Source organism: Aethalodelphis obliquidens, unplaced genomic scaffold (genome assembly GCF_003676395.1).
Source record: "Aethalodelphis obliquidens isolate GAN/ISIS:26980383/991018 unplaced genomic scaffold, ASM367639v1 scaffold79, whole genome shotgun sequence".
Lineage (NCBI taxonomy): Eukaryota > Metazoa > Chordata > Mammalia > Artiodactyla > Delphinidae > Aethalodelphis > Aethalodelphis obliquidens.
This window is the reverse complement of record NW_020838023.1, coordinates 2,664,927-2,737,015: the sequence shown is the minus strand read 5'-3', so window position 1 is coordinate 2,737,015 and position 72,089 is coordinate 2,664,927.

The following is a 72,089-nucleotide window of genomic DNA, read 5'->3' as shown; positions in this document are numbered from 1 at the left end:
CTGAGATAGGCTTGTATCACTATAAACTTCCCTCTTAGAACTGCTTCTGCTGTGCTCCATAGATTTTGAATTGTTGTGTTTCCATTTCCACTTGTCTCCAGATTTTTTTTTTTTAATTTACTCTTTGATTTCTTCAATGACTCATTGTTTGGGGTACTCCAGAACCTATTTTCTTAAACTCTTTTTTTTTTTTGAAGTAATTTGTAAACTAGATGAGATCAGATTCAGTAGATAGATAGTATTGTAGGTAAAACTTGCATTAAGAAGTTAAAAAAGAATGAGACATCTCTCCATTTATTCACTCATTTATTCACTGTATATTTATGTTATGTATTCAATATTTACTGTGTATATTCAATATTTTCTAAAGGCTTGGTATTTTTTTAGGTACTGGAAATACCACAAAAAAAAAATGTTGAGGTCTTTACGTTAGAGAAGATTATAATGTAGTTTTGCAGTGAACTTACACTTTAAAATTTGGTCTAAAAAGAAAATATCATTTAGACAGCAGTTAGAAAAGAACATATCTTTTGTAAGACGATAAAACAACAAACATTATCTCACACTGAGACAAGATCTTTAGAGGAGGAAACATTGAAGATGTAAAGATAAAGATAAGGATGAGGGTGTGATCTATGGACCAAATATCCTGAGGTGATGTGTAATCATGGTTACAATTATAAAAGCAGCAGTTCCTGAAAGTTGTTGAAATGATACCCAGGTAACCTATCTACTACAGACTGAATATTTGTGCCCTCCCCCACAAGTCATATGTTGAAGCCCTAATCCCCAATGTCTTGGTTTTGGAGGTAGAGACCTTGGGAAGTAATTAGACTCTGATGAGGTTGTGAGGATTTGGCTCCCATGATGGGATTATTGTAAGGAGAGGAAGAGAAACCAGAGCGCTGTCTCTCCCTCTCTCTCTCTCCTTCTCTCTCTCTCTCTCTCTCTCTCTCTCTCTCTCTCTCTCTCTCACCCTCTCTCTTCCTCCCTCCCTCCCCCCATTTTAGGACATAGCAAGAAGGCAGCTCTCCTCAAGCCAGGAAGAGGTCTCTCACTGGAAACTGAAATTTGCCAGCACCTAGGCCTTGAACTTCTCATCCTCCAGAACTGTGAGAAATCAGTGTCTATTGTTTTAGCATCCAGTCTATGGTATTCTGTTATAGTAACCTGAGCCAACTAAGACACCTTCCTTCTTTGCTTTTATTTTGAATTAATGAGAAAGAAAAGTAAAAATAATTTTACATTTATAAAAGAAATACAAAAATCTGGTTCATTTGGGGAAAATTATTTCAGAAAGAAACATGAGTTTCAATGTTGTGAAATATATGACTTCATTTTCCAAGTATGCATGTTTTGTCCAAGGAATTGTAGAATTCCTTACATGAAAATTAAATTTTATTGCAAACAATAGAAATTCTAAATTTGAAAAACCTTAGAGAATATTCTTCACCCCTCAGGAAAGCTCGTTAGTACATTCAGAACATCCAGGATAACTGGTATTGCTAGAAAGGGAGATTCTCCAACAACTCTTTATACTTTGTTCCTCTGAATCAGAAAATTGTTGATTTTTTTCCAGCCTACATCCTTCCTTTTACAAATTAAGTCCTCTGGGTGCTCTTTTTTGATCTGCTTTAAAGTTATTGAACTTAAGTTTTAAAATTCACCTTTGTTATTAATATATTTAATATATCAATATTAGTTTGGTTTTCATATACTAAAAATAAGGTTAAATGCAGAAACATGGGCATTTGCTTTTTAGAATTACAGAAAATAATCAAATTAAAAATAAATAAAATTAAGCTTTATTGGTTACCATGAACCTCAGGAGGAATATTTTTAATAAATCAGAACGAAACAGGAAAGGCATTGTTAGTGAATGAAACAATGTATTCATCATTTTCATTTCTTTCTGCATACACTAACAGCGTTACTGGTTGTTCTTCAAATAAATTGGATATAGTATTATTATAATTTAGTGTGTCAGCTGCCTGCTCCCCGTCTTCCCCAAAATAAAACCACTGGAATTTACCTGTTGTTCAAGCAAAGCTGAGGTTATTAAACCTAGTACAGCAAGGAAGAACACCAGCTTGATAGAGTCTCAGTAGTGTATAAAATAAAAGATGGAGATTAGTAGCATATTTTTTGGTTTTGGAGTCTGGCAGTAAGTGGTTTAAGGCATATTATTAAATATGGGGAACTGATTAGAATTGGGTAAAGTTCATGATATAAGACTTGAGTACTGGTGAGGACCTCGAAGTAAATTTTGACGAGTAAAACATTTCTTTGAAAAGCAAGCTTTTTGCCCAAGTTACCAATCAATTGCCATGAAAATAAACTGTTTGCCCAAATAAGTAAACTCTTTGCCCCGAAAATTGTTTTTATAGAGAGTCCTGAAGTAAATACTTACGTCATTTATTCCAGGCTTATCATCTTGGGCAAGATTTTTTTGTAGCAGATATTTAAGAAATGTTGGCAATTGGTCTCAACTCTCAGTCTTCATGGTTAAGATGGATGGGGTGATCTCAATTCTCAAGTGCTTGTTACAAATATTTAATCAGGTGAAAAGTCCCAGATTTTGAATGTGCTGGATTTTTCTTGGAAAAACTCGAGAATCCAGGCTCTTCTTTTATTTGCTTCTAAGTAGTGAGGTATTTTATGTTGTCACTAAATTGTCTTCTATGTTGTCTTGAGGCTTTAGGACTTCAGGATAAAACAAGTGTTTGCAACTTGTTTATACTGTTGAAGTTTGAATTACGTATAGTTGCCATATTTGAAATGTAAGAACCCGATTGGCTTTTAGCAATACATTTTAAATAGAAAGCTGAATTTTACAAGGAAGCATCATGGCTTCTGAATCATGTCTGCTCAGTGAATATCTAGACTATACTTAGCCAAGCTATTGAAATTTACATCCGTTGATCATCTTTATATGGTTGCTTTAGACAACAGGAAATTCATCTAGTTTTTGCCATGAGATCTTTTTTGTTTTAATACAAATTTTGGGTAGAATTATTGTTCTTCCTTTGAATACGCGGGACAAGTTTCAGATCCTGGGAGATCTATAGGCTTTCAATATTAAGCCCAACTCTCTTCCCTATCCTCAGCATGTGGGCCACCCTTGCTTGTGGACGTGAGATGCTAAAATTCTTTCTGCCATTTGGGCTGGAGTACTATCATTTTTCCCTTCACAAGGTCAGAGAAAGGAAGCATGCAACATTAAAGCTTTCCTGTATTTTACTTATTTATGTGACACTGGGTTCACTGTGCAAAGCCCAATAGTTAATAAGATAAAATAAAACCTGCTTTTGGTTGAATTCTTGGAAATCAAAAATTTGCTGTTAAAATAATGCACGCTACCAGCTCTCTACTGGAACTCTAGTGTGGTATTTAACCTAGAGGTCTGCCAGAACTATATTCTAATGGCCTGATTCTGTTCCGTATGAGTGATAAAAAATACACCGACCTTTGATTCTTACAATTTTTTTCCAGAATTTCCAACCACATTCTAACAGCATCTAGCTATTTGTGACTTCTTCTTTTAGGCTCTAGTTAAGATTTTTATAATGGAATATATATGGAGGTTTATGTCACAGCCCACAGAATATGCGACTTCTTAAATCTTCATTCAGCATATCTGTTCTCTCTAGCTCCCTCTCCCTTCCCTACCAGTAATAATTATCTTCTTCCTTCACTCATGGCTCTTCCTGGGCTCTGTTGAGTAGAGGGATTTTACTCTGCCCCAAGCTTATACCACATTCATGTTGCTCCTCAGTCCCTTCCGATTTCTCTCCCGCACGTGTGGCCAGAGCATCTATCACATCTGGGTGAGGGATGCTGGGGCCAAGAAGCCCAGCTTTGTGATGATGCACAGTCCTGGCAGGTGATGCTGGGCACATGGGCACCCATTAAAAAGCTTGTATGTAACTGCATGTGAACTGCAGTGTTTGAAAAAAATATATCAACAGAGGTTCTGCTTAAGACTAACCATGGTCTATGGACAAAGTTTACTGCCCATTTTTTTGTTACTTGGGCACAATAAATATCCCTTTGAATTCCATCCCCATCAGAGGGGGAACTGCACAGTGAAAAGAAGGCTAACTTGAGCTTGCCTTATGAGTTTAGCATTTTATTCTTCTGGCTTTAAAAAAAGAAATGATTCAAAAGACAAGCAGGTGTGCAGAAGGACATCACTGTTTTTTTCAAGGAAGGGACTACGCTGTTTTACTCACGGAGGAAAATAAGCAAAGAAAGTCCCATTTACCACAATAATTACAGATCTGCTTTTCTAATACTTGTGAAAGATTTTTTTTTAATTTTTTATTAACACCTTCTGCCTGGAAGGTTAGATACTAGTAATTAAATGGCTCTCGGTGAAGAAGTTGGTATGTAAATATGGATGCAGAAACTAGAGAGGATCAGCTCATTTTCTGAAAAATAAGTTGGAGCTTGTGAAGCTGGATGAAAAGGACTTTTAAAAAAGTCCATGGACAACAGAGAGGGTGGCCCGCACTATAGAAAACAAACATACCTAATGCTAGAAACTCCATCACCTCTTTTCTAACATATACAGTAAAGTATACATGGCTTGTAGTCCTTTAGATCCATTGAAACCACTGGGCACACTGAATAAGTGCTCAGCTCTGTGTCCATCTTGGCATGGAGTACAGGGTCATCCATGTGGATAGCAGCATAGTCAATCTATCCATAGGTTATGTTTACTGCTATTCATATATTTTTACCCTCTTAGCCTCAAATCAACCCCTCAGTTTCCTCTGGGAAAATCTCTTATCTAAGGACACAAAACACAGTCAGCTAAAAATCACTTCTTAGTCCATTTTCCATCTTGTACACTGTTTAGATGAATGGTTCCACCCAACTAACTAGAAAAAATTTACATGATGAAGTATGTAATTAATATCAATATAATCTAAATAATAAAATCCCAGTGATATAAAATTCTTAGATTTTATAGGATAGGACAAATTTGATCACTGCAAATATCCTTCCATTAACAAATTCTGTATCCCCTCAGAAATGATAAAATTAACCTCACCTATCATCACACAGAGGACTTAATATTAAAAAATAAAACCACGATCTGCATTTCCCGACTTTCTTTTTCTTCTCTATTCCAGACAAAGGTGGCTTATTCAGGAGCATTTTTTTCAGAATAGGTTTCTTCATCATCAGAGGTAGTCTGCAGTATTTTTCCTAGAACCATAATTTAAGCACTTTTTAACTGGGGTACCTCTATCTCATGTGTCCTTTATATAAAATTTTTCAGAAAACAAAGAGCACACAAAATAATGTAAACAACTATTTTCACCAAATTCAGAAATCAGAACCAAGTTCTCAAACCAAACATAGGAACTGCACAATCATTTCATCAATTGTCTTTTATAGCTGTATTTCACTAACAAAAGAGATGCTCTCAAAATTAAATGCATTAATTATATTCTAGACCAAATTGCTGTTAAAAAGACTGGAGTAAACATCCATATGGAGAAATGGAGAAAAGAGAATAAAATTTATAAGATACATGACAAAGAGAAAGAGAGAGAAAAGAGCAAAAATGAAATGTCCCAGCCTGAGTCTACTCTACATATCTTTAAGCTCATTAGGGAGAAATTCCCTGTCAGGAGGATAATTATCTCTCTGAAATTGCCATACCTTGGGCAACAAAACACCCACACACAATTTAAGTCTTCTCCTTAAAGGCAAATATGAAACAATCTTACCCTGTAATATTTTTTTTAATTATAAACTTGCAACTAGTGGATAAATAATAAGTTCAGGAGGTCTAATGCACAGCCTTGTGATTACAGCAACAATACTTTATTACAAGCATATTTTGTTTTTACTGTGCTTTGCAGATATTGTGATTTTTACAAAGTCAAGGTCTGTGGCAACCCTTACTAGAGCAAGTCTATTGACACCATTTTTCCAACAGCATTTTCTCACTTTGTGTCTCTGTGTCACATTTTGGTAAGTCCCCCAGTATTTCAGACATTTTCATTATTATTATATTTGTTATCATGATCTGTGATCAGTGAGCTTTGATGTTACTCCTGTAATTGTTTGGGGGCACCACGAACGACGCCCATTTTAGACAGTGAACTTAATAAATGTTGTTTGTTTTCTGACTGCTCTACCAACCTGAAGTTCCCCTCTCTTTCTTTCTCTCCTCAGGCCTCCCTATTCCCTGAAACAAAACAATATTGAAATTAGGCCAGTTAAAAACCTTATAATAGCTTCTAAGTGTTCAAGTGAAAGGAAAAGTACCATGCCTCTCACTTTAAATCGAAATCTAGAAATGACTAAGCTTAGTGAGGAAGGCATGTTGAAAGCTGAGATAGGCTGAAAACTAGGCTTCTTGCACCAGTTAGCCAAGTTGAGAATGCAAAGGAAAGGTTCTTGAAGAAAATTCATAGTGGAACTTTAGTCAACACACAAATGATAAGAAAGTTAAACAGCCTTATTGCTGTTATGGAGAAAGTTTTCATGGATAGAAGAGCAAACCAACCATAGCATTGCCTTAAGCCAAAAGCCTTACTCTTAGAGGCTACTTAGTGCAACACACTAATTCCCTTCAAGTCTGAGAAGGCTGAGAGAGGTGAAGAAGCTGCAGAAGAAAAGTTTGAAGCTAGCAGAGGTTGGTTCATGAGGTTTAAGGAAAGAATCCATCTCTGTAACGTAAAAGTGCAAGGGGAAGCAGCAAGTGCTGATGTATAAACTGTAGCAAGTTATCCAGAAGATCTAGCTGAGATGATTAATGAAGGTGGCTTCACTAAACAACACATTTTCAGTGTATATGAAGCAGCTTTATGCTGGTAAAAGACACCATCTAGAACTTTCATAGTTAGAATGACTGGTTTCAAAGCTTCAAAGGACAGGCTGACTCTTGTTAGGGGTGAATGCAGCTGGTGACTTTAAGTTGAAGGAAATGCTCATTTACCATTCCCCAAATCCTAGGCCCCTTAAGAATTATGCTCAATCTACTCTGCCTTTGCTCTATAAGTGGGAAAACAAAGCCTGGAGGACAGAACATCTGTTTACAACATGGTTTCCTGAATATTTTAAACCTGTTGTTGAGAACTACCAATAAGAAAAAAAGATTCCTTTCAAAATATTACTGCTCACAGACAATGCACCTGCTCACCCAAAATCTCTGATGGAGACGTACAAGGAGTTGAATGTTGTTCTAATGCTTGCTAACATAACATCCATTCTGCAGATCAAAGAGTCATTTTGACTTTCAGGCCTTATTATTTAAGAAATACATTTTGTAAGGCTATAGCTATCGTGGACCGTGAATTCTCTGTTGGATCTGGGCAAAGTAAATGAAAACCTTCTGGAGAGGATTCACCATTCTCAATGCCATTAAGAACCTCTGTGATGCATTGGAAGAGGTCAGAATATAAACATTAACAGAAATTTGGAAGAAGTTTATCTGAACCTTATAGATGACTTTGAGTGGGTCAAGACTTGAGTGGAGGAATAAAAAAAACAAAGACTTGAGTGGAGGAAGTCACTGCAGATGTAGTGGAAATAGCAAGAACACTAGAATTAGAAGTGGAGTCTAAATGAGACTGAATTGCTGCAATTTCATGATAAAAATTTCATGGATGAAGAGTTGCTTCTTGTGGATGAGCAGAGAAAGTTGTTTCTTGAAATAAAATCTACTCCTGGTAATGATGCTGTGAAGATTGTTGAAATGACAATACAGGATTTAGAATGTGTCATCAACTTAGTTGGTAAAGCAGTGGCAGGGTCAGAGAGGACTGACTCCAATTTTGAAAAGAAGTTCTAGTGTGGGTAAATTGCTATCAAACAGCATTGCATGCCACAGAGGAATCATTCTTGAAAGGAAGAGTCAATCGATGTGGCAAAATTCATTGTTGTCTTGTTTTAAGAAATTGCCACACTTCCCTTTTGGAAATTGGACTGTCATCTTCCATTTCTCCACTTTAGCTTATGTTTGTCTTTAGAGCTGAGGTGTGTCTCCTGGAGAGAGCATATAGTTGGGTCTTGATTTTTAATCCATCCAGCTACTCTGTGTCTTTTGATTGGTGAATCCAGTCCATTTATTTTTAGGGTGATTGTTGAGAGATGAGAACTTAGTACTGCCATTTTACCTTTTGTTTTCTTGTTGCTTTATATCCATTGTTTCTTTTTCCTTGTGTTTCTGTCTCACTTGGTTCAGTGATTTTCTGTGATATTTTTTTCAGTTTCTTCTGTTTTTGTTTCATGTTTCTGCTCTATGTTTAGGTTTTGATATTACTCTGAGGATTGTATAAAAAGTCCCATAGATAAAATATCTCTTTTTCTGCTGATAGCATCTTAAGTTACTTATGTGAGTTCCATCCTTTTTCTTTCCCCTTTTTATTCTTTTATTGTCTCAAATTATTTCTTTTTATGTTTTGAGTTTGTTACCAAATTGAAATAGCTATTGTTATTTTTCTGCTTTCTTTTATTTTCTCCCTTTAATCGTTATGCTTTAATAAAATGTTTAAAAACCTATTCTGATAAATAATTGAAATTTTCTGATTATGTCTGCTTATTATCTTGCTTAAAGTTTTGTGTAGTTTTGCTGATTTGTCTCTGGTAGAAGAATACCTCTCAAAGCAGTTCCAGTTTTGATGAACTCCCTCAGCTTTTGTTTGGGAGATTCTTTACTTCTCCTGCATATCTGAATGACAACTTTGCTGGAAAGAGTATTCTTGGATGACAGTTTTTACCTTTCAGTATTTTGAGAATGCCATTCCACTCCCTCCTGGCCCATAGGGTTTCTTCTGAGAAATCTGTTGATAGATTAATTGGGATTCCTTTGTAGGTTATCATCCTTTTTTTCCCTGGAGACCCTTAAAATTCTTTCCTTGTCATTGACTCTTGGCAGTTTTAATATTATGTGTCTTGGAGAAAGTTTTTTGTGTTGAGGTAATTAGGTGGTCTCTTAGCTTCATGGACTTATATATCCAGTTTCTTCCCCAGGTTTGGGAATTTCTTGACTATAATTCTTTAAATAATCTCTCTGTTCCCGTCTCCCTCTCTTCTTTTTCTGCGATACCCATTACCCTAATGATGTCCTTCTTGAGTCAAAAAGCTCTCATAGAATTTCCTCATTTTTAAAATATCTTTTGTCTCTCTTGTTTCATTTCTAGCTTTCTATCTTTGAGCTTGCTAATTCTCTCTTCCTCATGGTCTGCTCTATTTCTGATGCTTTCTTATGCATTCTTCATCTTGTTTCCTGAGTTCTTCAGCTCCAGAATTTCAGTTGGGTTCTTTTAAAGAGTTCCAATCTCTTTGGTGAAGTATTCCTTCTATTCATTAATTTTATTCCTGAGTTCATTAACTTGCCTTTCTGAGTTTTCTTGTATCTCACTGAGTTTTTTCATGACAGCTATTTTGAGTCCTTTGTCTGTTAGGCCACAATATTCCACTTTAAGTTTGGTTTCTGGAGAACTGTCATTTTCTTTTTATGGTATAGTGCTGCTGTGGATCTCCATGATGCTTGCAAATCAATCAGTGTGATACACCACATTAACAAATTGAAGGAGAAAAACCATATGATCATCTCAATAGATGCAGAAAAAGCTTTTGACAAAATTCAACACCCATTTCTGATAAAAACTCTCCAGAAAGCAGGCATAGAGGGAACTTACCTCAACATAATAAAGGCCATATATGAAAAACCCACAGCCAACATCGATCTCAATGGGGAAAAACTGAAACCATTTCCACTAAGATCAGGAACAAGACAAGGTTGCCCACTCTCACCACTATTATTCAACATAGTTTTGGAAGTTTTAGCCACAGCAATCAGAGAAAAAAAAATAAAAGGAATCCAAATCAGAAAAGAAGAAATAAAACTGTCACTGTTTGCAGATGACTTGATCAATTATTCCTCTGCTGGCACATTTGAAGTTAAATGACAGGTTAATAGTTAGAGTCCTTTCTTTTGTTCTCTGGTAGGTGGCACTCTAACACAAGTTTTTCGTTTCTTTTACTTGCGCTGCCTCTGGTTCTATTTGAGAGTTGGCACTTTCCGGCCTCCCTGCCTCTGTAAGAGGTATAGTTCTGTGTCTTCCTTGTCACTTCTTATGCCTCCAGGGTCATTGTTGCCTTGCTTCTGCCAGAGCTCCTGTTGTCACTGGGACTGTGGGATCTTCCCTTGTGTCCAGGATCCCCTGAGTCATAGACTCAGGGAGGGGCACGAGGGGTGTGTGTGGAACCGGGGTCGGTCGTGCAGGTGCCTCTACAATGTTATAAGGTTCACGCACTTCTACCACTGCGGATGGAGGACCTGGCGCTGGGGTGGTGGGTGCTTCAGCAGACGGTGCATGGCGTCCCAGGCCCCACTGCCACTGCTGCCCAGTTACCTGTAGCCACGAGGACCACTGTGGTCAGGGGCTGGAGTTGTGTGCACTGCCTCCTCTGCTGCTGGAGTCTCTGAAGCTGCGGTCTTAGCTGCTGCTGTCAGCAGGCCAGGATTACTGGTACTGACTCTACTGTTCCCTAGGTTCCACCTCTCACCTCCCGCTGTACGGAGGTGTGGAATTCTCCAGCATACTCTTGTGTCGGGCAGAGGCATCTTTGTCGAGCTGTGGATGCTTTACTGGTTGTAGAATGAAGGGGAGAGAGAAAGGTAGCTTTTCACTCTGCCATGTTGCTGACATCACCCCAAACCTAATTTTCATGTGCACTGGGGAAAACAAAACATTCGTGTGACTAGCTTTTTTGCTCTGTTAGCTTCATTTCAGTGGTCTGGAACCAAACCCCCGCAATACTTCTCAGATATGCTTGTATATATGTTTCAAGATTGCTAAGAGACTAGATCTTAACTGTTGTCACCAGAAAATAAATAATAATTATGTGATGTGATAGACGTGTTAGCTAAAGCTATAATGGTAATCATGTGCAATATATAAATGTATCAGACCAACACATTGTTCACTTTAAACTTACGCAATGATATACGTCAGTAAAGTCAAAAATTCAGAAATAGTAGAAGTAAAACCACTGGATTACCCAACAGTAATAGTAGGAATTTATTGTACACATAAAAACAGTTTGCAAACTGGGAGCTCTTAAACTGACAGTGGAATGATGCTTAGAGGTATATTGTTTATAAGACAGCTTGTATAGTGAGAACACACAGGCTGTTGATAATTTAAAGTGATTGCTTAAACATGAGCGCTCTCCCTAGTGATAGAGGATTGGTTAAAAGTGGTTATTTCATGTCAATTTTGGGGAACAGTTTATGTTTCGTTTGTGATTTTTCAGAGGTATATACAAGAAGCAGCCCAAGTTGAATTTCATTTGTTCTGCAGAAAAATCGAAATTAAGTTTCACTTGTATGGCTTGATTGGTTTTATCTGCTCAGGGACTTTTCAAGCAGTCACCATTTTATATTTGATTTTAACAATTATATCTCAACTTTAAAAAAAAAAAGATGGGATCTCCAAGTCTTAGACTTTTCTGGAGGCCCCTTTCTTTTTTGTTATCTACTCAGTATATTTATTATGTAAATTTATTTTGGGTAAGTCACTTGCTCTGGGCATCCCAATTGCAGGGTTGAATTCTAGACACGCTTAGAAGCTCAGTCTATATTTTCTCTAACAGTGGCAAATATATTTAAGACAAGATATATATAGTATACACATACGGTATATGCATATATATAGTATAGTACTTGCATATATGTCATAGTATATATATAAAATAGCATTTACTCTATGATTGTCATACCTAATTTTCTCTTCATATATTTTTAGCCCTAAAAGGATCCCCAAACCTTCTTCATCTGACTTGTCTTTCTTGCCATCACGTCTTCTCTCTCCATATGCTCCTCAGAAATCCTTCCCTAAGCCCTGACATCCAGACAGATTTTCCCATCCCATCATATAGTTACCAAGGTGAAGAGTCTTTTGATAGTTCTGAATCTCAGCTGTTGCTTTTTATGCTATTGAAGCTACTATTCCGGGCCCCCCCAAAAATGGATATATCCACTACTTAGTAATCCCTCCTGAATACTTTTCCTTTGCTAGATTTGGCATTTCTCTTAAGATTTGAGCAAACTTTACCATAGTGACAAGAAAACTAAAAAGCTTTTTTATTAGCTCCTTTTACACAGCAGCTGTTCCTGTCAGTACTTGTTCTGCTGCTCCATGTCACTGTCCTGTGATTTGCACGTCACTCTCATACTCTGTGTTTATCTCTCTAGAAGTTGTCTGTAACTTTAATGATGGGATGACCTGATTTTTTAACAGCTTGTTAGGTGGGTTCTTGTTTTTCTCCACCATGTGTATGAATTGCCTTTTTATTAGATTCGACTATCTTCCTTGAATTTTTCTTTCTCAGTTTTGTCCTAACCAAGAACATCACATAATCAAAAAATATATATTTTACAATTTCTGATATACTCTTTCCAAAGGCAAATCAATAATACATTCAGATAACTGAAAACATTTTCCCACTGATGTGGTTTTTCCTCTGCCTTTGACCAAACATGACCCTAGAGTTTTAGAGTTAACAGTGTAGATTGGTTCAATTTTTAATTAGTCTGTGGTGTTGTGATAATGCCACTGGTGTGTTCTTTATTATAGCCCAAGAAATTAAAAAATCCTCGTAATACTAAGGTTCCCTATTTCTTTTATCTTTTTCTTTTGCTTCTTTATTTTAAACACTATTATTTTTCAGGTGCTAAATAATGTTCATGAACTAAGTAGGATTCAATTCATGACATCAAACTAGCACACTTTTTTACTTACAGAAATATATTTACAGATTTTGTGTAAGAAGCACTTATTATTAGTGATTTTGAGCTGAGACCACCATTGAAAATGTAGAACAAAGTAATTAGGTCCTTGTATTAATGGTTTGTATGTAGGGAGTAAAATGGCTAAAAGAAGATAACTCTACTTCTTTATATTAATTTTATTTTCTTAACAAAAATTACAAAGTAGTTCAGACATCCAAAAGTTCATAAAGAATAGTATAATGAACATGTGTGTAATCACAACCTAGTAAAAGAAAAATAGGGACTTCCCTGGTGGTGCAGTGGTTAAGAATCCGCCTGCCAATGCAGGGGACACAGGTTCGAGCCCTGGTCTGGGAAGATCCCACATGCCGCGGAGCAACTAAGCCCGTGCACCACAACTACTGAGCCTGTGCTCTAGAGCCCATGCTCCACAACAAGAGAAGCCACTGCAATGAGAAGCCCTCACACCGCAATGAAGAGTAGCCCCCGCTCGCCACAACTAGAGAAAGCCTGCATGCAGCAATGAAGACCCAATGCAGCCAAAAATAAATATAAATAAGAAAAATAAATGAAAAATGCAATAGAAGATATATGTTTCTCTCCTCAATGCAAATTACTGTTTCTGTGCACATAAACTAACTTGCATGCATCTGTTATTCTGAACTTGATGTTTCCTATGATATTTTAAAACTTTTATGTATATTGTATATATACATATATATATGGCATGCATATATGTGATACATGCACATATATTATATATGTATACATGCATATATGTATGCATACTTGCAGTCTTTTCTTTGCATGATAGTGTGGGACCATAATAATGACTCTACAGACTGAAACTGAGACAAGGGAACTTAGAAATCAATGGAAAGTTACAATTTTCCAAGATCTTCAAAACATTGTCAAAATATTAAAATCTTTCTTACTGCCAGTGACAAATGTATACAGAAATGAAAAATAGCTAGTAAAACTAACACTTATTTAGTACCCTGTAATAAAATAACAGAAACATTGGTAATTAAAGTGCTTTATTTCTTTGCAAAAACGAGTTTGGAACAGCATTTGCCTTCTTCTCATCATATGGCTTATGATACAGGTTGAGCATCTTTACTGTCTTTGAAATTGTCATACTTCTAAGTTTCAGTCAGCTTCCAACATTTATCCTTTGTGCTTTCAGTGTGTGAAACATCTATAACAATTTTTTAACACAAATATTCTTGCTGATGTCACTTCCTCTATGGCCTCTTCATTCACAACCATTTTCCTTGTTTATTTTAATAAGTTTATGTTCACTAAATTCCTCTAGATGCATTTCTAGAATCTCTCAAAAGGAAACAATGTCAACATTCCCATGGACAGCTATTTCTCCTATAACTCTATTTACAATTATTTGGATTTTACTTCCAAAATTTGCCACAGATAAAAGATAAAAGTGCGGCAAAGAAATGAAATGTGATAATTGTGTCTCTTAAAAAGATGTGGATCCAAGGTTCGACCATTTGAAATTTTATTGATGCGCCATCTGTGAATAATACCTTAAATTTTTTTTTTTTTTTTTTTTTTTGGTTAAAGTTTGAAGGCTGTCTTTTCCTGACATCTCTTCCAGAAAAGCAGAATTTACTTCTTGGGTTTTACAGCATAAACGTGTTCGTTAGGAGGATATTGAGGAAAAGCTGTTTGTTCATAGTTTGTACCTTGGGTGATAAGACTGGGTTTATTAGATAAGCCCTTTGCAATATTTGTCACATCTATTCGCAACAGGCAATATCTAAGAAGGAAGTGAAATTAGTAGTTATATGGTTTTGACTGTAACTATTTCAACAAAGAGAGAGTTGATGAACACCAGCGGGGGTCAATCCTGTCCTTAGAATCAGTAGCATAACCTAAGTAATGCAAGTTCAAGTGTCTTAAGAGAACTTCACTAATTTTAGTTTTAGTGGTCTGTTTGTTTTTTGCACCTTTCCCAAAGGTTAGAGGTGATATGATAGTGAAGTTTCTGAGTAAGCTGCAAAGTTTTCAAAGCTATTTAATGAGTATCAACAAAATGTGCATCCTCATCACTGGGTGGGTTGAAATTCTCAAGACTGGGAACACCAAATCAAATATTTCTCTTCCTGTTTAACATTCAGAGCTGTAACTCTCTGGCAAGGCAGAGCTTTAGACAATTCTGTGAATAAGCAAGCAGTGAGTGGTTCATTGTTAAAATCCATTATGGAGATGGGAGTAGAGTATTAAGTTTGTTTGGAGATGATCAGGAATCCTGAAGCTTGGGATCTTGTCCATATCCAATATTGTTACTTTTAGCAGGACTATATTGGTGACAAGTAAACCATGCACCAGAAACTCAACAATTTTAAAAATTCTCTTCTCAAATATTAAGTACATACCAATTTCTCCTTGCTGTAATGGATAATTTCATACAACTTTATTTTTATAAATTTCCATTTGATGTCATCTTCTCGTGATTTGCAATCAGATTTTTCCACAAATTTTTTTCTTTTTTCTGTTTCTGGAGCCAATCACTGTCATTCCATAATCATTTCTTTGCACATTTCCAAAGATTTAGTCTTTGAGTGCTATTATAGATTCAAGGATCTTAGTAAAATCTATCTGTATGGCATAATTATCATTTAGGGTACTTTAGCCTCTTTGTCATCTCTTTTTGTATCGTTTGTACCATTATCGTCAAATCCTCAGAAAACATTAAGAGTTCTTTAATCTCTTTAACTTTTTAAACTGGAGTGCCTGTTGAGGTCAAGAACACTCAACCTTTTTAAGTCTTCCAAAATCATAGACATATTATCATTATACGTATTAACTCATTTATCTCTTGCTAATTGGCAGGCTCTGGTAAGTGCAATGAGTATTATCTTCCAAGTTGATTTTGCTTCTAGCAAAGGGTATTACTCTACCAAGGAAGTTAAGATCTGTAAAGGTGGTTGCAGCCTGTTAATTCTCTATTTTTGTCTTAAAATATAAACCATCAACAAACAATAATAAATGTGGGATTTCCACAAGGAAATCAGACTTTAAAAGTCTGATTGTGTTATGGACAATTTTAGAACAGAAGCTAGGCAGTAATGATTTTCTCCCTCTTCTAGTAATGAAAGGACAACAGCAGATTTTTAAGTATTTTTTTTAACGTTATGGGAAAATGTGTTTGGGTAAACGTAATAGAGTTTGATAAGTGGTAGGCCTACTTGCCTAGTAACCTTTTTGTGTATTCAAAGTGCAGCCAAGTTTGCACAGTTTAAGAGGTCATTGAACTAAAAGTTCGTATTAGGTCTCCACTAGTTAAAATGCAGCTGTTATTGCCTTGATAGAAAGTGGGGAAAATTGGCCTTCGGTGAAGAGAATGACTAATTAACCCATAATCTCTGATCATGCCTTTGGCATTTAATCAAAATATCAGTTGTCCGTATTTCTCATGTATAAATAGGTAACAAAGTTTATGATAATAAGTGTGAGTGGTTACTGGATGGTGATTGCTGTCCACAGTGACTGCTCACATTTTGGTTCCAAGGAAGTGATTTGCTTACCAGGGACTTAAGTCATATAGCAGTGTGATAATTTCAGAAATTTTGGATATCCTTTCATGGCGGTAGACAGGGAGATAGAGGAATACTTTTAATTTTTTCTTAGTAACTGATATGAGAAATTTTTGAACGGCTTATAGGCTGTCAAAAGTGAGGGATTTATGTCATTGGGATACATAAAGTCTTAGGCACTTTGTTATGGAAAATTAACTTTGGATTTTTTTTTTTCAAACTGGGCCAAATCAGCAAGTAGATGGAATTTGTTTTAGAGCTGATCTCATTTTATAACAATGCAAAAAGTAATTGGATTCAATGTATTGGAAAGGAGAAGCATTATAAGGAGTTTTGAGGCTCCTAAGTCCTATTTAAGGGCTTGTGACCATTAGGAGGGTGCCTCAGTAAAATTCTGAGGTAAATTGTTGCTGTTGTCCAGGCACGTCGTTGATTTTCCTGGGAAAGGTACCTGGGTATTGACAACCTCCATCTACAAGGACATTAAGGAAAGCTGAACTTTTATAGTCACAAATTAGTGATTATTAAAGATATTGCCCCAAGGGTACAGAAGATAAAATAGTACTTGTGTTTAGAAGTATAGGAGGAAGGGAATTATTATTTTTGTGTGTGGTCCTGAAGTTATGAATAAATCTACATTCTTGTCCATTTGTTTTCTTGACTGGGAGGATTCGTTTGTTACAAGGACCAGGACAAGGTATGATTAGTGTTTTTTCTATTAGGCTCTTAAGTACTAGGTTTAGTTTTACTTCTAGTTTCAGAGGATAATGCATAGATTGAGTCTAGTTTTGAATGGGTTAATCAGGGCCTTGCTGAGAGCTTTGATAACAATCCCACAAATTCTACACATATTAAGTATACATTATTAATACTCTAGTACCTCCTGGAGATCTTCAATTTAGGTTAGATTTGGACCCAAGGATACTGGTAAATCAATGTCCAAATTATCTATGACTGGATTATGAATAAATGGGCAATAACAGCTGCATTTTAACAAGTAGAGACCTAACACAAACTTGGTTTTTAACTTTGATGATCTCTTCAACCATGCAGAATTTGTTGCATGTTGAATATACAAAACGTTTACTAGGCAATTAAAAAAAAAATTCAGTTACTTTGTCCCAAACACCTTTGTATATAACATTATAAAACTTTAAAAAAACTGCTGTTATCTTTTCATTATTAGAAGAGGGAAAAACTCATTCCTGCCTATCCTCTGTTCTAGAATTGCTCATGATACAATCAGACTTTAAAGACCTTTGTGGAAATTCTACATTTATTATGGTTTGTTGATGGTTTATATGTTAAGACAAAAATAGAGAATTAACAGGAAGATGCCTTCAGGAAACTACATAATCTGGTATTTTATTTGCATAGTGATTTATGTTTAACAACTAGCTTACATTAAAAAAAAGTTCTGATTTCTATACTGCAATACTACTCAATTTCATTTTAGCAACATGATGTCACTGGATTCAGACTGGGGGAGAAGTGAGCACAGTCAGCTCCCATAAGACAGTGCAAGTTAATTCTAGCATACCTTCTCTGCTAAGTTGGTGGATATCACAAAGGAGGAACAATCCTTTTTTAAAAATTAAGCGTGAGAGTTATAGGATGAAACCTAGGGATTGCCAAGATTATAGTTATATAGATTATTGCCAAGTTATCTGCTATGTTATCCCATGTAGCAGACAACTTACCACTTCCATGTAGCAAGTTATCTGCTGCATGGGAATTTTGGGGAAAATTGTGAGATGGTTCAAGAGCTTAAAGTAAACATTGTAAAATAAATTTTAGTTAAAATTTTTCAAAATTATTCTTTAATGTTTTGTGGTTGTATGGTCAGGCCATTCAAGATGGCTGTTCTCTTGCTCTCTGTACACCCCTAGCTAGACCAGTGACTGCTTCACCCATACCCTGCTCACATGACTGCCCCAGGCCCCAGCTAGGGATTGTTCTTATCAAAGGGGCTGTGAGGGGCGTGCACTTCTGCTGGTTTCCGTGGTAAGTAGTGAGCCAACCTTACGTAATTCCCCCTATAACTGGCAATCTCCCCCCACCTACCAGTAAAGACTGACGCCATGTCCTGCCCGCATACCACTGCACAAGGTGGGGTGTCTCTCCAGGACCTTGCTTCAGACGGGTAAGCTCCTCTATCCATTAAACCATCGATGTCTCTGTTGCTGACTCCGGGCTCTTTCTTTGGTCTTGAAGCTGGGCAAGCACAGGATTGTAGGCCCGCGTGGTGCAGCCCAACGGTGGTATTTCTTCTTGTGAGTTTAAGAGTTAAATGGAAAGATTAAGTACTTGATTCTTTTTTCACTGGAGACTTTCATTGTTCACCGCCCCCCCCCTTTTTTTTAACCTTTATTTTCTTGGCTAATGCAGTGTGTTATTTTTTCAGTTTCTTTTCCCCTTACAACATCTACAGGTGTCTTTATTAAAAGGGTTTCTCCATTGACAGCTTTCACCTGGATGGGAGCATATACTTGTTTAACCTGTAAAGCCGTTCGTTTATTCTGGGTCTTATTCTACTTCTGTTTTAAGACTTATTCAACATTTTTAGCAAAGTGTTATGTATCCAGCAATGGGCTCCTCCCATTGTAGTCTTTGCTGATATATCAAATCCTCTAATGGTCTGGTTAAGGCAATTCACACAAAGTAAGAAGAGAGTTAGTGTCACATCAGAGTCAGGAACTCTGAATCGTGTAAAGGTGTTGAAAATTTCTCTCCGAAGTCTACAATGGACTTATCTTTTCTTTTCTTATGGAACTGGATTATGGCCTGGTCTAATTTCAAGTAAAGACTTCAATAAGATTTTGTCAAAACATCATAGCTTTTCTAAACAATTCTGATATCCTATAGAATTTTCAGTTTGAGACTATAGGTCACCCTTGGTGTCTTCCCTACCTGCCTTTTCCATCTTTTTTGAATCCAATGTTCCTAATATATGTGAACTAATTGATATACATTTCACAGCCATGTATTATATATGTTTAAGACTATTTTAAATTATTCTGTTTACTTTTGTCTTTCCTATATAGGCATTGAAAATAATTAACAGTGGCTCTCAGTTTAGAATTAGATTTAAAATCAAGTGTCTTGATTAAAAAAATTTTTTAAATAATTAAAATTAAAGAAACTTTAAAATTCTGCTACCCTTTCACATTAGGGAGTGACAAGGACTCAACATAGAGACATGTGTCTAGCAGTTACTGTATTGGACTGTGCAAATATAGAATATTTTCATCACACAGAAAGTCTTATGGAACAACCCTACTAGATCTGTTAGTATTATCAATGCTTGGTTTTATTTATTTGGATACATATTTAATTTGATACAGTGAGTGTTGGTAGGACAAAAGGATCACTAATTGTTAGTGACAGAGCTGAATTTATGAAATGTTCCAGGTAAAGGACTCCTGCCTTAGGATGGAGTTTCCTTGAACAGCGCTCAAGCAGTTAGAGCAGATATGATTATTTCTAACAGAAGCAGGGAAAGATGTTCCTTGGCTGCTATACAGAATTATGGCTGCTTCAATCATTTCACTATTTTATTCTTTTCCAGTTCAAAGCTGGCTTATTCTGGTCTTCTAGTCCCTGGTATGTTTTCAAAGAGCAAAGTTTCCTTAATCTTAAGGTTTTAAAGAGTAAGTTTTCTCAGTAATGTTGTTTTGTATTATAAAATATCCTGTTTCATTTCAAAGAATAAGGTTTCTAAGTATTATGTTCTTGAGGCACATTTGCAGAAACAGTCTTACTGTAGCCCATGCTTGAATAAAAGTTTTTCTAGGATACAGAAATTGAGGTTGGCAGTCATTTCCCCTCAACTTTGATGATATTATATCTTGGTATTCTGGCGTATACTCTTACATTGTGAAAGCCTACTGACAGTCTAATTATAATTGCTTCATAAGTAAGCTGTCTGTTCACCCCAGCTGCTTTCATTTAGTTGTCTTTGGTGTTATCCTGTTTTAGAATCATGTGTCTATGCCTGGATATATTTTTGTGTATTTTGTTTGAGATTCATTGTGCTTATCAGATTTGAATATAAGTATATCTCTTTCAATAATTCTAGAGAATTCTTAGTCATTATATCTTCAAATATTTCTGCTTATTCTTTTTCTCTAGAACTCTAGTGGAATGAATATTAGTTGTAGTCTCTCCTCCAGATTCCTTTACCTCTACTTAATACTTTTGCATCTTGCTGTTTTTATTCTCTAGGCTTCAGAGAACTAATTTATTCAGATCTCTCTTAAAATTATTGATTCTCCTTAAGCCCTATCTATAATACTTCTTAACCATCTAATGCATTTCTAATTTCAGTATTATACTCTTATTTCTAGGAGTTCATTCATTTATGTATCTTTTTATGTTGAGGATTTTTTATAAGTAGCATCTTATTTCCTTTTAACTTTTTTGAGTACTTCCTTCTTAAATGTGTTAAACGTGCTTTCATTATAGTCTACATCTGATAATTATATTCTTTGGAAATCTTGCAGAATTTTCTTGTTTTTTGTTGTTTGTTTTGTTACCAGTTGTTTGCTATTGTGTTTTATAATTCATGGATGTAAGTTTATGTTTATGTGCTTAATGATATATCTAGTTTAAGAAACAAATCCAGTGAGAATTTGTATTTGTTTTGACCTTATATTCCAATGATGTTCCCAAACTGGGATCACTTTATACAAGTTTACTAGAGCTTTTCTGAGCTACCCTGGTGGTAAAAATCTAAATCTGAAACCCTTGAAAAAGTGTTAGTCTTTGAGTGGATTTTTTTTTTTTTTAAACACAGAACCTATTCTCAAACAGACTTTGCTTGTCTCTTTCTGTCACCAGCAATTTGTTTTTTAGTTGGTTTTTTTTCTTACAGTAAAAATATTGAGTGCATTAGTTATCTGTAGCATTCTCAGTTACAACTTTACATCTTGTTTGGACTCATGACCTGAATCCTTTCTCAGGGAAATTAAAATGCAAACCTCTTTGATAATGTGCCAGTCAAATGACAACAAATCAGATAAAGCTTCAGTTGTGCCTTATTGCTTTTAACTCCATCTGTTAATGACTGAATTTCCCTTTGAAATTCATATATTAAAGCCCTAACACTCAAAGTGACTATATTTAGAGATAGAGCCTTTAAGGAAATAATTGGGATTAAATGACATCATAAGGGTGGAGTCCTTATCCAGTTGGACTGTTGTCCTTATTATGAGAAGAGGAAGAGACACTAGGGTTGTGTGCACAAAAGGAAAAGACCATGTGAGTACACAGGAGAAAATGGCCATCTGTAAGCCAAGGAGAGAGGTTTCAGGAAAAAACCAAACCTGCTGGCACCTAGATTTTGAACTTCCCCCCTCCAGAAATGTGAGAAAATAGATCTTTGCAGTTTAAGCCACCCAGTCTTTTGTTACTGCAGCACTAGCAAATTAATACACCATCTGTCTTTTTTTTTTGAGGAGGAGGAGGTGGACACTAATCCTGTGGGAGTGTAAATATATATTTGAAATATTGAGAAAAAATATCAAAAACTTGGAAATAGTCAAAAGGGTTTACTGAATGCTTGATGAGCGTGGTGCTGAGGATGTCTGATTTTATAGGGACGTGGAGTTTATTTGACTTTTTATTTACTATTGATTAGGATATTTTACAACTTTCTAAGGGTAGAGGTTAACTTGCGGAAGACTTATTACAGTGCAAATCACTCTTGTCTGAGACCAATTGTAAACCATTTACAATCAGTGTAAATGATTGTTGTCCTGTTAAAAAGATAAATCTCAAAGGTTACCCTTTATTGCCTCTCGAAAACATTTACGGTTTTGTATCTTATTTGGCAATCTTAATCTGCCATTTATAAAAAAGTTTCTATTGAAACTTTGCTCACAAATGCCTTTGAACCAGCTTTGCCAATTTTCTGGTTCCCTGTTCATAAATTATTTAATAAATCCTTGACATGCAGTAATTTTACATGTTTTAGAGTATCATGTTTTTAGATTTTTGAACATTATACTTTAAATGTTTTGCGGCTTTTCCACCAAGATGCTCATGATGACTAACTAGCCAATGGCAATTAGGATGCTGCCCAAGAAGAACAAGAACACCTCATGTGCTGTTAATCGCAGTAATTCTTGGCTCCTGAGTGATTCCTGAGAGAGATTGATAGTTTCTGATTTTATGGCTTTGTTTTCTTGTGGTTCTTTGTTAAGTTGTATTCTGGTTTCGGTTTGTTTTTGACCTTTTCTCTATTAGCGGCCACAAGGATTAGAAATTGAGTTTTGTGATCTATTTGGTGATCTCTGTTAATAGAAAGGGGGTTCTATTCTCTGTTGAGTGAGAGAAGAAAGGAAATAGGGTTTTAAATGTTTTTTCTTTGTTGTGGTTACCATATATATTGTTTGTTTTTCTATTTGTTAGCTCTAATTAATTAAGAAAATAGGTCAAGACCATTGAAAAGAACAGACCTTTGGAACTGGACCATCTTATCATCAAACTGGTGGTTTTTTTCTTTCCCCTGATTATTCCCTGAAAACTCTGCTATGCACTACAAGCTAGAAATTAGATTTTCTGGAAAAAAATAGTGAAAGAATTATTAATAATTGATGCTTCAGGGCTTCCCTGGTGGCGCAAGTGGTTGAGAGTTCGCCTGCTGATGCAAGGGACACGGGTTCGTGCCCCAGTCCGGGAAGATCCCACATTAGACTATGTCCTCCTTTTTAATAGGATATAATTGGACAATAAATTGTGTAACCAAAGCCATGAGTGTCATATTTGGGAATGCCACATACATAATCGTAATCAGGTATGATAAGTCCACCATTAAGGATCAAGTGCTGGGGCTTCCCTGGTGGTACAGTGGTTGAGAGTCAGCCTGCCGATGCAGGGGACATGGGTTCGTGCCCCGGTCCGGGAAGATCCCACATGCTGCGGAGTGGCTAGGCCCGTGAGCCATGGCCGCTGAGCCTGCGCGTCCGGAGCCTGTGCTCCGCAACGGGAGAGGCCACAGCAGTGAGAGGCCCGTGTACCGAAAAAAAAAAAAAAAAAAAAAAAAAAAAAACTCCAGACAGACACTAATTTTCTGCTTTAATAGTGGATTAATACAAATAGTTCTACATTTGCTGACCAATATAAGAAGATTTATACATGTTAATTAACCCTTCCTGTGCCTATATAAATGAATCAGGCCAACATATAATAAGACCCTGCCTTTTATTTTACTTTTTATTATGGTGAATAATAATTTTTGAGAATTATTTATGATTACAAGGGTGAACACGGTTAAGAAAAATATGGAAAACTTTGAAATTGGCAAAATGGGCTGGTGGAGTGTTTTTCATTATAGTGCTGGGCATTGTCTAGCAGGAATTGACACTCCAGGGGTATATATATCTGTTTGGCATTCTATTCATTATTGATTAAAATATTTTACAACTCTGTAAGTGTAGAGGTTAACTTATAGAAAATCAAAAGCAATAAAAAGAATTCTTTTCAGATAGCAATAAAAATAATTTCTGTTCAGTAAAATAGATACCCTCAAAGCTATAATTTATTACCGTAGAGTACTTTAATTAATTTTATATGTAATGCTAGTAATGCTGTTCTAATGTTAAAAAAAAATCTTTCCTGTTTGAATATATAAATCTTTCTTCCTCAAATGTTCTTTGAACCACTAGCATTTTACTGTGTCTGTTAGTTAATAAATTGTTGATGCATGTTCATTTTATATATTTATGACAGTTCTACTTTTGACTTTGGAAAATAATATTTTAAGAGAAAGAATTTTGTCTTATCCTGTTCAGCATTTTTGGATTTTTTTTAAACTGTGTGGTTTTTTCATGTGGTCTAACCTTTCGTATTTCCAGGAATAGAAGTTTCCCTTCTATCTTTGGACTCTATTAACTTTTCTGTGCAGTGCATTGATGGGGTTGAAAGAGGTATGCATTTTCAAACCTCTGATAAATTTTGGAGTCCCTTCAGAACTGCTTTTCTTAGAGACTGAGGAGAGGGATTCTGAGCCCAGTAAGACACTAAGAAAATTTATTTGATTTTCTGAGGTTCTTGACTCAGTATTAAGGGCAAGAAATTTCCTGGGGACTAAGAGAAAAAACAAACAACAACAACAAATCCTACAGATCTCTGACCAAGCTTAGAGGAAACTTTCTAAACTTTCTTCCTCCAAATGTGTACCTATATAGCCTCATGGATTCCAGAAACTGTGTTGACCATATTATTCCTTCCCAAAATGTGTTCTGTTACCACAGGGATGGAGGCCACTGTTTCTGAACACTGTACTTCCAAGTTCAGAGTTCTGCTGCAATTGTCTTTCCTACAGGCTTTAACTCTGGTAGTTTGCAAGCCCAAATACACATGAGAATACAGTGCTCTTAAAAAACAAAAACAAAAAAGGCATCTAGGCTTCACATCAGACCTATTAAGTCAAAATCTTTGGGATGTGGCCTCTGAGATTCTTCTTAAAAAAGAAGTTTCACAAGATTATTCTGGTTCTTGAAATGTGGAAAGTTATTGATCTATTCCAATATTTCCCAAACCGTCACTATACAAATAACCTGTAATGCTTTATAAAAAATACAAATTTTTATGCCTCAAACCCCATATGTGTGTATGTGGTGGGGGGTGGTTAATACTGCATTTCCCTCATGATTAGTGATGCCGATTACCTTTTCATGGACATGTTGGCCATTTATATATCTTCTTTGGGAAAATGTCTGTTCAGGTCCTTTCCCCATTTTTCATTTGGGTTATTTGTAAAACTTCTCGTAGAAGACATAGGTGGTAATTTCTTTGACATTGGTCTTGGCAATAATTTTTGGGAAGGATTTGATATCAAAAGCAAAGATAACAAAAGCAAAAATAAACAAGTGGAACTATATTAAACCAAAAAGCTTCTGCATCGCAAAGGAAGCCATCAAGAGAACAAAAAGGCAACCTATGGAATGGCAGGAAATGTTTGCAAAACATATATGTGAGAAGGAGTTAATATTCAAAATATACAAAGAACACATACAACCCAATAGTAAATAAATGAAATATAACCCAATTAAAAATGGGCAAAGGAACTGAATCACTAATCATAAGGGAAATACAAATCAAAACCACAATGCAATATCACCTCCTCACACCTGTTAGGATGATTATTATCCAAAAGACAAGAAATATCAAGTGCTGGTGAGGATGTGGAAAAAGGAACCATTATGCACTTTTGGTAGGAATGTAAATTGACACATTTACTATGGAAGAAATTTAAAATAGAACTATACCATATAATCTAGCAATCTTACATCTGAATATATAACCAATGGAATATATATACATACATACATATATACGTATAGTGAAATATTTTTCAGCCTTAAAAGAGAAGGAAATCCCACTATTTGCAACAACATGGAAGAAACTGGAAAACATTATGCTAAATGAAATAAGCCTGACAGAGATAGACAAATACTGTATGATATTACTTATATATGGAATCTAAAATTTTTTTTTTTTAAAGTTGAACTGTTAGAAACAGAGTAGAATGGTGGTTGTAGTTGTTGGGGGTAAGAGAAATAGAGACAGGTTGATAAAAGGGTACAAACTTTCAGTTATAAGATGAATAAGGTCTGAGGATCTAATGAACAGCATGATAGCTATAGTTGATGTACAATATTATATAACTGAAATTTGCCAAGAGAGTAGTTCTTATGTGCTCACCAAAAAAAAAAAGAATAAATATGTGAGGTGATGGATAGATGGTTATTTAACCCTATGTGGAAATCCTTTCACAATGTTTATCAAATCATCACATGTACAATTTAAATATAATACAATTTTAATGGTCACTTGTAGCTCAATAAACCAAAAACATTCTTATACACTCTGGATGTGCTAGAGATTTTTCATTTTGCAGCAATCCCAAACACCACTTTTTGTCATTTTATTTTTTACATCTTTTTGAGGTATAATTGACAGACAATGAACCACACATATTTAACACCATTCTTTCAAATCTTTGCTTTGTATATGAAAAATGATATCTCATTGATTTCATTCACGTTTCTTTAAGTACAAGTGAGACTGAGCTTTAAATAAAAGTCAATGTACTTTATAATAATTAAAAGAAAAAAATTTTAATAATAATTAAACTAAATCAAATATAAAGTTGTTTTCTATGTATAGCAGGCAATATTGTAAATATAAGCACGGAAATACATGCATGCATAGTGAGAACTGGAGTCAGGTAGCCTCTAGGAAGAAAAGGAAAAGCCACACTCTATTCCTTTATATGACTCATGATCTGTTTCCTCAACCCTTCTAGTTTTCTCTCGCATTCTCTCAAATGACTTTGTGTTCATGCCCTGAGACTGATCCCTGAGACTACCTAATATTGCAATTACAATATTACAAGCCACCAACATTACTAATGTCTAGTGTGTATTAGCACAGATTCCAGAGAGAGACCATCTCTGGTTTCTGAATGGTCTTAGGTCAGGTGTACAAGTTAGTAATCTCTGGCCAGGGAGATAGAATCATATACTATATGTCATCAAATATATAACAACTGTTAAAGTTTTAAGCTTCAGCACTATTTCAGGTACCTCTAAGAAAGAAAAAAAAATACTATTTACTTATAAGATGCCAATGACTGTATGGTGAATCCCAATTTCAGAAATAATAAATGTAATAAATTATGCCTTAGAATCCAAGAATAATGATGGTACACATTTCACTCTTTTAACAAAAGCCATGAGGGGAAGCAATTTCTAGAGAAGGAAAAAATGTGTGTCCATGTTTCTCGATTTTATGTATTTGGACTCATCTTTTACTAGTCCTTCTCTTATAATCTAGTTGCTTTTATAAGACTTTAAAATTTTTTCTTCAATTAAACTAATCAGAAATGCAATCAGCTCTTCCATATTTGTATATTACCTAATACTTATTTGTTTACCTGTTATTACAATGGTGACCTTGCAGTATGGTAGAGAATGGATGATATTTTCATTAAATGATGCTGGTTAAACTAGATGTCTATATAGGAAAACATCCACCTTTACATGATTTCCCAAATAATAGAAAATGTAATTTTGGATATATTACAGAGCTAATTGTAAAGGTAAATGTTTTAGAAGAAAACAGGGGTCTTGTTTATGATTTTGACATAGGAAAGATTTCTTAAACAGAACAAAAACCACATTAACCATAATGAAAATATCTGTAAAGAGTCCTCATTAAAATTAAGAACATGTCTTTATCCAAAATACCACTAAGAGAATAAACGGTTACCTTTGACCATATCTTAGAAATACCTCTGTATTCTTTTATAACATTAAATGTTTTGAGTAGTCATAATGGAGATACTAAATGATGATGGATGACAGATAATACAATCCACTTGTTTCTTTGCTCCCATAACCCATATTCCATTTACATTAAAAATACATAAATATTTAATTTATTTTTGGCCCATTTTCCTCATCATAAGGAACTTGCAGACACCTCCTGTATAGGTCAGTTCTGTTTCACAGTTGTTCATTGAACACCTACCATATTCACTGTTCTATTATACTTAAGACCTTTGCAGTAGTGGAGTAAACACTCTAATAAGGAAGGCAGACAAATGTGATAGGATAGAATAGGGTTTCAATACATTAGGAAAAGTGGATGTTTTCTACCAGACCTATTATATGGATTAGATGCAGTAGAAGTGAATATTGAGATCTGATAAATTGAGGTTTGGGCATAAATTTAGGAATGCCTCTGTATTTATTCAAAGTGAGTAAAGCATTATATATTGATAAAAAGGATACATTGATTAAAGCACAAGGAAAGCAAAACACATGTATCAGGATTATAGGTGAGACCCAAGGCTGCATAAGGAAAAATTCAGAAGAATCAAGAGAACTTTGATTTTTGTATGTCATTTATGGTATGTGAACAAGGGACATATTTTAATAAATCGTTTCCTGGTCAATTAGAAAATTAAAGCTGAATTAAATTTTTAAATGTAGTTTTCTTGATTGAATAGAAGTACAATGAAAATATTATTAAACCCATTTTTAGGAAACACATGGCATGTCATTTGATAGAAATCTCAAGGAAAGCTAACAAAAAAAATCTGTATCAAAATCACTCTACAATCAAAAACATTGGCACATAAAAAATGGATAAGGTTAACTTACCCATTAAACATTTAAAATTTTAAACATTTAAAATTTAAAACAACCATATTAAATCTATAGATGCAGTGTATCCTTATTGTCACTAGAGGGAAATCTGGGAAGGATTTAGGAGAAAGAATGTTGATTATTATGGCTGTAGATTGAGTAAAGGATCCTGTGTGAATAATTTTCTTAACAGCATGCTTACTTCAGGGGAAAAATGAAGCATAGAATATCTGAGGAAAAAGCCATATTGTCAAACTATATTGAAATAATTATTCCTCAGCAAGGAACAAGATCTGTCAGATGCCCATGTTTAGACTCAAGTATTCTATTGCCATATGTTTCAATGAAATGCATGATATTTTATCAAATAGGAGAAAAACAGCAGCTAAAATAAGTGTTTGAAGGGAGACATCACATGATTAATAATGATTTCTTTTAAAAACCCCAACAAACAACCCACCACCACCACCAGCAACAAATAGAACTCTTGGTTGAGTGTAAACTTTCAACTCAAGAGCCAGGGCACAGTGTGGCTCAGGTGACTAAATAGTGATTGTTTTCCTCCCATGATGATCAGAACAAATATATCAAGAAATTGTTATAATAATTATGAACATTATTAATTTGAATGGCAAGCATCAGTTTAGCAGAAAGAGCATGCAAAAATGATAGTGGCAAGTTTAGATTTCCCTCCAGTTATTTCTTTATTCTTTACCCAATGCTAAACGCTAATGATCTCATCCAGGTAAAGTGTTCCTGCCTAGCTCTATTCCCTTATGCAAGTTATAAAGTATTTGCTACTCATTTGATTTAAAAGTTTGGCAGCATTCATTCCTTTATGTTCTTGTTTCTCCCTTTCACATTATAGCAAACTACCAAGGAATGTATCAAACTACTATGTATTTTAGGGTAAATAAATAATAAGTGATATAATGCCAAACATAAAGATTTCACATCTAATTGGAGAATATCTTACATATTTAAAAATAATTATATAAATTTAGAAATGTGTGATATTCCTGTGAGCTCATTATCTTTCTTTTCTAAGGTGATCCTTCAGTGTTCCCTACTTCAATGAAGTGCCATACAATGTATTCACTTATGCAATTTACAAACCTGGAAATTAACCAAAACTATTTTGGTTAGTCCTTCACTCCCATGAATAGCCTATCACTAAGTCTACCTCTCTAATACCCATCAAATTCATTTTCTGCTCTTTAAGTCTACACTATACACCTGATGTAAACCTTTCTCATATCTCACCTGGGTTAATCTAGTAGCTCTTGACAGGACTACTCACACTTTTGCTGAATTATAATCTCTTTTCTTTGATGGAGCCAGAGTGAATCTTTGAAATTTCAGATCCATCAATATTTGTGTTTCCTCCCAGTTTATAATCCTGCAGGAGTTTTTCATTCTTCTGAAATGAAACTAAAACTCCTTATCAGGGACTCTAAGGCTCTATAAACTGGATTTCCCCTAACCTCATTTTGTATCATGCTCAGCTGTTTTTCTTGTCCTGTAGTTACACTGGCCTTTGAGTCTCTCACATTCACTGTTAACTCTGTTCTAATGTTCTTTCTTCCCTTTTCTTTTGTTAATACTTATTATTCATTAATTTCTCAAATCCATCTTTAATTTTTCCAGAAAATATTCTCTGATCTCCTTGGCAAAGGCAAATCACTCTTTTATAGTTCTTATATGTTTCATACTTATTCTTCATACTTTTAAAAGAGTAACATTTAGGTTTTGTTTGTATCCTTGCTTGACTGTGTCACATGAGATGTTTTGCCCATTCTATCCACACCAAGTTAATAACTGTTGGGTAAATAAATTATCACTTAAGAAACAGAGTTTAAACATCAGTTGCAGGTTCCAGACTCAATGGAGAAAGATATGTAGCCAAAAAGCTGAAGAGGAAGTTAAGTGGGAATGAGCTCATTGGTGAGATGAAAGCATATATCAATCACAATGATAACTTATGTTGAAATAGTAATTAATTGGAACATCTTAGTTAAAACGTTAACATTTTTCCCATTTTCCCACTCGTGCTATATATTGATGGTGAATTGGCTAGGATTCTGTTTCACATTGTTTTCTCTTTTAGACCCAAGCTGACAGAGCAGCTACTGTCTGGGATGTTTCTTGTTGCTGTGGAAAACAAAATGAGACAGTGTAGCAAATCAATCACTGTTCATAAAGTTTCTACTCATAAGTGACATGCAATATTTTTTTCATACTTCACTGACCAAAGCAAGTCACATGGTCAATGGGGAAGGGCAGTGAAATTTTAACGTGAACCAAGAAGTGGAAGACACCAGGGGAATATTTGCTGAAACACAGAGAATACTTCCATAAAAGATAAAACTTGTCTGAGATAAAATAATTTCAGAATTCAAGCCTTAGGGAAAGACAAATTCTGGTCCACCTAGTGGCTCTATGAATACAATTCTTGAAGTGGAATAAATGTGAACTAACAATTAGGAAAATAGTTTAATAACTGTATAATACAGATTTTACCCATTGATATATTGCTGTTATGTATATTAATAAGACAAAACATGGGCATTATAAGTATGCATTTATTAACAAATACTTATTGAGAACCTATTTACTTTCTGGTGAGAGTGATAAGCAACATAAATAATGTGATATAGATAGTGATGTTATGGAGAAAATAAAGGAGAGGAAGCAGGACTGAAACTGGAGAGAGCAGGGTAGAGTCAGTTTGTAGTGCTAAAGGGTAGACAAGGCAGTCCCCACTGGAAAGGTGGCCTGTGAGCAAAGAGTAAGGAAATGAGTTAACTGTGTAGATATTTGGGGAAAAGTGTTCCAGACAAGCAAAGGAGCCTGTGCAAATATCCTGCAGTGCGAGCATGCCTTGAATGACAAAGGAAAGCAAAGAACCAAGTGTGACTAAAACAGAGGGAAAGAGGTGATATGAGAGAGAGGAAGGGGTCATATTGGTAGAACTTTGTGGACCATTGTAAGGATTTTGGCGCTTACCATAGTGATAATTCCCTGAAAGGTTTTGAGCATATAAGTGAGATGATCTGACATATCTTAAAGGGATCACTTTGTTTCATTGAGAAGCTGGGAAATCAGAGGTGATTCCAATAGTCCAGACAAGACGATGGTGCCTCAGCATAAGGTGCTAATGGGGAGGGTGCTGAGAAGTAGAGTGATTGTAGATATACTGAATGTGGAGCCAAGGAGATTTCCTTATGGATTGGATATTGATTGAGGAAGGAAAATGGGAATCAAAAATGATTCCAAGATTTAGGTGTGAGAAATAAGAAGGAAAGAGCTGCCTGCCATCAACTGAAATTGGAAACCTAAGCATACAAAAGAGGTTTGGAATAGAAGATGAGGAATTTAGTTTAAAATATATTGAGTTTGAACAGGCAGTCTGAGTAAATTTACCTGAGATTTAGTTTAGTTTATTTTTTCTTCTAGGACTATAGTCCTCATCATTACAATCATAAGTAAACCCTTAATCACATGAAATAGCTAGTGTGGATTTCTTCTCACTTGACTCCACCGTCAACAGTTTCTCACTCCATTACTGAGAAAAGGTTACACATTTAATTTTTCTCTTAAAGCTATTGCTGATATCACTGTTTCACAACATTTTTAATTGGTCACCATCTACCATTTACCTATATGCCATAAAATTTTTCTCTAATTCAGAATATTGCAAACAACTCATTGTCTTTCTTCAAATCTATTTCTTTTGCATATCTTAATCTCAATGATAGCCCCATTTTACTACTCATCCACTTAGAATAATGAAATGCATTTCTAACTCCTTCTTTCACACATCTTTATGTTCATCTATATTTAACTCCTATAAATATATCTTCCAAAGAATTGTAGATTTCACTCCATCTTACCACATCTACAATCCCTCTCCTTGTTCAGATTTTTATTACCTTTTACTCAGATTCCTGCAAAAACTTATTACATTATCTGTCATATTCTAGCCTCCATCTTACTGGTAGAATTTTTTTAACTCACATTTGTGTCACTATATACCATAATTTTCTTACCTGTAAACATTTTATGGGCCTATCCCATTGTCTACAGAATAAAAACAACTTCAAATTTGTGAATAAAAATTTATATAGATATATAAATATACCTATGATTTATGTGTATATATATATATAAATAAAAAACTTAACCTAGTTTGTACAAACGTATCTCTACTACCCATTCTCTTAGGATCACCTTACATTTTAACTACATGGATTTCCTCAAATATAAAATTTATTTTTGAGTCTTCATGCTTTGGCAGACACTCTTCTTTTTTCCTGGAAAGCCCATTGAATCTGTTCTATTCAAGGACAAATTCCTAGTTAAAATTATATTTTAAAAGAGAACTGATCACTCACATCTGTGTCTTTTAAGAATGTATAGTGTTTTACTAATAATTAGTTTTTAATACACCTGATCATCTTGAGGGCTATATCCACTTCTTATTCACCATTGAATACCCACTACCTAATACCATGTTTGACACATAGTAGGACGTCTGAATATATGTATTCATATTGAATATAAGGTGAAGTATATTGAATATATGAGTGGATAAATGAATGTGAATGTTAAACAAATATGTTATATTTCATAAGGGATGTATGTCTTTAGCAGGGGACAATGAATTCATAGTGCCTTAACCAAAAGGACTGATTGTCTCTAAGTGATAATTCAGGTTGTCTGGCTGGGTTTGCACAGGAGTATCTTACGTTCGCTTTTATGCTTCTTTACCTCATCAATAAAACCACATCATTTTAGCTTCTCATAAATAAATGCCTATAGTTCTGTCAATTAGTAGCTATCATGGCAACACATTATTATAATAGAACAGGGATAACGTCACTATGCATTATTCATAGCTGTTCATTAGAATTATCAGAGGAACTTTAAAAGAAATACTGATCCAAAGTATCACCCCTTCCCCCCCAATTCTGATTCAATCTGCCTGGAATTGATCCTAAGCCCTATATTTTTTTAAAAGTTTTTTGTATTTCCAATGTGTTGGTAATGTTGAAACCCAGTTACCTAAGTTTTCTCAAACTTGTGCACATTAGACAATAGATGTTTTGACCATTACCATGAATGCCAGGAGACATTTGGCATTTGTCACATCGTATCCTGCAATTTTGTTTAAGTATTGTTTCCATGAGCATGAACTAGGCTGGATCAAAAAAAAACCCAAAAAATAAAAAAACATGGTATATCTCTCCATCTGTTCGTATCATCTTTAATTTCTTTCATCAGTGTCTTATAGTTTTCTGCCTGCAGGTCTTTTGTCTCCTTAGGTAGGTTTTCCTTAATTTCTCTTTCAGATTTTTCATCATTACTGTACAGGAATGCAAGAGATTTCTGTGCATTAATTTTGTATCCTGCTACTTTACCAAATTCATTGATTAGCTCTAGTAGTTTTCTGATAGCATCTTTAGGCTTCTCTATGTATAGTATCATGTCATATGCAAAGAGTGACAGCTTTACTTCTTTTCCGATTTGGATTCCTTTTATTTCTTTGTCTTCTCTGATTGCTGTGGTTAAAACTTCCAAAACTATGTTGAATAATAGTGGTGAGAGTGGGCAACCTTGTCTTGTTCCTTATCTTAGAGGAAATGGTTTCAGTTTTTCACCATTGAGAACGGTGTTGGCTGTGGGTTTGTCATATATAGCCTTTATTATGTTGAGGTAAGTTCCCTCTATGCCTACTTTCTGGAGAGTTTTTATCATAAATGGGTGTTGAATATTGTCAAAAGCTTTTTCTGCATCTATTGAGATGATCATGTGGTTTTGATCCTTCAGTTTGTTAATATGGTGTATCACATTGATTGATTTGTGTATATTGAAGAATCCTTGCATTCCTGGGATAAACCCCACTTGATCATGGTGTATGATCCTTTTAATGTGTTGTTGGATTCTGTTTGCTAGTATTTTGTGGAGGATTTTTGCATCTATGTTCATCAGTGATATTGGCCTGTAGTTTTCTTTCTTTGTGACATCTTTGTCTGGTTTTGGTATCAGGATGATGGTGGCCTCGTAGAATGAGTTTGGGAGGGTTCCCCCTGCTATATTTTGGAAGCATTTGAGAAGGATAGGTGTTAGCTCTTCTCTAAATGTTTGATAGAATTCGCCTGTGAAGCCATCTGGTCCTGGGCTTTTTTTGGTGGAAGATTTTTAATTGCAGTTTCAATTTCAGTGCTTGTGATTGGTCTGTTTATATTTTCTATTTCTTCCTGGTTCAGTCTCAGAAGGTTGTGCTTTTCTAAGAATGTGTCTGTTTCTTCCAGGTTGTCCATTTTATTGGCATATAGTTGCTTGTAGTAATCTCTATGATCCTTTGTATTTCTGCAGTGTCAGTTATTACTTCTCCCTTTTCATTTCTAATTCTATTGATTTGAGTCTTCTCCCTTTTTTCTTGATGAGTCTGGCTAATGGTTTATCAATTTTGTTTATCTTCTCAAAGAACCAGCTTTTAGTTTTATTGATCTTTGCTATTGTTTCCTTCATTTCTTTTTCATTTATATCTGATCTGATAATCAACATTGTGTAAATAACTATACTACTCAAAGCAATCTACAGATTCAATGCAATCACTATCAAACTACCAATGGCATTTTTCACAGAACTAGATTTGTATGGAAACACAAAAGACCCCAAATAGCCAGAGCAATCTTGAGAAAGAATAACAGAGCTGGAGGAATCAGGCTCCCGGACTTCAGACTATACTGCAAAGCTACAGTAATCAAGCAGTAATCAAGACAGTATGTTACTGGCACAAAAACAGAAATATAGATCAATGGAACAGGATAGAAAGCCCAGAGACAAACCCACGCACATATGGTCATCTTATTTTTGATAAAGGAGGCAAGCATATACAATGGAGAAAAGGCAGCCTCTTCAGTAAGTGGTGCTGGGAAAACTGGACAGCTACATGTAAAAGAATGAAATTAGCAACACTTCCTACACAAAAATAAACTTAAAATGAATTAAAGACCTAAATGTAAGGCCAGACACTATAAAACTCTTAGAGGAAAACATAGGCAGAACACTCTATGACATAAATAACAGCAAGATCCTTTTTGATCCACCTCCTAGAGAAATGGAAATAAAACCAAAAATAAACAAGCACAACCGAATGAAACTTAAAAGCTTTTGCACAGCAAACAAAACCATAAACAAGACGAAAAGACAACCCTCGGCATGGGAGAAAATATTTGCAAATGAAGCAACTGACAAAGGATTAATCTCCAAAATTTGCAAGCAGCCTATGCAGCTAAATATCCAGAAAACAAACAACCCAATCCATAAATGGGCAGAGGACCTAAACAGACATTTCTCCAAAGAAGATACACAGATGGCCAACAGACACATGAAAGAATGCTCAACACCACTAATCATTAGAGAAATGCAAATCAAAACTACAATGAGGTATCACCTCACACCAGTCAGAATGGCCATCATCAAAAAATCTGCAAACAATAAATGCTGGAGAGGCTGTGGAGAAAAGGGAACCCTCTTGCACTGTTGGTGGGAATGTAAATTGATACAGCCACTATGGAGAACAGTATGGAGGTTCCTTAAAAAACTAAAATTAGAACTACCATACGACCCAGAAATCCCACTACTTGGCATATACCCTGAAAAGAACATAATTCAAAAAGAGTCACGTACCACAATGTTCATTACAGCTCTATTTACGATATCCAGGACATGGAAGCAACCTAAGTATCCATTGACAGATGAATGGATAAAGAAGATGTGGCACATATATACAGTGGAATATTACTCAGCCATAAAAAAACTGAAATTGAGACATTTGTAGTGAGGTGGATGGACCTACAGTCTGTCATACAGAGTGAAGTAAGTCAGAAAGAGAAAAACAAATACTGTATGCTAACACGTGTATATGGAATCTAAAAATTAAAAAAAATTGTTTCAAATGGTTATGAAGAACTTAGGGGCAAGACAGGAATAAAGACGCAGATGTAGAGAATGGACTTGAGGATATGGTGAGGGGGAAGGGTAAGATGAAGTGAGAGAGTGGCATGGACATATATACACTACCAAATGTAAAATAGATAGCTAGTGGGAAGCAGCCACATAGCAGAGGGAGATCAGCTCCGTGCTTTGTGACCACCTAGAGGGGTGGGATAGGGAAGGTGGGAGGGAGATGCAAGAGGGAAGAGATATGGGGATATATGTATATGTTTAGCTGATGCACTTTGTTATAAAGAAGAAACTAACACACCATTGTAATGCAGTTGTACTCCAATAAAGATGTTTAAAAAAATTAAAAAGATTCAGATTCAAAGAATTTGAGAAAAATAGCTAGACTTTGACATATATTATTTTCAATTTGACTTACTACCCAACTAATTAGAACTACTGCTAAAAGAATAACTACACAGTTAAGTATACAGGTGAATAAGTGGTTCTTCTCTGTCACCCCACCTCCTTATATGAGTGAATCTGAAGTTTACGCTCCTATGCAGCCTCTATCAGAAAAACTGTGCGCTTCACATCAGCTGCCATTAACATAACCCCTGGAATGAATAGGAGCTACTTTATGGTTAAGGAAAAGCAATTTTTATAGTGTGTACAAGACTTCAGGAATCCAACCTGTGGCTTACCACAGCGTGCCACTATTAAAGACATGTAGATGTTGTGAAGGGAGGTTATATTGTCCCACCTAAACTTAAAAAAATCATTTCCTGATTGTTTTCCTGAACTGCTAAATTCTTTATCAGCAGACTTCACATTACTAATTCAATGTAACTTATCACCTCAAAATCAAAGAATGTTTATCATTACCAATTAAATAAGCATATGGTAGACCTCATTAATCCAATTCAGTTCTTTAATTAAGCAATTTTTGTCTAGGATATTTTAAAAGATATAAATTGTGTCTAAATATAACCAAATATTGAGACTGTTTATCCCTTCTCATTATCAAGAAAAAAATTAGCTTCACAGAGCAATTTCCATCCTTACGTTTGTGAAAAATTAATCACAGGACCAAAATTACTAATCAGTAGACCAAAATTACTAATCACAAGACCAAAATCAAGGTTTTGTCACAGCTGAGTTACTCACTGAAGGCTCTAGGAAAGGTTTTGCTCCTAAGCTCATCTAGTTGGCAGAATTTATTTCCATGCAGTGTAGGACGGAGGTCTCTGTTTCTTTGCCGGCTGTTGGTGGGGCCCAGTTTTCCTCCTAGAGGTTACCTGCATTCCTTCAAGCTTTCCATATGGCCCCCTCCATCTTCAGGTTTGCAACAAAGATTCCCTGTCACAGTTTGAGTCTCTGACTTCTTTTCTGCTCTTTTTCACTTCATCCTCTGATTATCTCTTCTGCTTTTAAGGGCTTATGTGATTACACTGGGCCCACCCAGATAATCAAAGATAATCTATCTTGAGGTCAACTCAGTATATATATATATCTGCATATACCTGCACATATCTTTAGCTATGTAAATTAACCTACTCCTGGGCATGGTATTTTATCTTTTTTACAATCCAGAGGATTAAGGCATGAAATCTACCTACTTTAGATACCTTTGAGTTTGTATAAATTGAAAGGCAATCATTCAGCTTTCTACAATTAGTAACCTGCTGTGAATGCATTAAAATGTGTAGCTTCTTTTCTAGAAAAATCTGGGGCTGGTTATTCACACGTACATATATACACACACTCATACGTAAAATGCAAGGAGGTTTGAAGAACATGTGGCGTTCACGTCCTTGCTATTGAAGTGGGATTTGATGAAATGAACCAAGGAAGTTTGAAAGGAACGTTTTATAAAAAAATTCCTTAATTTGTAGGTAGGTTGAATGTTTTGTTAATATTTTACATAGATTATATAAATGAAAGGATTTCTAAATCTCAGTTTTCCATTCAAAGTTTTTCAGTAGTCCTCACTCCAGACACATTATGTATTTTATTTGTGAAAATCTTTCTTTTTTGCTATTATGAACTTATAATAAGGAGTTAAAATCTTTCATCTTTTATGAAAGGAAAATTGGTTTTCAATTAAAAAGAGTAAATGAAGACCCTTTAATTCTTTTGACAAATGACATTAGCTTCATTTTTAGTTTCTGGTGATTGAAGGAAATTCAAAGTGACAAATCTTAGTCTCAATTTCGACATTTTGATAAATGTACATTTATTAATTATAACAGTAAATAGTACTAGTACACATATAGATACTTTATAGATATCAATTATTAGAGTTTTATGGTTTCACAAACTCCTTAAAATATTTTTTTCATATTGCCCCTTACCTTTTTTCTTATAATCTGAAATGTAAGCCAAAATCTTGCCCGTCAAAGACTTTCATGATGAGGAATATGAATATAAGATTTTGACTATTAAGTTTCCTAAGTTGGCAATGGACAGCTTTTCAGAGAAACTAAGATATCAGGGAATGACTTCCGTATGATCCAATATGCTTGAGAACTGCCGTCTTGATGTTGCTTACCCAAACCTACAATTAATCCCAAGAGCAAGAGCTAAAGCTTATTTGATTTAGTCTGTTAAACTGGCCTATTCTGACAAAAGATCTGCCACGCTGGAACACACTCAGTAACTGAGACCCTTAAGACAGTCAGAACAGCAGATTTCTACTGTTGCCTAGACATGTAGGTAAAAAGGGTTATTCATTCATAGTATTTTTTTTAAATGTCATCTAGAAGATACAGGATGAGTTTCAGAAATTGAATGTTTCACCATTTACTGTAACTTTTAATTGAAGTGTCATATTGCATTTAAAGATATTAATCAAAATGAAATTCACAAAGCAATTCTTCAGTCAGAGGAATAGATATTATTTTAAAATCACATATAACATGCACATAGTTTGATGAAATTTACTGTATCTGGAAGTTAGTCAATGGCTCTGTAAATAAAATAAATGGCTAAAATATGTTAGACTGCAAGTTCTTTAAAAAAGCAACTTTTCTACAGAAAAGAACTATTTTATAAATCCATGAAAACTTTAGACAGTAAAATATTTTGGAGCTAATAATGAGATAGAGCAATAAATTTCCTCAAGGCTTAAGCTTTCTCTATTTTTTAAGTTCATCATTATTCTGCATGTCATCATTCATAAGTAGTTTCGAGATCTTTACCCAAAAATTATCTGTGGGACAATTTCAAATTGCCATCCTTTTGCTTTGTATAGTCTATTAAAGAGCAATGTAGATAAGCAGTAAAAAGAAAAAAGATCTTAACATGAAACCCACTTGTTCACAACATGTATCTGACTTAAAGGAAGTTCACATCACAGAAGGAAGAAAGTGTGAAGTTAAAACCCCTATAAAACTGATAAAATACAAAAATAGAAATGAAGCTGAATCAGACATAAGCCACAAATAACAAGTCAGTTTAAAATAAAACTTTGGCCTTAGAAATATCTTTCAAAAGAAATATACATTATATATACATATGTATAATGTACATATGTGTATATATATATATACACACATACATACATGCACATATATATGTATATATGTCAGATTGATTTATGTAGCCCATGCTTTTACCTCAATGGGACTGTATTTAAATTTATTTTACATTTATATATTCATTAAAGTAGGCTAAGCTGAATTAAGATATACACCCTAAAATTCAGTGGTTTATGGAACAAAAATTTTCCTACTCAGGATGCCTGATCGGGGGGGCAGCTCTCCTGAACCTATCTTGAAGAAGGTCATGTTGGAGAATTTCATAGGCCAGAGTGGAAGTGACCATACATATCCTTACTAATATTCCATTGAAGAGAACTTTGTCATGTGGCCATACATAACTGGAAAGAAGATAACAGTTCACTAGTTATATGTCCAAAGAATAGGAGAATGCAATATTTAAATAGAATTATACAGCTTAGAGAAAACAAAATAAAATCAAAACTATTTTGTGGTCATGTGAGCCACATAAGTAAGTTATCCATTAGTTCATTGAGATGCTCATTTATTCATTCAGCTGATAGGGCGACAGTGTTGAGTGATACAAACAAGGTCTTTCCTTTCATGGAGCTTTGTTGTAACTTAATCAGCAAAGAATCTAAAGACCTATTCCCACCTGTGGCATCATCAAGTTGGTTGAGTTGACAGTACCTAAGTTAAGACCCTGGGGGTTTCTTAGACTCCTCCATTGACTTTTTCAATAAGGGACAGAATGAAATGCTATGAAATCGATGCAGTCAATGTTAGATCTTTTCCAGGTTTGCTTATTAGCAACCTAGTCAAACCCTTGGGAATATTTAAGTTACAACTAATACAAACAGAAGAAAATATGTTACAGGGGGATTTGTTTCTGTTATCAAATCATTACTGAACAAATTAAAACCGAAAGCCAGCAAAGCACTATTAAGAAAGCATCTAAATATGGCCTTTGATTAATATCTTCAAACCAGCTCAACAAATATGATAATCAAATATCATGAGAGTGGGGTTCAGAGTAAAATTGTTTGGATTATCTGCTTTATTCAATATTCACATTAAAATGACTGATTAACAAAGGAAAAACTCAAATGACTTTTCTTGAGTCCCAAACAGTATTTGGGGCAGAGGTAAAAATTACACAGTAGAAGTGCTCCATTATTTCAAATTATTACTTGCTTTATTTAACATTTCAGGAAAATGGTCATATGGCAACAATGAAGTGATACATATTCTGATGACAGAATTTTTAAGAAAGGGTCATCATTCAAACTACAGCTGTTTTGGAACTCAATCCAAAAGTAAAGCGTTACATTTGAAATATATATATATATGTATATATATATTTCTAATATTTTAAAAATTATTTATTGATATCATGTTAAAATTATAAACCTGATAAAATTTTGAGATATTGAGATACTCTCATCTGATGAAATTATAAGAAGGTTGATTAAAATTTTCATATTCATCATTTTATTAGGTCAAATGTGGGTGTTCAAAGTCTGCATAGAAAACAGGATGTTTAAACGTTTTGGAAAATACACTAGGAGCAGCTTAGGTTGGGTTCCCTCAGAAGCTAACTTTGGAACAAGAATTCAAATGAAAGTAATTTTGGGAGGAAGTGATCCCAGAAACACTGGGAAGGGAGTTGGAAGAGTGAGACAGAGAAGTGAAGGTAGGTCGTGCAATCAAGCAAGTCACCTTTGCAAACATCCAAGAAACAGTGTAAATGATGTTGCTGAATTTCTCCAGCCATGGGGATAGAAAGCTAGCATACTGGTTCACCAAGTCCAGTTCATCCTGGGTTAAAGGTGATCTTGGGGAGCTTTAACTTGCTCAGGCCACATGCTGCAACAAGCTTTCTAGGTGTTTCCAGTACAATGTCTTTAATTTGCAGAGTGCTGAGTGCTGAGTGTGGAGAGATCAAGACCAGGACCCTCATAACATCTGCAACAGGGGATAAACTAAGATTTTCAAAACTAAGACACAAGGAAACATAGTGACTACCTCTGGATTACAGTCAGATAAAGTAACTTTTCTTAAGTAAAACCTTGCTATTTTTCTCCACTTCTATTGGCCTTGCATGAAACACAAGTTCCTTTTTTTAAATTGTAGACAATTTAGTCTCAATATTATTTTTCCGCAGTATTTTAGAGTTTTGAAAGTAGTAGAAACTGAGATGCAACCCTGAAAGCTTTTGAAACCAAAAATCTCCTCCAAACCTGGAAAAAACAACTAGCAGATCTAAGCAAAGAAGCCAGAGCTCCTGAAATCTAGCTTTATGCTTTTACCAAGAACGTCGTTTTTAATTTAAAATCAAACTTTATTAATCATAAAAATATTTGCTTTGAGTTTGCTTCAAAGTTTCAAAGGTGGAAACTATTTTATCTGGAGAAGTTTGCCTCCCCTATCGTCATCTCTTTTCTGTTATAGTTTAGACATTTTGATTTTTATTAGAGCATACTGCAAAGATGTAAAACATCTTTATTTGTGAACTTTAAAAAGGTCTGAGATTAATCTGTAGCTCCCTTTGTGAGGGACTCATAAACAGACATTTTCTTTTCTTGCTTATGTTTGGCTAACTAAGGCATTTTTAATTGAAGATAAATATACCTATAATGGGTTACATCAGTGATGTTTATAATTAAAAAAACAAAAAAGTTGAATTTATTTAAGTAGCTCTTTAGTGATATTAATATCCAAAGAAATTAATTATCTTTGGAATAGAGGGCAAAATTCTCAGTAGATCTACAAAATCTTTTTGATAAATTTATACTGATTAAAGCATCCTTTATTTTTTAAAGCACAATGGAAATATGCATATATAGTATAATATTAATTTTTAAAGCAAAATAGGAAATATAACATAAATAATTTATATTTAGTTATATTTTATATACCTACACACAAACATATATACTCACACATAATGCAAGATTGGAAAGAAATACACCAAAATATTAGCAGCCTTAGCATTGAAAATGGTGCAGTCATTGGTACTTCATATTTTATTTTATATACCTTTGTATTACTCAAAATAAACAAAATAGCTTGTGATATTACTTAAATAATTATAAACATAAAGGATTATATCACAAATTAATTAAGTGTACTTTAATGATATATTCATTGTAGGCTTATACATTGCAAGTGAAAATAGATGCAACTTTTTGGAAGATAGTTTGGCAGAATATATGTTTTATTTATTTAGCTTTTGTTTTCCATACGTGTATACTCAACAGTTCTACTAATAAAAAAGCCTTTTAAAAAATAATGATAATGTATAAAAATAATCAGGGAAGTGCTCAAAGAATAGACAGTCTTTCACCACCACCACCACCCCCCCACCGCCCAGGCTTGTAATACTAAGAGCAAAGTAGAGAGAGACAAATGTAGACAGAGAGAAGCATTTGTGCATTCCAGTATAAATGGAATATGGGTCCAGCTTTCTGGCAGTAACTATTAAATGACAGGATCTCAGAAAGGCACATCTAGGTAGAAGGATCCATAGAAAAATTCAGAAAATTTTGTATTTCAAGCGTTGAAACCAATCACATTAGAATATAAAATATATTGATTACATCAGTAAAAATATAGTAAAAGGGTGAGTTGGAAGGGTAAGCTTCAAGCACTTTTTGATAGCTTGACACGTGCAAAATTCTAGAACTGGATCAGTAACATGGTAAACTGTAGAGATTATCAAATGAAGGATTTAAATTAAACCCTGTTTTGTTCTCTCTCTTTTTTAAAAAAATTTTTTTGCAGATTTGTTTAGTTTTTGTATTTGTGTGTTCTGTTTTATGGTCTCTGTCAATTCAGATAAAATTTGAGTGAGTGAAGTAAAAAAAAGTTAGCACTGCCTTTGCTACCTAGGAAACTCAGTTTAAGATCCAATGTTGATAATCTACTACACACTACATATTTGTAACTTACAGTTTAAAAAAATCTGAAAGGTAAGGATTATTATTACCATTTTACAGCTGAAGAAAATGAAAACCAGGAAGTAATCTTGCCCAGTCATAAAGCTAGCAATATAAAACTGTATTAGTACTTACATTATATTATATATATACACACACTTAAATTCAAGTTTGATCTGGTATTGGGGTGGATGCTTTACTTAAACACTGTTTTTTTTTGCCAGAAATGGAATATTATATGTTTATTTAGCAGTGGATGTCAGCAGCTGGTGTAATTAGTGTAATCACATGAGTTATTGTCATTTGTTTTTGTTGTTGTTTCTTCTACATCCATTCCCCTATTATCCAAAATGGTAAATTAACTTCTTTGGCTTTAGTAATCTAGAGGGAGAGGGGGAAGCATGTAACATATTACAATACTAAAAGTTTAGCTATAAATAGGCAATTTATCATTGAATTTTATTAATGTCATAAAAATCTACTAATTTCTTGATCTGTTCAACATTAAGATAATTAATGGCAAGCGGCAAATTGGCTGAAAAATCTTCTGGTGTATATTTGTAACAAAATTTATATCCAAAATAGATAAAAATCTCCTACAAGTCAATAATAAAATAACAAAGTAATGTTTTTAATGAAAAAAAAATCCATGATGGACTAAATAAGACTGAATTTAACCTTAAGCCAGAAATAACTAGAGTATTTGACTAAATACATGAAAGATCTGTTTTCAGACATTGGATTAAAGGTAGCACAGGCTATGAACTCTGAAAAAAATGAGAACAAAATGAACCCTATAATCATGTTGGCTTTTGCCTGGAAGGAATGTCTGGACTCCAGGTGCAGGAGAAGGAACCTAATAGACACCAGTGAACCCCCTGATGTGAACACTCAGACTGAATTTCCACAGGCTGAGATGGCTGTAAGTTGTAAGAGTAGAGTTCATCCACATGAAGAAGATGCTAATTTTTTGAATAATGTTTTGTATAATTTTAGGCAACGCATTTAAATAAAGAAACTATTTTACCAAGAAAATGTTTCAAGCAAATGTTTTGCATGAGTCAATTCAGTGGATCAAAGCTGACAATCTAGAATGTCAGAATAGGTAATTCAGATCAATTCTCTCATTGGAGACAATTAAAAATGCACAATAATATTTAAGAAACACTTCTTAAAACATTTGAAAGCTAAAAACAAAGATAAGACTCACTAGGCCTCACTAGGTTTTATCTCACTAGACTAGATAAAACTAAAATGCATAAATATAAGTTTGGCCTTGGAAGTTCACTTGTCCTGGGACTTTGCCAATTCTGAATAAGGACCAGGGATTATAAGCACTAGGAGAAGAGAGAAAAAGAGAGAAAAAAATTGGAGTCCAGGGTACACTGAGAGTGAAGACTATGAGGATTTGCCCTCAGAGTAAAACGATCAGGAAGTCAACCAACCCCCATGTGAACTGCTGTCCAGCATCAAAACAACTCAGAGCCCTCCCACCACAGAATCTCATACCATGAAAACTGGATTTAAATGATGATAGAGTGTAAGCTGTCATGCATCTGGCAGAAGCAAACATTTTGAGAAAAATAACATTATTCTTGGTTTGAATATACTTTTATAAATAGCTTTTAAATCCAAAGTCCATCACATAATTAAAGATAATCGGTCCCATAAGAAGATAAGACAATAAGAGTTGAAAACACATAGAAATAACAAACAACAGAAACAGATGCATAGAACCACAGACAGTGGAATTATCAGAGACAGATGGTGAAAACTATGCTTAACATATTCAAAGAGATAAAATCAAGCTTGAAAATTTTGGCTGAGAACTGAAAAGAATGAGTGATGATGAGAAAATCAGTTAAATAGAAATGAAATTCTAGATCTAGGAAATATGGGAATCATATTATTATTTCAAAATATGTGTTAACAGCAAACCAGACACCACTAAAGACAGAATTAGTAGATTAACTGTCAAAATATTCATAAAAAAGCATGGAGAAACAAAAGAATTAAAATAGGTAGCAAATGGTAAAAGATATAGAGAATATTGTGAGAAAGTATATGGCAGATTGTATTATTTTTTACAGTTCTTCTACAGGTTTCATTTTGATTAGATTATTATTCTGTTGTTGTAAATTTGGTTAAGTAACTGGCTTTGTACAATTGAAGGTGATCAGAATGAACATTTCTCATTTCTGGAAGAAGTTTTAAGAGATTGGACATGGCTGTACAATTTTTCCCTCTGACATAATAAAAGCATTCTGCAGTGACAGGGGCTGCTCCACTAGTCTGGGTACCAGAATGAAAAAGAGATTATACATGGAGCAGTGCCTTAGCTAAAGGCTGACATTAACAAGTTAAAAAAAGAAAATAAACAACTGAGATTTGGGGAGATTTGTAGCTACTCTATAGCCTAACAAAAGCTTACATAAACAACGTCTGTAAGGTTGAATTCAAGAAGCTAAAAGACAAGAAAAATAATATAGCAAAAATATTTTTAAGATACAAAGACTCAGAACTTTCTAAAATTGATGAAAGGTATCAATATTTTAATTCTATTCTAACAAAATCAAATAAGCATAAATTAAAAGAACACTCCTAAGCACATTATAGTAAATCTGATTAAAAAAAAAAAACACAAAGAGCAAATCTACAAAATAACCACAATGGGGACCAAAATGTTTACCCTAAGGGAACAAAAAATGAACTGAGACTGACAGCTAACTTGTCAACAGAAAATTGGAAGGTAGATAAAAATTAAACGATGTCATAGAAATGTTGAAAAAACATCTCCCAATGTAGAAGTCATATATATTAAAATTATCATTCAGGAATAAAGTCAAAACTTAGCTAATTCACCACTAGCAGACCCCTACAAGAGGAAATTCTAAAACATTGTCCTTCATGCATAGGAAACTAATGTCAGATGGAAGGTGAGAGATAGAGGAAGAGATGAAGAACAAAAACAATTGAAATGTTTTGTGTATTTAAAATTAATTAGGACTTTCCTGGTGGTCCAATGGGTAAGACTCATTGCTCCCAGTGCAGGGGACCCAGGTTTGATCCCTGGTCAGGGAACTAGATCCCACACGCATGCCGTAACTGAGAGTCCACATGCTGCAACTAAAGATTTGCATGCCACAATGAAGATCCTGTGTGCCGCAACTAAGACCAGGCACAGTCAAAATAAATAAATAATAATAAATAAATAAATATTTTAAAATTAATATGGAAAATAATTTTTTAAATAATTATAAAATAAAATATTAAAAAAATAAAATTAATGATTGATTTGTTTATGGAGAAAATATTTTCTGATCTCAAAGCTTCTTGAAAAGTGAAAAACCAACAGGGGTGTGTGCAGAGGGGAAAATAAATGTAACAACTGAAATATTCTAAATACTACAACCAACCTATGATTCTCTGATGACAAATATATAAATGTTCTAAGAAGCCATGGAAATTAAAATATAATTTTTATTTGAGATACCTGTAGGTTCATAAACAGTTGCAAAAATTAATACAGAGGGATTTTATATTTCCTTCATCCAATTTTCCCCAATGGCATCATCTTGTCTATCTGTAGTGCAATATCAAAACTAGTTAATTTACATTGATACATTCCATTGATCTTGTGCAGATTTCTCCTCTTTTCATACACTCATTTATGTGTTTGTTTAGATCTATGTGCTTTTATTGCATGTGTAGATTTGTGTCACCACCACCACAATCAAGACACAGAACACTTTTGTCACAAGGATTCCTTGTGCTACCCTTTTATAGATATACCCTCTCCCTCCTCCTGCCCCCATGCCTGACAACTACTAATCTGTTCTTCATGCATGTAATTTTGTCATTTGGATAATGTTATATAAATGAAATCATATGGAATACAATCTTTTGAAATTGGCTTTTTTTCATTCAGTATAATTCCTTTGAGATTTATTAAAGTTGTTGCTTGTATCAAGATTTCATTTCTTTCATTGCTGAGTAGTATTCCAGGGTATGGATATACCAGAGTTAGTATGAATATTTACAAATTGAAAGACTTTTTTCTGGCTTGAGGGAATAATTAATTAACTTGCTATGAATATTTATGCACAGGTTTTTGTGTGAACATAAGTTTTTATTTCTCTGGGTTAAATACTCAAGAATTTGCAAGGTGATATAAGTGTATGTTTAGTTTTTGTAAGAAATTGAAATACTCTTTTCTGGAGTGGTTGAGTCATTAACATTCCCACCAGCAATATGTGAGTGATTCAGTTACTTCATATCCTTGCCTTTGGTGTTCAAAACAAAACTTTAAGAAGAACCATCATAACAACAAACCCGAGGCAATGTTCAAGGGACATTGTGAATATTAGTAAAATACTGAGTTGAAAAAGCAATAGACTTTCATAGAAAAAAGTCACCAATATTTTACATTTGATCTTTAGTTCATTGTATTCTGCTCCCTACACCTTCCCTATATATCACAACGTTCCTTAAGGAAGTCCCAATTGCCAAAATACCGGGCTCATTTTCTTTACCTAAACATTATTTTGTAAGAGGAGTTTTAGATTCACAGCAAAATTGAGCAGAAAGTATAGAGAGTTCCCATATACTCCCTGTTCCTACATATGTACAACCTCCCTCACTACCTACATTCTTCACCACAGTGGTACATTTGTTACAATTGATACACCTATATTAGGATACATTATCATCACCTAAAGTCTATAAATTACATTATGGTTCATTCTTAGTGTACAGTCCATGGGTTTGGACAAATATATGGCATGTGTTCATCATTACAGCATCATACACGGTAATTTCACTGTCCTCAAGCAGGCATTCCTTTCTGTCTTCCAAACCCTGACAACCACTAATCTTTATGCTGTGTCCATAGTTTGCTTTCTCCTGAATGTATAAAGTTGCAATCATACAGTATGTAGCCTTTTCAGATTGGCTTCTTTCACTTAGTGATATACATTTAAGGTTCCTCCTTGTCCTTTCATGGCTCCATAGCTCATTTCTTTTTAGTGCTGAATAATATTCTATCAGCAGAACAGAATATCAGTTTATCAACTGTACCACATTTTATCCACTTACCTACCAAAGGGCATCTTCCAAGTTTTGGCAATTATGAATAAAGCTGCTATAAACATTTGTGTTCAGGTTTTTATGTGGACATAAGTTTTTAATTCCTCTGGGTAAATCCCAAGAAGCACAATTGTTGGATCATATGGTAAAAACATGTTTTATTTTGTAGGAAACCCTTGAACTGTATTTCAATGTGGCTGTGACGTTTTGCATTCCCGTCAGCCACGAATAAGAGCTCCTGTTGTTCCATATCTTTGCACGTACTTGGTTTTTTCAGTGTTCTGGATTTTGGTCATTTTAATAGGTGTGTAGTACAACCTCATTGTTTTAATTTGCAATTCCCTATTGACATAGGAGTTTAACATCTTTTCATATGTTTACTTGCCATTTGTATCTCTTCTTTGACAAGGTGTCTGTTCAGGTCTTATGCCCACTTGTTAATGAGGTTGTTTGTTTTCTTAAAATTGAGTTTTAAGAGTTCTTTGTATATTTGGTCAATACTCCTTTATCAGATGCATCTTTTGCAAATGTTTTCTCCCCAAATAGCTTATTTTTATTCCTTATTTTATCATACTTTCCTGGTGAATTTTCCGAAGTCTTAAACTCTATTCTATTAAAAATCTCAAATCCAGTTGATTACCAAGAAACTATACTTTTTTTTTTCTATCTCCCATACCATTCTTTTTCAGTATTAATTTAGCTCCTTTATTCCTGCCTATTTTCCAAATTTGGTAATTATTTGTTCTATGAACATTTGTAGATATATGGATCCCAAATTTGTGTGAGGCATCATGATAGGAGCTAGACATGTCAAAATGAAAATGCAGAATATTGGCAAGTAGCTTCCCAAAAAATCCATCCTCTTTTCTTTTAAGAAGATACATTCTGCTAAGTTGATCTCATTTACACTTTTGATTTTAAATATTGCATAGATGCTAATGACTCCTACCATCTGAATCTCTACTCCCTTACTGGACTTCTTCACTGGTATTTCTAATTGATTGAATTATTGTCCACATTATATTTCATGTTTGTAAACCTTAGTGTTATTTCATTCCTCTGACCTTTCTGGAAACATGACATTGAATAAGTGAATTTCTTAATTACATTTTGAATCTGTCCCTTTTCTCTATCTCACAATTCATTTTCTTTATCTATTATCTCCTGAGTTTTGAAGAATAGCCTCCTGTCTGATTTCTTGCCCCTTTAGTTGAGACCAAAACTTATATAACAATTTTATATAAAATTTTAATTGTTTGCTGTTTAAAACATAATTTTAAACCTTTTTTGAGATATATGTATGTGTGTGTATATATGGTAATGGATAAATACATACGATCTAAATATATTTCTCTCTAATTTCTTTGTGTTTAAATTTAAGAGGGGAAATGAATAGTTATAGGTTCTGAACCTGCTAAATTACAATTGCACAATAGCTTGCAGATATTTAAAAAAGTTTACAAGTCATCATATTCTGTTTGACATGATTTTATGAGTGAGACATGAACAGCCTGCTTTGAACACTCTTTACCTTTCCTTATTAATGGCTTCCTATTTTATTCTTCAGCAAGAATGTATTTCACTTTTGACACCTATAATATATTGATATATTAGCAGTGACTCCCGACTTTTACTGTGAAAAACATAAATCACCAAAGGAAGCATGCATAAACAAAGGGCTGCAGGCCATAACATTGTCACTCTCCTCCTCTGCCTCAATTAAGAGAGAATGTTCATCTTTTCCCCTATGCTTTGTGAATGTTGACAAATAACTCACACTGCAGAACTGCCTTCTCGATTATAATGTCCATATGTTTTTCAAAATTACTTTTATTTGAATTATTTATGCTAATATTGATTGCATATAAGTGATTTTCTATGAAAAATATTTTTCATATCTTTGCATTTCTCTTCCTTACACTTTTTTCCACTTCTCTTTCATAATGTTCAGAGAATGTTGAGAGAAGAAAAAGAAGAGGCTTTTTTCATGTTAAGGCAGTATATCTGAATGGTAATAAATACCACCTTGAGAATTTCCAGGTGGTCTTTATTTAGAAATTTTCAAGGCAATCTGACTTTGTGAAAAAGTATTCACGTAGATAACTGAAAATAGAAAACCGTGGATATTAAATAAACAAGTAAATAAAGAAAAATAGTGCCTGAATAATGAGATGCTACTGAATTTGCACTCAAAAGACCTGGATTCAAATTCAACCTGTACTACCAACCACAAAAGTCCATATGGGAAAATCATATCATGTAAATTATTTGACCCAGATCATCTTTTTTTGCGAAATGTGGGGCATGACTTGACTGAAATCTGGTTATCTTTCAATTAGATAATCTGTAATTCTTAAGTTATTATACTGACAGCTTTTAAAATATTCTTAGTATATAATAGGCATTGCATATATACTGTATCGTTCCAAACTTGAAATGACTCTATAGGCAAGACATTATTTTATTTAAATTTAAAGCAAAGAAATTGAGGTGGAGGGAATAAGTAATGTGCCCAAAATCACAATGTCAGGAAATATCACCTGAGTCCAAGAGTCCCTCTTCTTCACCCTAGGTAATAAAAATGGTTTTATATTTTAAAATATCATGGATTGTAGCAGTTAGGAACCTTCTTCCTCTGCTTTTCTTTGCAATTAATAAAATCTCAACTAAAATTAGCTATAGCACTAAGGAGACTTTATTGGCTCATACAGCTGAACAGGGGCAAGTTTGGTTTTACATATGGCTTGATGCAGGATTTAATCTATTTACATCCCCCCAAACTACTTTCTCTGCATATATTTCTTACAACTCTTTTTCACAATTAATTCTTCTTTTACAACTCATAGCCTCATCCTCTGAAACTTTAATCATTAGATCACAAGCTAACCTTGAACCAAACAATGTAGACTGAAAAATGGAATGATTGGCTGCCTTAGGCTGGATTATTTGTTCTACATCTGTGCCAGGCCTAATACTGGGTTACAATACGTCCTCATATGAAAGCTGAGATAGTTATACAGAATTGATTATAGAAAGCAAACAAAATTCCCTTTAAGTGATCTTTTTTATTCTTGTCCCTGAATTCTATTCCCCTTTCCTTCTTAACAGAACTCACATTTTCCAGAGGAGAAATTTTATTATTTTTATCACGGTAGAAGTTTAAAACTTCTACCATGCACTAAAGCATGCATTAATATCTGTGTATATATTTTATTTTGCATTCCTTCGGGAGGGGGGAAATATTGAACTAATAACATTTTATGTCCTCTTTGGTAGCTAGGATAAAGCCTCACACACATCAAGAGTTTATTAAATGAGTTCTTAATGAAGACGTAAATAACCGAGAGAGATTTTTTAAATGAGTTATTTTCTATTATAGACTCCATCAAATGTACATTTTATACAAAGTCTTAAAATTATCTTGAAATTACCCATTGCCGATACCTAGGTTACTGATTCTATCTTGAAAGCAGATGATTCTAGATTTCACTTAAAGTGAATAATTTTGGAGAGGTGTCGGCTCTTTACTAATTCACGATACCAAAATAATTTTCTACTTTCTGAGTAATAAGAAACTTCACTAACCCAGAAAGTGATTTTTCTCCACTCTGCTAGAACAGCTCAAAATCCTGCAGAAAGATTTACTTTAAGACATTCTTGCATATATGAATATAAATCTGAAATGAAACTGCTTTAAATGTTTCTCTATGCTAATATACAATTTTGCAGCTTTGGAGAGGTTTTAAGGAGTCACATACTTAAATGCTTTAAAAGAAAATTAAAATCCCCCTGAAATGTCACATAAAATCATAAAGAGTATAATTTTCTTTAAGAAATTATTCTAACTTATTTTTTTACTAGATGTGAGAGGTGACTTATCTTTAAAAATCAAACACCTCGGGCTTCCCTGGTGGCGCAGTGGTTGAGAGTCCGCTGCCGATGCGGGGGACACGGGTTCGTGCCCCGGTCCGGGAAGATCCCACGTGCCGCGGAGCGGCTGAGCCCGTGAGCTATGGCCGCTGAGCCTGCGCGTCCGGAGCCTGTGCTCCGCAGCGGGAGAGGCCACAACAGTGAGAGGCCCGCGTACCGGAAAAAAAAAAAAAAAAATCAAACACCTCATCCTCTATTATGTCTCCCTCTACCGTTGGAGCTGGTCTGGTGAGACTTCAAAAAAAAAAAAAAAAAGCATTGTTAGATACAGCAACCTAGATCTGTATGTTGAAACCCTAGTGTTCTTTAGGGAAACAAATGCCTTGAGATAGTTGGATTCTTGTTAGGGAGACGTCCTTGTCTCTGGTCCTTTAGGAACCTGCGGAAGAATCTTCTCAGAGAAATCTTACATCCTAGCACGACACTACAATGTGATCCAAACCCAATATGCAAGGCAATTGTAGCCCACAGTGCCATTTGTTAATTCTCCCCAGTTATCTCTAAATCTCAGGATCTGTGAATCTCTCAGCTTCTAAAATCCTATAGGAAATTTCTGTATGTCAAAATTTGCTCAGTACCCACATCTTTTTTTTTTAATTAATTAATTTATTTTTAAAAAATTTTTGGCTGTGTTGGGTCTTCACTGCTGTGCGCGGGCTTTCTCTAGTTGCGGTGAGCGGGGGCTACTCTTTGTTGCAGTGCACAGGCTTCGGACCGGGTGGCTTCTCTTGTTGTGGAGCACGGGCTCTAGGTGCACAGGCTTCAGTAGTTGTGGCATGTGGGCTCAGTAGTTGTGGCGCACAGGCTTAGTTGCTCCGCAGCATGTGGGATATTCCTGGACCAGGGCTCGAACCTGTGTCCCTTGCATTGGCAGGTGAATTCTTAACCACTGTGCCACCAGGGAAGCCCAGTACCTACATCTTAATATCTGGGAACTCCTTCTCTCTGCCAGTTTCCCAGCAACTGGAAGAATGTCCATACTGTGCCCCCCAAAGAGCAGGAAAACGGTAGCATCCTTACCTAAACATCCCTCTTGCCATAGCAATTTCCCAGAGAGGAAACCCCACAAATTGACACACTGAGTCCCAACCCAAAACCATTGAAGTCCACTCCCTCTTTTTCCTTGTTCCCTTGCCAGCATCTTGTTCTTTCTTTCAGATTCTGCCTTAGACCTAATTATATTAAACTGCCTCAGGTACCTTTTTTTTTTTAAACAAGAAGGGAATTTTTTGCCCTTAAGTTGTTTTCTTAGCTGCTTTGTCTTGAAACAGCCATTCAAATCTACTTCATGTCTTGAAAAGACTACTTTTATGCATTATTTTTCTTTCATGTATTTCCAGCCTTTTTTCTGAACATGTAGATACTTACACATTTTACTCAAAAATTAAGTGGGGGGATTTGGGATTAGGTTTCAATGAGACCTTCTGCCTGATTACATGAAAACTTACATGCATAGGCAAGGTTATACCTTTTTGAGATATTAATGTATGTTTTGTATTCACTGCTATAGAAGAGTAAGAGATAATGAAATCTTTTCTGTGTGTTGTGTTGTGTTGTGTTGTTTTGTTCATAGCTTTTATCCCTTTCTTACGCAGGAATGAAATATATCATTGTGCTTAGCCACTGTCACTTTAGGGGCATTTGCAGAGAGTTCATAATTGAAAACAAGAAAGCCCCACTGGGCTTCCCTGGTGGCGCAGTGGTTAAGAATCCTTCTGCCAATGTAGGGGACATGGGTTCGAGCCCTGGTCCAGGAAGATCCCGCATGCCCTGGAGCAACTAAGCCCGTGAGCCACAACTCCTGAGCCCACGTGCCACAACTCCTGAAGCCTGAGCACCTAGAGCCCGTGCTCCGCAACAGGAGAAGCCACCGCAATGCGAAGCTCGCGCACCACAATGAAGAGTAGCCCCCACTGGCTGCAACTAGAGAAAGCCCATGTGCAGCAACGAAGACCCAATACAGTCAAAAATAAATAAATAAAATAAATAAATTTATAATTAAAAAAACTACAGAATTTTTAAAAAAGAAAGCCCCCCTATAACGAGTTTTATCAAAATAATAAAAGACTATTTGATACCTCTTAGAATCTTCCAGAAGCCTAACAACCAAGTTGGAAGTTATACAGGTAGGAGAATGGTCCAGTCTAGAGTACATGACACTTGTACCTTCATCACTGGATCAAGAGGCACAGATACCACAGTTAATACAGTCAAGTCTTTCTACTGGACACTCTTTCTAAAACCTCTGACATTTTTAGAATGGGCAGCTGGATTTGACATTAATTTGCCAGAGGAGATTCAACTAGAAGCCTACTTCTTTGACTTGTATCTCTTTATTACAATTTAGATTGATGGAGTTCACATCAAGTGCCTACAAGAAAGGCAGGGGAAGTACTTTTCTGATTTCAAACAAAGGAAGGCACAGTAAAAAGATCTAGACATTTCTCACACTGGCACAGGGTGTTTCAAGATTCCAGACACCCAAAAACTATGAAAAATATATGCAATGGTCCACCATTTTGACTGCTTAACGTCAATATACACCTTTATTCCGTACTCAAATATCCAAGCCACAAAAACAGTAATAGCAACAGTGGTGCCTCTGCCTATGCCATATAAAAATCTCTTCTGCAACTAAAAATATCTTTATTCTGTCCCCAAATGAGAACCACAGTTTCATGAAATCTCTTATTGAGCTCAAAATCTACAGTCTCTGTATACCACCACTTCTTTCTAGAATTATCTCTTAATTCTGCCTTAATGTTCTGTAATATATGGGCTAAATTGCAAAAGTAGTCAGTATATACAAATATATGTATAGCACAGCAGAGAAGAAAATGAGTAAATACTACATTCCTCGTTTTTGCAGTTGATTTTCCGATTTATACTTAGTACTTGTGTTCTCCACTATCTTCCTTGTTCCCTTTATACTTTGTTCCATCTTAGTTACCATTTATGTATGGATGTATGTATGTATGTACGTTTGTACTTATACATGTGAATTGACCATAACTTTCTTGAGGGATCCAGGTCTTTATAGATCTTACCAATGTGGTATTTTAGTCCCATTGATTCCTTACCAACTTCTAGCTCTATTTTGCAGCATCCACGCTATTTCCTCATGAATTTCAGGATTTACACCTACCAATATTCTAGCTCCTCTCCTTTTTTTTTCTTTTGCTGTTCTTCCACTGGCCCGATAAGCATAAAATAATGAGACGTGATCTCACTTTCTAATATAATGGTAACAGTCTTTGTTCCCTTGCTGGAAACATTCCTCCTTTTAGTACTGAGACCTTGAACCCAGCAGAACGCAGAACAGAAAGAACAGTGTTTGCTAGGAATTCGTTAGGTGTAATAATGAGAGAAGCCACTCTCATTTCAATCCCAGATATGCTGAAAAGAGTTATTCGCCTGAGCGTGAAGAATTAGCATCATAGTCACTGACCTGAGCATCCTGTAGCAAACACAGGACAAAACTAAAGAGATAAAAACTGTGTGATAAACTACGTCAGTCATTTAGATGCAGTACTGTAAAATAACGTATTTTACCCTAAACCAAGCTGAATTTATAACTTTGTTGTTTAAATAATCTTGGATTAATCAGTTTGGTCTTAAGCAAAATTAAAGTTTTGATTATGCTTTGATCTCCATTATAATTGTTGTGCTTTTTATGTCATTTAATATAAAATAATAAGAACTCTTTTTTTCTGTGAAATTATTTTTATTTCTGGGGTTTTTATTCAAATTCATTGTAAGCTTTCAAATGTAGATGAATTGGTGAAGCATACCTTAGATAATTGTAGGATTCGTGAAACGTGAGTATGTAACATGTAACAACTACTAACATGTAACAACTAGTAATAATTCAGAAATTGTACTTATTGTTAATCTCTTTACTTGCATCTGAACTTACAGTGAACTCCCTGAGTTCTCAGTCCTAGAGCTATGTTTGCTTTTCACATATGCTGTAAAAATCTCAGTGTAATTTCTGGTTTTTGAGCAGCCTACTTTGTCATCTCCTCTTTTTGATGTTTATTGAATGTGCTTCTGACAGTTTCAAAATTTAAAACATTAGGAAGATTTTTGTTTAGTTTTTTTCTGTCGCTTTCTATACTGGTACATCTATTATCACATATCTGCATTATTTTAAAATTTTCTTTATATGCTTAGCAGAATGTTGAAGCTGAGTCTAACAATAATTAGATTGGAAGAGGAACAATTATCCTTTTTCTCCACATGTGCATGCATATGATTTTTAATTGCATTTGCGAAACGTGTTGCTTGTTATCATTTGGGGCTGACAGAGGGAAAGAAAGATTTATGCAGAGGAACTTTGGACTCAGATGAAAGAGGAGATAGAAAAATGTGTTTCTTCTTTCCACGCATATGGAAATAATAATAAATATACATAAATAATAATATGCATAAATATACATAAATATATATATTATATATATAAAATATATACATAAATAAATATACATAAATAATAAATATACATCCTGAAGCAAAGGGTCCTTATTTACTGAAGAACGTTATATATACTGTGTTGTATCAAGGTCAAGATGACAAGATTCAACACTGACTTAGAAAAGTATAGTAACCTCATTTCTCTATAGAACACAATGTCATCTCATGCTAGATGTGTAAACTAGAAGGAGAGCAAAGACTGTCACCATGGCAGAAGGGCAGTGTCTACAGAGGTACCTACCACAGAGACTGAGGCATAAAGTGTGCAAGATGTGTTCACATAAGGAAGCTGGACCAGATAAGTGTGTGTGACACTCTGAGCAGCTAAAGCAAAGATGATTTGGAGACACTCTGAGGATGCCCTTAGGTCACCATGGAAGGACTAACCTGGCAGAAGAATTTGGGTATTAAGGTGAAAAGAAAATTATTTGTGCTCACAGGCTTATATGGTCTCAAGGCACTAGGCCTTTTTCTTCACTGGTTGGTGAAATAAAATGACTCTTAAATATTGGGAATACAGGGATTTGAACTTTTCTCTTCCCCTGATTACACAGCCTATATGTTTAGCCAAATATTTTTATAGATAGGAGAAGTTTATGTGGAAATTTTCCTCTTTGCTGTTTCTGTTGTATTAGCATGCTTCAAATTTTGTGTAATGAATATATATCATCATTAAAATCAGAACAAAATTTGTGTAAAACTTATGCAATCCTTTTGATCCAATATTCTATGAGCTTTTTGACATATAGGATCAAGAGAAGCAAAGATTTGGGATCAAATGAACTATTCATTTGAAAGCCTTTGTTAAAAAGTTCTGATTTAAATAGAGGAAGCAGAAGTTATATGTTAAGTTTTGTGTTATATACTTGCTTTTCCGAGTTCTTACTTCAGTAACCACATGCATTATCTGTAGTATTTCCATAGGGAAACTTTCTACAGTCATTTATGAATCATCAAAAAATATCCTCACTCAAGAAACATAAGTCTTTTAGGAAGAAAGTCCTTTTGTACACTCTCCATGTCTCAGCTCAAAGCTGCCCTCCTCTGGGAAGCTTTCTTTGAATTCCTCTGTCTGGTTATAATGCCCTTCTTATGTGTTCTAGAGTTTTTACCAAACTGTACCATCCACCTCTCATTATATTCAGGTTGTTTCTTTGTTGTTGTTGTTGTCTTGCTTCCCCAGAATATTACAAATGTGGGCTGGGTCTTATATACGGTGGTGTCCACAATACCTAGATCTGTGTCCAAAATAAATGACAAACAATCCATAAGTATTTAATCCCTAAGAAGGGAGTGAATGTTTTCCAAGTTCTCTAATTCGATTATATATTAAGGAGTTTCTGCATCTAACTTCTTATAAAAACAATTATGCTTGAAGAATATATTAGTTTTTACCTTTGAATTTTACACATATTTTTGGAAACAAAGTTGAGCTGCCCTTCATTCCTTAGAATAAGAAAAAATCTCAGGGAAAGTAAAAAATGAGAATTGGGTCATATAGAGACTATTTGTTATTTATTTTGTATATTATAAAAATGTCTAGAAGTATTACTCTAATACTGTGTCTCAGTAGTAGCTCCTGGAATAAATATCACTGTGGGATATCAATCGGATTGCATGTGTAATGGAGAAACTTGTCTCAATTCTTCCCTTTGCTTTCATAAACATGGCTGGGAAGTTTGCTGAGTTTGTCAATCTGACATAAATAAACAAGATTTGAAATACTTTACAAACTATGCATAGCAATGACGTTTCCTGATAAAACTGAGTTTTAAATTAACTTTTGTGAAAGTCTTAATTATTATATTTAAAACAACAGATGGAAAATCCAAATTTTCTCATGCCCATGCTAAACGTTTCTCATATTATGATACTTTCAGATCTTATAAATGGTTTATATCTGCCTGCATTTAAAAACAGAATTAACTTAAATTGCATCCAATAAAAGTTAATTCACTTAGCCTTTTGTAAAGAAGTCAAATCATTGTTTAATAAATCCATAATTCTCTCATCCTGTGACTCCAATTTCCACTATAATATTTTCAGGAGCCGATTTCCTCTATTGCTATCTATTTCCTTGATTTTATTAAAATTTATTAGTCCTGGAAAAATCTCTGCTAATCAACCTTATATTTTCCGATCGTCTAGTTAAGCTTGTAACCTGTGTGCACGGTATTACTCTTCTCATGTTATTCCTTTATGAATGTTCAACACAATAATGACAGTGAAGATGCTAGTTCAACAGCAGCAAATATTTATTCAGCACCAATTATATGTCAAACTCTATGCTAAGTATTGAATGTCAGTTGTGAGACTATGTGAAGTCAGTGTTTTACATCATAAGCTTTGTACAGATCCATTTATAGAAAATAGATTCATAGCAAATATATAGGAGGTTTTTCAAATGTATTGTGGTTAGAGGGTCTTGCTTTTCTGCATTCATAAGAAATTATTTAAGATGTTCACTATGATGTAATATTTTCATGCTTCTCGTACTAAGAGGTTGAGTACTCTCCCCTAGAATCTGCCACTGCTTTAACCAGTGAAGTACAGTAGAAGTGTTACCAGATAATTTCTGAGGCTAGGTGAGAAAAGGCCAGCAGCTTATCTGGTTACTTGGCACTAACCATTTTTAAAGAAGTCTTTGGTGTTAGAAGTCTGAATACTCTGAAGTCAATATGCTGTGAGGAATTCCAGGACACAGGACGAGACCATGTGAAAATTCTCTTTTCAACAACCTCAGCTGAAGTTCCAGACAACCTCTAGCATCAACAACCAGATATATGAGTAAAGAGACCTTGGACTACATCAGCCCCTGCTTATAAAGTAATCCTCGTGGATCAAGTATAACAAGCTGAGTCTCAGATATCAGGGAGATGAGACCAGTTAAAGAATTAGTGAACTTAAAGTTGTTCTTGCCACCAAGTTTTGGGACCGTTTGTTAATGCAGCATTAGTAACTGGCAAAGATTTAGTTTCAGAGGACGGTCACATGAAGCCGATGGACATGTTCACTATTCTGTTGATGTCAGCCAACTTCCTTTGACAGTCTCCCTTGTTCTTGCACAATGGACTCAAGAACAATGTATCCATAGTGGAAGGGATGAAGTTTATGAACTAAGCAATGTGAGCATTGAACCTAGTACAGATATAGGACCTGTTCAACTGCATAGGTCATATGCCCTGAAGCCAGCCTTGACTACACACTATAACAGAGTCAGTATATTGCCTAGTTGAGAGTATGGCCACAGGAGCCACATGCCTAAGTTTGTTTCCATTTTTTCACAATTTTCTAGCTGTTTGACCTTAGGCAAATTATTTAATATCTCTCTGCCTCAGTGCTTTTATCTGCACAATACAATAATAGTATCTAATTTACAGAGTTATTTTGAAGAATAAATAAACACATGAAAAAACCTATAGAATCATTTCCGACATAAGTGAGTCCTCAAAAAATTTAACTACTACTATTTTTTACATAAAGCAACTATTTTTGAAAGGCATAATTGATGAGCCAACTCCTATAAATAATACCTTATCACAGCATTTCCATAAAATAGCACCTTTTACTTGGCACTAACCATTTTTACCGTGTTTTTGAGAACCACTGACATGAGGGAAAATCAGAGCAGGCAACTCGTTGCCAGGTTTATAGTAGTTTGGCATTTAATTTAGGTGACAACATTAAGGTCAATCAATCTGCCATTTGCAAATTCTGTATATCCAATGGATAGCCGATGGATATATACCCAATGGAAATCCAATCTGTATTTCCTAAGGCAGTTCTGATTATATAAATTGATTATTTAAATAAAAATGATTCAAATTTTATGATATCACTAATTGACATTTTATATTTCAGAATTGATGATGTGAAATAAATGTGTGCCTTTGTTTGTACTGTTAAGGCATTCATTTGCCCTAATTTTAAATTTATTCTCCTAGGATGGTCAGCTAGCATTTAAACAGAAAGGCCACATTACAGAGATAGTACTGCAAGAATTTCCACAATCTATATCTTGACTCAACACTAAGAGATTTGCAAATTAGCATAATGGGTGTGAGAAACTGAATCCCATTGGTAAGACTAGTACTTTTCAAACCATGTGTTTTTTATTTTTTTAATAGTTCCTAGAAACTCTACATTCTTACATGGTCAAGGCATAAAAGTTAAGTGAACCCTAACCCTTGTGCTAAAGGAGAGTACCCTGGACTTAGTCCCTAAAAGGTTTTGAGCTCAGTTACTGACTCAGGCAATTTTTGATCCCCTGTACCTTCCTAGTGCTCTAGCCCAATCTTACATACAGAATCTTTTATAATATACATCAACTGAATATTTCAAAGAGGGTGCTCTTGGAATACCACAAAGAACAAGGGCTGAGACTTCATTCTAAATTACAGAAGCAGATACCAGACAGTTTCTACCTATCTACTTATGAATGTCTGTAATGAAACAGAATAGGGTCTGAAGTTTCTCTCCTTTTGGACTGATAATGAAGTTAGTGGGAGTGGCAAACACTCACCTACCTCTAGTAATTGACAGCTACTGATACATTAAAAAAGACAGCTGTGTATGATTAACTTGGAATAGGTCACTTTGCATTAATTACTAAATATAATTAACAGTTCAACTTTTCTCCTAGGATTTTCATATCAATACACTCATAATTAAGAGAAAAACCTGTCAGAACATGTCCTAAGCTTTAATTAAGAAAATATCATTGTCATGTTTGCATGACTACCTACTAAAGGGAATAAAATTAATAAATTGACTATACTCCAGGTTCTTTAATTATACAATCTCGTTTTATTTTTACATGAGCTCTATAAGTGTTATTTTCTTGTTTTATTAATGAGGAAAATGGAGTTGAGAGATGTTTAGTATCCTAGCCAGGATAATATAATTAACAAATAATAGAACTAGTATTCATATCATATATATGTATTTCCAAAGATCTGTGTTTATTATTCTTTGTTTCTTTTTAAATTTTACCTACCATGCGTCTTTCTTGTGGAGATAGAAATGATTATAAGAATAATTCTTGATGAGAAAACTTTTAGAAAATTTCCAAGCAGGACACATATGAAAACTATTTTTAAAAACTTATTTGGAAGTTATGTATATTTGGTTTCTTATCAGTCTCAAAATATATATCAATAACTTAAACAATCACTAGCGATTTTTTTTTTCTTTCTATGATTTACTTAGTGGGCTTTATTTTCTACTTTTAGAGTAGAGGTTTGGGTCATCCCACCATGAAATAGTCACACATTGCTGGGATATTTGCTGAGGGCACAGGAAAGAGGACATAGGGACTAGAATATGGAAGCTATACACACTGGCAACAACCAGGCAACCAACCATAAATATGAGGACTAAAATAGTTATGAGTATTTTTCTTTGGTGTAATCATACAAAGTCAAAGAGTAAATTAATAATTAAACACTACAACATTAATTAATTTTGTTCTATAACACTTTTATTCTCTTACCATCTAATATAAAAACTCTTAATAATAGCTAACTTTATATCTCAATATTTAAGTTTTAAAGACATCAAAAGAGGAATGTGATTTAGGTAGAAGGGAAATGGACATCTTTCAAAAGAAAACCTTTGCGTTCTCTTTCAGAGACAGAATTAGAGTGCTCTTGGCTGTACATGGACTAAACACAACATTTTAGGAAGAAGATTATTTTGCTGTTGTCTTTCTTTAGAACATAAGTATGGTTATAAGAGATGTGTATGGCTGCCAAGTTGTTAATGGTTGAACCAGGGTAGCTTTGAATTGTGGCAATTTAGTTAAGGTATAATTGCATTTCCCAGAGTTTCTTGGCCTGTATATTTCTAAATTAGAGCTGGTTACAAGAGAAATTTGTATGGATTTGATAGGCTAGAGTGAACAACTACCTGTTATTTATTTATTTTTTGAATATCAGTGTAAGGCCAGCTGCTGGTGCAGCACAATGCTGATCTACTACCTCACCTTCTGCTTAGAGCAGAGGTTTCTCCAGGTCCCCAGATCTCCTACTTCAACTTCTCCAAGTCTTGAGCCAGATGACCCTGCAGATCTGTGAAGAGTGCATATTTAACCTGTAAATCTTCTGCACTATCAAGAGTAGAGATGTTGAGGGTAATAGAGATACAGTTTGCTTTCATGATTTCCAGTTTGCTCCTGGTCACTATTATTTCATGCTCATCTTCCTTGACAACTTTTCTACCTCTTACCTTCAAGCTCAGTCCCAGAGATAGAGTCAAGATAGTCATACAAAGATGTTAAACCAGCTACCATAGTTGCATAATGTTTAATGCCTATAAAGAGCTCTTTATTTTATATCATTCATAGTGGTTCTACTTCTCTCACTGAATCCTAACTGATAAACTATGTGTATAGGTTTACAATAATTTCAAATGCTTCATTAATGACTTTTATTGCTGCTTAATGATATAAGTATTCAAAGATTAAAAGAATATTTTAATTATACTGCATAGTCTAATGGAAAACAAAGTGTATTTCAAGATAGTATATGAGAACATATTTCCCAAAGTCAAATTACTTTTGGGGAAAATAAATTCTGTTTTGAATATATGAAGAATTTTTCAATGCATAATAGACACACAAAAATGTAATATAAACCTCCAATAATTAAAACAAAAATGTTCTGCTACAGGGATAAATATACAGATTTCTAAGTCACATTGTATTAAAAAGCAATTTTAAAATTATTTAAAGAAAAACATTATGTAATATACATGGATGACATGTCTCTGTGTTTCTCTCCTTATATATGTCCTTCAAGTGCTTTCACTTGTACTCCCCTGAATTACATAAATAATAACATGTACTAAGACAGAACAAGACAGGAAGATGAGAAATCAAGCAAAAAGGAAAGAGTGTTAGAGAGAGTGTTAGAGAGAGTTAGGGAAAATCCCAGCTGGAACATGGAACAAGAATACATATTTTTAACCAGCAGTTAATCATTACCTGTCAACTGTTCATTTTAGACTAATGTATTTTGCTCCTCTGAGTTGCTACGGGGTCAATTGTCTGGCCAATTACATTTGAAAAATCTATCTGAAGACTCATGATACATTGATTCCCAGGATATATTGCAATCTGCTATATAGGAGGGGGCAGCCTTGCATAGTTTTGAAGTGATGGTGTGCTTTATACTTGGCCATTTTATGTGAGGAAGGGTAAGCCTCATCACCTTACCAAGTTGTATCTCTATAGAAGCCATTGTATTTGCTAAATGAGATACAGCTATATCAGTGCTATTTCTTTATATTTTAAACAGTATACATTTTGTATTTTACCAATATTAAACCTTTATTAAATAGCTTCATAATATGTGAATTGCACACAAAACTGAATATGAAAAGAGACAATAGAAGCCAATAGAAAAATGAGAGGTTATGAGAAGGTAATAAATAAAAGAAAGGGATTGTTCCAAAATATGGAAAATATACTCAAGCATCATATTCAGGATGTGATATGAACTAAATTTTTTAAATGAGATATATTTTATGAGACTAAAGATAAAAATATTCATTGTATCCAGTGTGGGTTTTTTTTTGTATATATATGAAAAAGGAGAACCCAAAGAGACCCACATCAACACATTATCATTAAAATGTCAAAAGATAAAGACAAGGAGAGAATATTAAAAGATTAATTATAACATAATTAACATAATATAATAAACATAATATAATTAACATAATCAACGTAATTATAACATAATTGTTAATATAAACAAATTGTTAGGTACCTGGGAATCCCCATAGGACTATCAGCAGATTTTTCAGCAGAAACTCATAGACCAGCAGGGTGTGGCATTATATGCTTCATTAATGAGTTTTATTCCTGCTTAATGATATAAGTATTCAAAGATTAAAAGAATATTTTAATTATACTGCATAGTCTAATGGAAAACAAACAGTTTTTTTCAGAAAACTGAAAGCATTTCCTCTAAGATCAGGAACAAGGCATCAGGAACAAGGCAAGGATATCACCACTATTATTCAACATAGTTTTGGAAGTCCTAGCCATGGCAATCAGAGAAGAAAAAGAAATAAAAGGAATACAAATTGGAAAAGAAGAAGTAAAACTGTCACTGTTTGTAGATGACATGATACTATACATACAGAATCCTAAAGATGCTACCAGAAAACTACTAGAGCTAATCAATGAATCTGGTGAAGTTGCAGGATGAAAAATTAATGCACAGTAATCTCTGGCATTCCTATACACTAACAATGAAAGATCAGTGAGAGAAATTAAGGAAAGAATCTCATTCACCATTGCAACAACAAGAATAAAATACCTAGGAATAAACCTACCTAGGGAGACAAAAGACCTGTATGCAGAAAACTATAAGACACTGATGAAAGAAATCAAAGATGACAAAAACAGATGGAGAGATATAACATGGTCGTGGATTGGAAGAATCAATATTGTGTAAATGACTATATTACCCAAAGCAATCTACAGATTCAATGCAATCCCTATTAAATTACCAATGCCATTTTTTACAGAACTAGAACAAAAAATCTTAAATTCTGTATGGAGACACAAAAGACCCTGAATAGCCAAAGCAGTCTTGAGGGAAAAAAAACAGAGCTGGAGGAATCAGACGCCCTGACTCCAGACTATACTACAAAGCTACAGTAATCAGGACAATATGGTACTGGCACAAAACCAAAAATATAGATCAATGGAACAGGATAGAAAGCCCAGAGTTAAACCTACACAGCTATGGTCACCTAATCTATGACAAAGGAGGCAAGGATATACAATGAAGAAAAGACAGTCTCTTCAATAAGTGGTGCTGGGAAAACTGGACAGCTACATGTAAAAGAATGAAATTAGAACACTCCCTAACACCATACGCAAAAATAAACTCAAAATGGATTAGAGACCTAAATTTAAGACTGTTTGCTATAAAACTCTTAGAGGAAAACATAGGAAGAACACTCTTTGACATAAATAACAGCAAGATCTTTTTTAACCCACCTCCTAGAGTAATGGAAATAAAAACAAAAAAAAAACAAATGGGACCTAATGAAACTTAAAAGCTTTTGCACAGCAAAGGAAACCATAAACAAGACGAAAAGACAACCCTCAGAATGGGAGAAAATATTTGCAAATGAATTACTGGACAAAGAATTAATCTCCAAAATATATAAACAGCTCATGAAGCTCAATATTAAAAAAACAAACAACCCAATCAAAAAATGGGCAGAAGACCTAAATAGACATCTCTCCAAAGAAGACATACAGATGGCCAAGAGGCACATTAAAAGCTGTTCAACATTACTAGTTATTATAGAAATGCAAATCAAAACTACAATGAGGTATCACCTCATACCAGTTGGAATGGACATCAGACAATCTACAAACAACAAATGCTGGAGAGGGTGTAGAAAAAGGGAACCCTCTTGCACTGTTGGTAGGAATGTAAATTGATACAGCCACTATGGAGAACAGTATGGAGGTTCCTTAAAAAACTAAAAATAGAATCACCATATGACCCAGCAATCCTACTACTGGGCATATACCCAGAGAAAACCATAATTCAAAAAGACACATGAAATTAGAAATGAGTGTGTCTTATTTGTGGAAACTTCAGGCCTGAATAAAAAATCAACATATTTTGTTAGCTCTGGAAAAAAAAAAAAAAGACACATGCACCCCAATGTTCCTTGCAGCACTATTTACAATAGCCATGTCATGGAAGCAACCTAAATGCCCACTGACAGACAAATGGATAAAGAAGATGTGGTGCATATATACAATGGAGTATTACTTAGCCATAAAAAGGAATGAAATTGGGTCATTTGTAGAGACATGGATGGACCTAGAGACTGTCATACAGAGTGAAGTAAGTCAGAAAATGAAAAACAAATATCATATATTAATGCATATATGTGGAATCTAGAAAAATGGTACAGATGAATGGTTTTCAAGGCAGAAATAGAGACACAGAACTAGAGAACAAACGTATGGACACCATGGGAGGAAAGTGACAGGGGGTTGGTGGTGATGGGATGAATTGGGGGATTGGGGTTGACATGTATACACTAATATGTATAAAATAGATAACTAATAAGAACCTGCTGTATAGAAAATAAGTAAATTAAAGTAAAAAAATCATATATAGGAAATAATGTACATGACACATTAAATAAAAGCTATTTTCAAAAACAGGTATAAAGCAATGTCAGTTTTTCAAGTCAGAGTCTATAAAGAGTCACTTTAAAATATTTGTAAATAGACATGGCATGTATCATTATTTATTCATAATTATTCACTTTCTTCCTGCCTTTAACACAATTGCCTTTAGGACATCATACTTCCTCACCTCACTGACATGGCCCTGTCAATGACTTGCTTTGACCAGGAAAATATAAGCAGATGTGACATATTCCACTTCTCAGCAGACACCTTAAATTGTGCCTTCATGATTTGGCTCTGCCTCGTTTCATCACTTTCATAAGAGAACATCACGCTCCAAATAGGGTCTATTCCTTATCTCTGTGTTCTGGAAGGAGAAGAAGGTGAGCTCACCTCAGACAAGACAGATCAAGTCACCAGACATTCAGCCAACAAGCAGCCTTCAAGTAACAAGAGCAAGAGATAAATATGTCTTGTTGTAATCTGTGAGGTATTAGGGTTACCTGTTACTGTAGCAAATAATGACTAAAATAATAGATTAAAAGATAAGTAAAGATAAAGATAGATCATGTATAGGTAGGCAGGCATACCTCAAATAGAGGTAAGTAAGAAAGAAGTCTTAAAAAAAAGAAAGAAGTCTTGATTGTTATTTAATATCTATCTATCTATCTATCAAGGATGTATCAGTGCCCCTCTAGGGGAAATCAGCAGTATATCAAATAAGTCTCACCCATATACATCATATATATATATATTTTTTTCATGTACTGGAATCTGATCAGTGTAGAAAAATGTATCTCTTTCATGGGAATGGAATCAAAGGGATGTGGTATGTGTTTGTGTGGGGAAAAGAAGGGTAGGCTGGTGATTTAACAATACTCTAACCTGCCAAATATCTTGAAAAGAATATAGATCTCTCTAGACTCTTTATCCATGTATCAAAATTCTGTTCATAAAGCTAAAATCCAGGATAAACTCTAGTCATTCTATTTTACTCTAATCATACTCTGCCAAATAACCACTGTCCCTTTGATAGAACACAATGTATCAATATTTATCATTCACAAGTGATGCACGAGGTACATTCTGTAATTGTGGTAATGTATGTATTATCTCATTCTAGTAACTAATTTTCAGCGATATGGGAACCCTTCTTATGTATTTTTAAAAATATGTAAACAACTTGCAATAGTACACCCTCAATGTGTATTTATCATGCTCAAAAAGTAAAATATACATTCTAATTTTATCATCCTCATTGCTCCCATTAGGTAGTCTAAATATTTACTCATTATGCTTTATTCCCTTCCCCCTAAGTTGTTTAGAATGCTCTGTGGTCTGGCTGGTGAAATAATCAACATGTTTCCATAATATTTTCATATAAATCAAACAGGAAAATAAATTGGCATATCTGAACAAAATGCACATGTATTATTTAGGAAACTATAGAAAAACAGAGAACATCTTTTCACAATTGCACACTTTCACATTTGTGACTTCCCTGTAGCATAAGGATTTAGAAGTTGAGATTCAGTACAGTATCAAACTTCTGTATTCACAATTTATAATACATATGTTTATTATAATTGCTCTGTAATTTATTTCCTCTGAAATTTATTAATGTTAGGTATAACAGATGGTATGCTAGTCTAATGACTAAGGTGCCCTGTACCAGTATAGCAGCAAGCATTGACTTCCCATCATCCGGCTAGTAAGAGTAAACCCTGCCTTTCCCTGTGTCTGAGTAACTCTCAGATCCCAAACAAGAGTTTTGGTTTTCCTCCAGATAGAGCAATAAACGTGTGTGCAACATCAATGAATATCTTCACTCCAAGGAGACAAATATAGTAAACTATAAAATGTCAGTTGATGCTGGTATATTAATAGTTTCATTATAAGTAGGGCTGTATATATCAGTTTTATGATCTAGAGAATATGGTTTGACCATAATTCGACAAAACAACATTTGACAAAACAAACATAATTTGTTTTTCTCTATATAATACAAAATAGTTTGTCGATTAATAAAAAGCAATTATAATGATGCTTATTAATGGCAATTTGGTGACCACAAGTGGACCTGAAAGTGTAGAAAGAAAAACTGGTAATACAATTTAACACAATCAAGCATCTATTATTTTCAACTGTATGTGAGTGCTAACACCTAGTTTCTACCCTAGGAGCTCATAATATTTCTTTCATGGTACAGATTTATGAATGGATCTCTATGCATGGTCTTTCATTTTGAGCTCAGAATATTCTACACTAGTGTTTCTATTTTCTTACAGTCTGTGGCAAGAGACAAGGTTTGGATTTTCTCCCTTTCTTCCTCCCTTCCTTCCTTCCTCCCTTCTTCATTCCCACCTCCTTCCTTCCCCTCTTTTTAATTTCCAATTCACTGCAACTGATACTATTTTAAAACACAGAAAAAGAGAGAAATTATCAGAAAAATAAAATAAAAAGATAATTTATGAATTCAATTTTTATATTCATTTCAAAGAGAATAAAATTGTTTTTAATTAAATATAATAGAAACAGAGTATAGAGAAAAGCAAATAATTTAAGAATAGTACGTTTCTTTATTGAAATATATGTGTAGGTAATTAATATACAGCTGTGTTGTCCAGTGCAGCAATAGAAATATTCTATATCTGTACTGTCTAGTACAGCAGCCACTAGCCACATGAACTATTGAACACTTAAAATATGATCAGTATGACTAAGAAACAATTTTTTAATATTTAAATTAATTAAATTAATATGGTCAATATGGCTAGAAGCTAACAGAATAGAGAATCACTATTAAACAGGTAGCTCTTTTGCCATTTCTCAATTCTGACCAAATATTTCTGAGCAAAATAGTTACTCTACCTTTTGAACCCTTATATACTTTGAAAAATATGGAGCATATATTTTTTTAATTAAAATTTACTTTATGGTTGAAAAGTGATCACCAACATCTGAGCCTTTAGCAAGGTGCAATCTTTTTGCAGTAGTAACATTAAAGACCACTGATCACCGTAACAAATATCATCCTAATGAAAAAGCTTGAAATATCGTGAGAATTACCAAAATGTGACACAGAGACACCAAATTAGCAAATGCTGTTGGAAAATGGCGCCAATAGACTTGCTTGATGCAGGGTTGCCACAAATGTTCAATTTGTTAAAAAACGCAGTGTCTGTGAAGTGCCATTAAAGCCAAACGCAATAAAACAAAGTGTGCCTGTAATTAAAACCCCTATGTGTTTTCTTGGGTTTTGTGTCTTACACTTGTGTTCATATTTAAAACAAAATGCTTCCCCTATGTTTTTGTCAAACAGATCCCATAAGACCATGTTTGTTTTCCTCAAGTTTGTTTTTCCTTCCTTGCTGAGAAGATCTCTTTTTTTTCCTTAACTTTAAAGATCAGATTTATTTGGAGAAAACAAAAAACCCCGCAACCTAAAGGATGGGATTTTACATCTCAAGATATCTCCCAGGTATTAAGTCTACAGATTACAAATCATTTTCATAGAAGATATTTTTGTACAAATTTCACATGTACTGAGAAGCGTGTCATAAATCTCTGTTTATTTTAATAGGATGGCAGGGTAGAGGAATGGGGGAAAAAACACCTTTTTTGGACACATCTATCTGAAAGGAGCAGACATGAAGAGGGCAAACCCTATGTTTTCATCATCTATAGCAAATGGTTTTAAAAAAGTACCCTCTCAACCTTGGTTATCTCGAAAAGCCACTTCCTCGCTACTAGCCACTCCAAGCCAATTATTTAAAGTTACTTCACTTGGTATGTCTTTTATGTCCCCTGGGTAAATGGTTCATTATGCTCACTGCTGCAGCACTCATAAGCCAACACCCCTGCACGGCTGGACAGTGTCTAACCTAGGACTGATGCAAGAAGAGCAAGATGTCTTTTCTCTGCAAGCACCAATCTTGCCGTAAGGACGTGGTCTGTTGAGCTGACAGTACCAAAGTGCACATAAAAGCAGGTAAGTAAAGCTACGGTGTTGCAAGAGAAGCCAGGACTTTGTGAAATTGTTCTCCATTATCATTTATTGTCTCAAGGGATGCTAAAAGAAACAGAACCAAAAAAACCACACATTGGTCTAGGCCACATTATAAATCCAAATATTGGTGTGGGATTTCACTTGGAGAGAAGGAAACTTTTGTTTTTTAAAACTCCCGCCAACCCACAATCAAGGTTGTAAGAAAGGCTCCCAATTTAACCACCCTGGCTCACCACCTAAGACTGGTAATTCTAAAGTTTTCTGAGGTGTAAAAGGGGTCAAAGCAGCAAGATCTCTTCACAAGCATGGACACCAAATAGTACTTCTTTCTGGTGAGTTTCTTAAAAATACATCGAGAATTTTCAAACACGTATTGTGAGTTGACCCCTCGACATTCATAATGTCATTATCAGCATCAAAACTTTATTGTCCTACTCATGGCTGGATAATTCCTCAACATTGATAAAATTCTACGACAGAATATCATTGCCCAGTTTTGTTGATCACTGAGCATGTTTTATTCATTATAATTTTACATTACCTCTACTG